The 72089-nt window shown below is 37.5% G+C and overlaps 3 protein-coding genes and 1 non-coding gene across 4 annotated transcripts; all 4 read right to left on the bottom strand.

Annotated features, from left to right (window-relative positions):
- Nucleotides 1-51120: 51120 nt before the first annotated feature.
- LOC126703549 (protein PHYTOCHROME KINASE SUBSTRATE 3) lies at nucleotides 51121-52974 on the bottom strand. The gene has a single exon (XM_050402508.1). The coding sequence runs from the start codon at nucleotides 52774-52776 to the stop codon at nucleotides 51406-51408; it is 1371 nt and encodes a 456-aa protein (XP_050258465.1). The 5' UTR covers nucleotides 52777-52974; the 3' UTR covers nucleotides 51121-51405.
- A 1828-nt stretch (nucleotides 52975-54802) lies between these two features.
- Nucleotides 54803-62961, bottom strand: LOC126703548 (probable methyltransferase PMT2). The gene is made up of 7 exons (XM_050402507.1): nucleotides 62519-62961; nucleotides 60918-61569; nucleotides 60363-60573; nucleotides 59413-59701; nucleotides 58411-58800; nucleotides 55812-55889; nucleotides 54803-55431 (listed from the first exon to the last, which is right to left on the bottom strand). Exons 2-7 carry the CDS (start codon nucleotides 61560-61562, stop codon nucleotides 55203-55205), a joined length of 1842 nt encoding a protein of 613 aa, XP_050258464.1. The 5' UTR covers nucleotides 61563-61569; nucleotides 62519-62961; the 3' UTR covers nucleotides 54803-55202.
- Nucleotides 62962-65022: 2061 nt separating this feature from the next.
- Nucleotides 65023-65103, bottom strand: TRNAL-AAG (transfer RNA leucine (anticodon AAG)). Its single transcript has one exon. It is a non-coding gene; the product is annotated as a tRNA-Leu (tRNA).
- A 1299-nt stretch (nucleotides 65104-66402) lies between these two features.
- Nucleotides 66403-69238, bottom strand: LOC126702502 (uncharacterized). The gene is made up of 4 exons (XM_050401206.1): nucleotides 69000-69238; nucleotides 67647-68327; nucleotides 67450-67548; nucleotides 66403-66939 (listed from the first exon to the last, which is right to left on the bottom strand). The coding sequence occupies exons 1-4, from the start codon at nucleotides 69153-69155 to the stop codon at nucleotides 66580-66582; spliced, it is 1296 nt and encodes a 431-aa protein (XP_050257163.1). The 5' UTR covers nucleotides 69156-69238; the 3' UTR covers nucleotides 66403-66579.
- Nucleotides 69239-72089: the final 2851 nt, after the last annotated feature.

Here is a 72089-nt window from a genome sequence, read left to right as displayed (position 1 = left end):
TATCAAGACATCCAAAAACCAAACAACACAAATCACAGATCACTCTCTCTCATGAATCCCATCTCATTGGTATTTCAAACTCCAAAAATAAAGGTTTATCTTTTTATTATAAATTTATATATTATGCATGTGATACTGATTGTGTGCATTATTATTATTATTTATTATGAATTTTTATAATGTTATTTGTGTAAATGTGTGCATAGTATAAATATAATATAACTTTATATAATTAAATAATTAGGAAATATAAATGGTTTGTTTCATGGAAAATCTTGATAGCAAAAGCAAGCTTAGCTTTTCTTTTTGGGCCGAAAAAACTCTGACAATTGTTTTTTGTTTTGCTTTTCACAAATTCTGTATCAACTGATTCTCACAATTTATTAGGATGGGTCAAACTACCTGAATAGCAATTGCAGATAGCAGCCCATTTTCCAAAGTGCTTTGGTACTGAGTGCACCATCGACAAACTTGGGCTGTATGAGGGTTGCTTAGTTTATAAGACGAAATGGTTTTTTTTTTTTTTTTTTTTTTTTTTTTTTTTTTTTTTTTTTTTTTTTTTTTTTTTTTCCAATTTGATTTGAAGAATAATAAGGCCCCAAATTGTGGGCTTGATAGCAAAGTTGAGAGGCCCCAAAATTGTGAGATTTTTTTTTTTTTTTTTTGCTCAAACCAAAATTGTTAGATTAAAAACAAAGAAATCCTAGGCTGACAATTATTTCTGTGTCCTATAACTATAATTAACAATCCCCCACACGCAGAACAGACTCTTTCTCTCTATCTCTCAACACCAAAATTAAAATAAAAAAATAAGAATCATAGTTTTCCAAATTTATTGCGTGGGAAATTGGATTTCAGTTCTTCTTCACCATCGATTGTCTTACACAAGGTAAATTAAAACTCATTTCTTTTTTTTATTTTTTAAATTATCACTATTATTTTAAAAATTTTTATGCCTAACCAATGATATTTGTTCACTATATAAAATAAACCTTGGTTTGGTTATGAATCTGCCTTTGCCTGGGCATGTAGATGTTATTGAATGATTTTTATTGATAAGTGAAATAACAATAACATCTTTGATCAATCAGGTTCTATTGTATACTCTTTAAAATATATTATGTAAAATACAAAAAACCATTTTCGAGGTGTGCATTGTCCATATTTTTCAAAAATATCTAATGTGCTCTACAAAGTAAAAATTGCATTTAACATTTGTGGGGGCCGGTCGGTCACTAAAATTATTAAAGTCAAGCTAACTGGGCTTGTGGCCCATCCGAGGATGCAAACCTGTCCGAGGAGGTTCATATCAGATTGAAGGGGTAACCGAACGAAAGGAAGAGCGAATATTACGAAATGTGAGTTTAGTATTCATCCGAGGATAAAATCCTTCTCGGCAATATGAGTCCGAGGACGATCAAGGCGCCATCTTGTTATAAACCTACTTCGGAGTTACGTCACCACTAAAGGTGGGATAAGGGGCCAAAGGTAAGAGAGAGAAGGCAAACAAATATCTATGGCAACAGCTGCCTCCGCATTAATTGCCTCTCAACCAACTCTCTGGCCGCATTAATGTGGAAGTGATGCCTGAACAGTGATGAAGCAGTCTTACAGCTGCTAGAAGGAGGTTCCAGAAGGTGTGAGATGGGACAGAAAGAGATCCCCTGAACCCAACCTACACGTGTGTGGTGAAGATGGTATGAAGAGGGCGGTATATAACATGAAAGAAAAGCATGCAGAAAGGGATCGGAACATAGAGAAAAACACAAAGAACACTCAGGAAAAAAGCTTGCAAACCAAAGAACTGTATTTGTTTCAAAGGAATATAGATTGTTATATCGGTTCTGTAAGGACTCAATTTGTAACGATCCCAAACCGGTCTTGGGTTCATACGTTAAAAGGCCCAAACAATAAAATTTGTAGAGCGTGGGTGTTTAAGAACTAGATTAACTTCTTTAAAAGTAAAAAGATTCAACCTCACGTTTATAGATGGATTAGAACCGATATAACAATCTATATTCCTTTGAAACAAATACAGTTCTTTGGTTTGCAAGCTTTTTTCCTGAGTGTTCTTTGTGTTTTTCTCTATGTTCCGATCCCTTTCTGCATGCTTTTCTTTTATGTTATATACCGCTCTCTTCATACCATCTTCACCACACACGTGTAGGTTGGGTTCAGGGGATCTCCTTCTGTCCCATCTCACATCTTCTAGAACCTCCTTCTAGCAGCTGTAAGGCTACTTCATCACTGTTCAAGCATCACTTCCACATTAATGCGGCCAGAGAGTTGGTTGAGAGGCAATTAATGTGGAGGCAGCTGTTGCCATAGATATTTGTTTGCCTTCTCTCTCTTACCTTTGGCCCCTTATCCCACATTTAGTGGTGACGTAGCTCCAAAGTAGGTTTATAACAAGATGGCGCCTTGATCGTCCTCAGACTTATATTGCCGAGAAGGATTTTGTCCTCGGGCGAATACTAAACTCACATTTCGTAATATTCGCTCTTCCTTTCATTCGGTTACCCCTTCAATCTGATATGGGCCTTCTCGAATAGGTTTGCATCCTCAGATGGGCCACAGGCCCAATTAACTTGACTTTAATAATTTTAGTGACCGACCGGCCCCCACAGGTTCTAATCCATCTATAAACGTGAGGTTGAATCTTTTTACTTTTAAAGAAGTTAATCTAGTTCTTGAACATCCACGCTCTACAAATTTTATTGTTTGGGCCTTTTAACGTACGAACCCAAGACCGGTTTGGGATCGTTACAAATTGAGTCCTTACAATATTGTTTGTGCTCCTTTTCCCAAAACTAATTTGTAGTTAGTTTAATTACTACAATGTAGTCTCACAATGATTGTATTGTAGCAATTATATGCACAAGGGAGTGTGCAGATTGTAAATAATAGATGGATAATAGCTAGAGATGGAAAAAGAAAAAAAAAAAAAAGACCATGGAAACTTTCAAACAGTGTGAAGTGTTGTTTGTACTACAGGGATAAATTGGATATTTTTGAAAAGTCTTAATAGTGCCTAGCATTAGCACAAAAGAAAAAATATAACAGAAAATTGTCTTAATCTTGAATGTTTTTGCAAACATAATATTTATTTTAATATTAATATTTTATATTTATTTTCATAATTAACAGTTTAAAAGAAAATTTACAAATATAAAAGATAGTCCAATTAGCATATAAAATCATATAAAAAGTACTAGATATATTTTTTTTTCAAATGTATGCATTGCTTACAAAATTTTATTTATAATATTTGTTAAAGTTGCTTATGCATATATATTTTTTCAAAATTAATTGATAAAATCTTAAGATAAGTTATGTCATTAAAAATGTTAAGAGTATGTCATATTATTAACTAAAGAGAAGATGTAAAAAAGCAAAATAAATACTATTTAACCAACAAGAATAATGTCTATCAACATTTTAAACTTGTTAGTGGTTTATCGGTGTGAATGGAAGACGTTCCTCTACATCTCAGTGTTGTAATTTTAGCCAATTTGGTTGGCTAATCTTAAGAATAATGTCTATCAGACCTACTAGACTTGTTAGTTGTTTATTGATATAGATGAAGGATGTTCCTCCACACTTGTTGTAATTTTAGTCAATTTGGCTTACTTATATTAATAAAAGTTACCGTCTTTTTCTTAAAAAAAAAAAAAGGAGAATAATGTCTATCAAGCCAACCCTGAAACTACTAAAAGATCCATTAATAGATCACTGTATTAGAGACCAACTTTGCCATGGATGTGAGTTAAGGTGCGACAACAATATCTATGGCTTCAGTGACAAATTGGTGTTTTGTCGTCCTCAACCTTTTGGTGGCGACCTGTTGACTTTTGATGTTAATACTTGGTTTGCATATGATGACAAACATGTGAATGGTACTCATGTATGTCACTTTTAAAATTAAAAAAAAAAAAAAAATTAGTGCAACCCCTAATTAAGCTTTTCATGCCAGTTTATAGTACAATAATTTGATTATTTTGTGCCTCAATTTTACATGGCCTGCTTCAAAATGAAAAATGAAAAAAATATAATAAAAAATGACATGATTACTTCTAGTATTTAATTTAATCCCATCGCAGTTCCACTAATTTCTTTTTCTTTTTCTTTTTCGAAAATACAATTCCACTAATGTCTTGGGTATGCTTCCTTTTAGGTTTGTTGGTGGGTCATTCTTTATGGTTCACATAAGCTTCATGTCTATGATGTATTCCTAAAACCATTCCTCAATGTATAATTTGCATTGGGTGAGGATCAATATTGTTTCCAATAACAGACAGGCATACTTTTTTAAAGTGCGTTTCACTCTATATAGTATGTTCGACCAAGAAGATTGGTGGGATCATTGAAATTTCATCTTTTAGAGCCAGGGCCTTCCTTTTGATTATGCTTTTCTCTTAGCAGACTTAATGTTACAAATGCTTATTTATAATGAATAATGTTCTTCCAATAGATGGCTATGCTTATTCCCTTAGTGGTCCATAGCAACTAGAAGTATCATCCTCAACAGTTTTGATTTATATATGAACCCAACCCAATTGGTTCCTTCACAACATTCCAAATCCATTGTCTCTATTTTGTTTCATGACACCAAAATAATTCCTCTCACATCAATTTTCAGTACCCATCTTTTAAGATTGGGTGTGATGGGAAAAATTCTTACCCCCTTCACCTCCAATGTGCATTTATGGTGCTTGTCTGCCTTCACTTTTTAGCTCTTCGATCACATCATGCACATGCCCACCTTACTCTCTTAAATATCCAAGAGTTCCTATCAAAATGAATTTGATTGTATACAATTTGTTAAGCAAGAATCAATAACTAATAACAAAATGATCAACATGGAACTTGCATCACAGCTTTGTTTTATCACCTTTTAAAGTTATCTAGTATTTGTAATTGTCTAATCCAATTCTTAAATATATAGCCTTTCAAATGGATCCAATTAATGCAGTTTAGCACCATTGCCTCTCAGGTATTGGACATTCATTTTATGAGAAGAATTTTATCATATATCTCTTCAATCCAAATGCTTGACTATATTGCTTGTTAGGTCGACATCTAGTTGTACAGAAACTTCACTGTAATGATCCAATAATTTCATTACTAGTTGATAAGATTAGTCAAAATTTGCTTTAGGAAATGTTTAGTTGATTCCCAACCTAGTTTCTGTGGGATGAAAGGGAGAGAAGAGGCCATGGGATCCACCTTGGTTACAGAATTGAATGTAGATAACCAACTTGCGCTTAATTCTATTGTTAAAAATATGATACCTTCTCATAAATTTGATCCCTTCTTTAATTTCATGGCTATTGAACCATTATTGTAAGGAAAACCATGGGAGCTTTTCTCTAATATGCACCAGTCAGTTTGCTATAAAGAAGTAAGAATTGATAAGACCACTAAAAGGCAATGATGGCTTTCCATTGTTAGGGGCCTTGTGAAGTCTTAGTCAAGATTTGTAGGCTCCATAAGTGACCAAATGTGCTTGGCCAAAAGCAGAATTGGTTGACAATTAAAAGAGAATCTCCACAACAGACAAAAGGTATGGATATAATGCTTTGTTTCATCACTCGAGAGAAATTTGGTTCTTGAGTGAAATACGTATGAAATGGATAAATTAGTACATAAAAGTATATCTCAGAATTAACATAACTAGTTCGTATAAGCATTACTTATAATTACATGTTCAAATTCTTGATTAACCACTAGCATTAGTCATTGTACGAATTTCATTATTGAAGGATGAAAAGTCAAGAACCAAACTAAACTTAGGATTATTATTTAGAGCCATATTTTGGTTGTAAAAACAAGTAAAAATCGGGTTGTAAAACTTAGTACTTTTATTCCATCTTTGATGTATTAAGTCAATCTAGTATGACCTTTGCTTTTTGTTAATATTAAAAACAGAAACAAATTAGCTTGTTTTTTTACAGGTTCAAAAAAACCCCTTACCCATATTAGTTTTCTATCTTTGGGGTTTGGGTGGATTAACAAGTCAGGATCCAATTTTGTCAACTCAATCAAAAATTGACATGGATCCCACCAATTTAGTGAGAATGGATTATTTAGCAATTTGATTGGATTTTAAAATTTAATTAGATTTAAAAGAAAAATAGATATAAAATTAAATTGGGTTGTAAGACCTAAGACTCTTATTTGACCTTTGCAATCTCCACAATTTTACACCTCATTTTAATTTTTAAAATTATTTAATTTTTTGAATAAAAACAGCGAAATTCACCTTTTAAAACCCGACTACATGTTTTGCTATTTTGTTTCTAAAAAACTCCAAACTGAAAACCTGATACCCGAACTTTGACTATTTGTTGACCTCTTAAGGGCGTGCCACCTCAATTTTACAGCCTCCTCAATTTTATACCTCATTTTAATTTTTAAAATTATTTAATTTTTGAATAAAAACAGCAAAATTCACCTTTGAAAACCCAACTACATGTTTTGGTACTTTGCTTATGAAAAACCCCAAACTGAAAACCTAAGACCCACATAACCACACACATAAAAACTGAATACTTGGCCACCCTTGCAAATTGGACCTTACTCACAAGCCATAGCTCCCACCATTCGGCCTTCCCATGCTTATCAATGGTCTTCATTCTATTTTTTTAGTACTCTTGCTTTTCCTCTTATCTTTTCTCTAAATTTAAGTTTTTGTTTCTGTTGATGATGAACTGATCGTCAGTTTATTATGATCGTCCAGATGGAAGCCGTCCCTCACCAATCCAATCTTCTGCAATTCGTGGACGAAAGAAAGGAAGTAGTTCGCCGGCGTTGTGCCTGCAAAAAGGTCTCCGATGCCAAAGTCAGAAAGATTGACAAAGGAGAGCAACGAGGATAATGTGTTAGAGTATTTTTCTTACCCTGCCCCTTTTGGGGTTCAGTCTTTATATATGTGTGCTTACAAGTGATTTCTTCTAGCCGTTGGTGGAGTCTTGATGGGGGCTTTAATCTTGCCTGGTAACGCCCTTGCAGGGTGTTAATGATGAGCTGCCCTTCCCAACGGTCTGAAGGTTGATTAATGTCTTGTAACGGCTCCGCGAAGAGTGGGAACGAGTGTTCATGTCTTTGAGCGACGACCTTTTCCCTCAGGACGGTTTTATTAAGGTCGTCCATGACCTGCATTGTATGGACGATTACCATTTTGGTCGGGTGTATCAGCTGCCCCCCTATTCCATGGTCGTCCATATCTTGGACGATTATAGGAATATGAAAAGACTATTATTATCATTATATATATATATATATATTTTTTTTTTTTTTTCAGTTATGGCGCTTGGAGTTCTGCTCCGCATTGATTGCGTAGTGGCGGCTATGGCTCATCTCAGTGCCACGTGTTTGATTTCTATTGGTTGGAGTGTCTCGTTTCCGGTGAGTGCCTTTTCAGTTTTCCCACACTTTCCAAGGCAAAGTCCTTTGATTTTTTGGCTTTTCCTTTTTCCATTTCCCCATTCTCTGTGCGGTTGATCTCTCCTACGCGTATTTTGCTCCTCACCTCCTCAGTTTTCTCCCTAACTTCCAGGTACGCCCACCCCCATTTACGCTTTTCTTTCCTTTCTGATTTTTCTTTGCATTTGTGTCACTTAAGCTCCTTTTTCTCTCTGCACTATCCTTTCTTCTTACGGAGTGGTGGTATTAGTTTTTTTTTTTCTTTAGTGGTGGATAATTTCGAAGTTAGGCGTAACTTCCCCTCCGTAGCTTTTCTCCTCGCCCGCTTAGGTTCCTTGGTAGAGCTTTCCGGTGACCCATTGGGTGCGCCTTCGCTTGCCGGTTCATACCCACTAGTTGAGGAATTTGTTAGTAGGGGTACCGGGTTAGATTTGGCGTTGGGTGTTTTATACCCTTTATTGTTAGAGTCTCAAGCTTGGTTCCGGTCTATTAGAGGGCTCCTAAGAGAGGGAAGTATGGGTTTAAAGGAAGGGTTAGGTGATTTAGAGAGGGGTTCGACCTCTAACGTAGTTAAGGAAGAGGCTGGGATCGATGCAACAACCACCGCGCTTTCCCGTGCTCCTTCGTCCTCCCATTCTCCCGCTCTAGCGACGGTCCGTCAATTTCATGCCCTCAAGGAAAATTGTTCCTTGAAAGTTGAGGTTTTTAGTAAATTTAAGGACAGATTTCAATTTTCGGAGGGAACTAAGGCTCGTCTTCCCAGGAAGGGAGAAAAGGCTTGTGCCTTTGCCCACGGAGAAGTTTGCTTTTATGAGGCTGCTTTTTCGTGTGGCCTCCGGTTTCCCGTCCATCCGTTCATAATGGAGCTTCTTTACCATTTTAACCTTGCACTGGGGCAACTTATGCTTAACTCCTGGAGAATAGTAATTAGTTGTATGGTGATTTGGACGATCATTGCTGACGGGGATATGATCTTAGTTAATGAGTTCGTCCATTTGTATCGTCTGAAAGAGTCCAGAGAATTTGGGTACTATGAGTTTGTACCCTAGAATAGGAAGGCTCGTCTGGTAGCTGACCTTCCGTCGTCCTTTCGCTACTGGAAATCAAGATACTTCTTTGTATCTGGGGACGGTTGGGAAACATTGCCTGATGATTTGTAGGGGAACGTACCTAGGTTGCTGCGCCGATGGGAGACCCCTTTGATTGGTGCGTTTACCCCAATATTGTTGGCCCTTTTTATTTATTTATTTTTTTTTTTTTATTGATGTCGTCCTTTGCAGTGAAAGATCATCCAGAACTTGAGGCCAAATTTGTAGAGCAAGTTCAGGCTGCGATCAAGTATGCAAGGACAATTGAAGATTTTGGTGAGCTGATCGATCCACGTACCCTAGCTCGTCACTGTCTGGGACCAGAACCTTTGCTCTACGTACTCAGTACCCTCGACCGTGAAGAGAGAAAACGTAAGCTGTACTTCAAGTCATCTCTTTTCTTCGTGTTTATCTTCATTCTTTTTATTCGTCCTTAGCCCCCCTTTTATTCGTCCTTGATCTCTTTTGTGTAGAGATGACGTCGAAGTTTAACAAAGAGATGTACAACAAAATTAAGGGCAAAAAGAATGAGCCCCTTTCTAGTATAGGCCAGAAGAGGCTGAAAATCACGGATAAAGAAAAGGAGAAAGAGAAAGAGGTGGTGGAGAGAGGGTCGTCCACACCTACCCTTGATCTGGACGAGGGTCTGGCTGCATCTCCTGGCATTTCGGTTGAGGAGGTGGCTCGTCCTTTCAAGAAGTAGAAGGCGGCCAGTAAGGGGAAAGAGAAAGTCGGTGCCAGCGTTTGGTCGGACGCTGGGACGGCCATGGATCGTGCCAACGAGCTTTTTACCCCTGGTGAGATGAGGGAAGTCACGAGCATTCCTTCGCACGAGATGGTGAGCCGTCACGTTCACAAGCTTGTGCAGGTGATCCATCATACTTCTTGTCCTTTTCTTCATCTTTAACTGCTTGACCATTTTTGTTGCTTTTGATTGAACTAATTTTTATTAACTTTGTTCTCGTCCATAGGTGTTGGGGGAGACCATGCACATCACCACGCAGTATTTAGCGAACAAAGAGAAGGCCGTCGTGGCCAACTCGAAGGTGGAAGCTTTGGAGGCTGAGGCTTCAGGCTTGCGGAAGGACTTGATCATGACCATGGATTCCCTCAACGCCTCCAAGGAGCAGGTTCGAGTACTGACGGAGCAGCTGGACGTTGAGAGGCAATCCGTGAAGCAAAAGGACGAACTCCTGGCGGCAGCCGCCTAGAAGATGAAGGTTGCAGTGGCCAAGGCCGTTACTGCCTTCCAGACCACGGAAGAATATAACACCATCCTTTTCCAGTGGTACTTCAAGGGGTTTGAGCTGCTGCGGAGGTACTTGATCAAGCACGGTCCTGGTGTGAACCTTGAAGACTTAGACTTTGAGGCCATCGATAAGGAGATTGAAGAGGACGAAGCGGCTCAGGTAGTGGCGTCTACCGGTGTTGAACCATCCCAGGCTACTCAGGACGATGATGTTGCTCCTCTAGCTTGACTTTGCTTTAAAGAAAATTTCTTCTCTTATTCTCCTTTTTTTTTTTTTTTTTTTTATTATTTTTTTTTTTTATGTACTAAGTTAAAAACAGTTGATGTTTGGATGCCCTTCCTGTTTTTTTGGGGCCCCCATTTTTGCCTTAGAACAATTTAATTTTATGTTTGGTTTTTGGCTTTATATAAACGTCTGTGTGTTTATTTCTGCTTTTCATGATTGCATGAGTTGTGTGAGGATTTTTGTCTCTTCCTGGGAGTTTTAGGAAGGTTTCCCCACTTACTGATTTTTTGGTCGTCCTGTGTGGACGTGGTTACCTTGATCAACTTGAGGAGTTTGATCCTCTTGCTTTGTCGTATGGACGAAATCATTTTACATGATTAGTTTTGGACGATGCGTATCCGTTTGAGGGATTTTGTCGTCTTCTTCGGACGATGTATATCCATTTAAGGAATTTTATCCTCATTAAGCCTTTTTTGAGACGATGTACATCCATCTAAGGAATCTTATCGTCATTTAGCTTTTTGGGACGATGCACATCCATTCAAGGAATTTTATCGTCATTAAGCTTTTTAGGGACGATGTACATCCATTTAAGGAATCTTATCATCATTAAGCTTTTTAGGGGCGATGTACATCCATATAAGGAATCTTATCGTCATTAAGCTTTTTAGGGACGATGTACATCCATATAAGGAATCTTATCGTCATTTCTTTTCTTTGGACGATCGTTTGCATTTTTCGTTGAAAACTGTGGCGCATGATTTGCTCAATAACTCTTAAGAAATGCTGGATAATACTTATGATTCGAATAATTGCTTACATAAGATAGAAGTACCAAATTGGTTTTACACTGGAGTTTATGGTTCCCTTTCGTAATACCTCTTCAAATGTTCGACGTTCCATGGACGAGGTAGTCTTTTTCCTTCTGAATCCTCCAGATGGTAACTGCCCTGACGTGAATAATGGACGACTTTGTACGGACCTTCCCAGGACGGTCCCAATTTGCCATGTGCTGGATCCTTTGTTGCAGGGGTGACTTTTCTAAGGACGAGGTCTCCAATGTTGAATCTTCTCAGCTTCACTCTTTGATTATAATATTCGACTATCCTTTGCTAGTACTTGGTCATTCTTTTAGCTGCCTGGTCTCTAATCTCGTCCAGACTGTCTAAGTTTTCCTTCAATTGGTCGTCATTGGTTTGCTCGTCAAAGAATTCTCTCCTTAGGCTTGTGAGACCAACTTCGACTGGTATGACTGCTTCTGTACCATATGTCAGACTGAACGGTGTTTCTCCAGTTGGTGTCCGCGTTGTCGTCCTATATGCCCACAAGACGCTTGGCAGTTCTTCAGGCCACATTCCTTTTGCCCCCACCAACAGGGACTTGATGATCTTGAGCAGGGTCTGGTTGGTTACTTCCGTCTGTCCGTTGGCCTGAGGATGACCTGATGATGAGTACTTGTTTTTGATGCCCAAGCTCGAGCAAAATGACCTGAAGCTTTAGCTGTCAAACTGACGACCGTTGTCTAATATGATCGTCCTGGGTATCCCGAACCTGCAAACAATATTTTTCCAAACAAAATTTTGTACCTTTGCTTCGGTGATTGTTGCCAGAGCCTCTGCCTCCACCCATTTTGTGAAGTAGTCGATGGCGACGAACAGGAACTTCACTTGTTTTTTTCCCGGAGGTAAGGGACCCATGATGTCGATCCCCCACTGTGCGAATGGCCAGGGAGACGATATTGTGGTCATCTTTTCCCCGGGGATTCTTTGAACATTCCCATATCTTTGGCAACTGTCACACGTCCTTACGAAATCAGCTGCGTCTCGTTGCATTGTTGGCCAAAAGTAGCCTGCTCTCATGATCTTCCTGACGAGGGACTTTGCCCCCGTGTGGTCTCCGCAGATTCCCCCATGTACTTCTTTAAGGATGTACCTGGCTTCCTCCTTTTCAACACATCTCAAATACGGTTGGGAGTAGCCCCTTTTGTAGAGTTCGTCATTAAGTATTGTGAATCTGGCTGCTCGTTTTCATACATTTTTAGCTTCTTCTGGATCTGGCGGTAGTCGTCCTTCTTGAAGGAATGTGAATATCGGGCTCGTCCAACCACGGTCAGTGTGGACGGAGAAAGTTTGAAGTTTTTGGATGCTAGGATAGTTTTGTTCTTCCGTCTTCCAATTGAACCTTTTACTTTCGCTATCCGTTGAGGCACTTCGGGCCACCTCATCAGCTTTTGCGTTCTGATCCCTGGGGATCTGGACGAACTCTACATAATTAAATGAGCCTATCAATTGGTTCGTTAATTTGAGGTATTTTTGCATCCTAGCCTTCTTTTCTTCGTACTCCCCTCTTACCTGCCCAATGACGAGTTGGGAATCGCTTTTGAGTACAACATTCTCAGCTCCCAGTGCCCGGGCTACTCTCAATCCCGTCAATAAGGCCTCGTATTCCGCTTCGTTATTGGTTACAGGGAATTTAAGCTGGACTCCATACTTGAGGACATTTTTTTCAGGGGAAGTGAGGACGATGCCTGCTCCGCCTCCCCTTTAAGTGGACGATCCGTCAGTATTTACCGTCCAGATATTCTCTACGTTTCCAGGGATGGTGAATTCTGCTATAAAATCGGCCAGTGCCTGTGCTTTTATCGCCATCCTCGGACGGTATTTTATGTCGAATTGGTTGAGCTTGATTGCCCACTGCACCATTCTTCCTGTTGCTTCGGGCTTGTTCATGGCTTTTTTGATGGGCTGGTCTGTCATCACGATGATGGGATTGGCTTGGAAATATGGACGAAGCTTTCTCGAAGCCATGACTAGGGCGAAGGTGATCTTCTCTATACGAGGGTATCGCGCCTTGGCACCTTGGAAGGCATGGCTAACGTAATACATAGGAAGTTGCAAACCATCATCTTCTCTAATCAACGCCGCGCTGACAGCCGTCACCGAGACGGCTAAGTACAAGAATAGATCTTCGCCTTCTTTGGACGAGCTTAAGAGGGGCGGGTTGCTAAGATAACGCTTCAGCTCTTGGAACGCCGTTTCACATTCCTCCATCCAGGAAAACACCTTCTTCAAAGTCTTGAAGAATGGAAGGCATTTGTCTGTAGCCTTCGAGACGAACCTGTTGAGGGCCGCAATTCTCCCCATGAGGGATTGTACTTCTTTAACCGTCCTGGGTGAGGACATTTCCAGGATTGCCCTGACCTTTTCGGGGTTTGCTTCAATCCCTCTCTGCGATACCACAAACCCGAGGAATTTTCCCGAGGAAACTCCAAAAGCGCATTTGGACGGATTGAGCTTCATGCTGTACCGCCTGAGAGTATTGAACGTCTCTTTGAGGTCGTCCAGATGATTCTCTTCCTCCTTACTCTTGATAAGCATATCGTCAACATAAACTTCCACGTTCCTCCTGATTTGCTTCTCGAACATCTGGTTCACCAATCTCTGATAGGTGGCACCTGCGTTCTTGAGCCCAAAAGGCATGACCTGGTAGCAGTAAAGTCCCTGGCTGGTGATAAAAGCGGTCTTCTCTTGGTCTTCTTCAGCCATTTGTATTTGGTTATATCCCGAAAATGCGTCCATAAATGTGAGAAATTTGTGCCCTGCTGTGGAGTCAACTAGCTGGTCGATTCTGGGCAGTGGAAAGCTATCTTTTGGGCAGGCTTGGTTCAGGTCTGTGAAGTCGACACACATTCTCCACTTCCCATTTGCTTTTTTGACCATGACTACGTTGGCCAACCACTCTGGGTAGTGGACTTCTCGGATAAATTTTGCTGCAAGTAACTTATTTACCTCGTCCATCACTGCCTTGTTTCGCTCGGGAGCAAAGACTCTCCTTTTCTGCTGGACGGGTTTCTTCTCCGGGTCAACATTCAGGTGATGCTGGATGAGGCTTGCTGGGATCCCTGGCATATCCTCGTGGCTCCAGGCGAATATATCGAGGTTGCTCTTCAAAAAGCTGACGATTTCACCTTTCGTCCTTTGATTCATGCTCGTTCCTATTTGGGTCGTCTTTGGAGGATTCCCTTCAGCCAGCTCTATCGTTTCAAGTTTCTCCATAATCTCTGGTGTTTTCTCTTCAATTGTCCACGTATGGTTTTCTTTTGAGGCCAGGACGGCATGGTAGCATTCTCGTGCCAGTACTTGGTCTCCTTTAATCTCCCCGACGTCGTGTTCTGTTGGGAACTTCACCTTTAAGCAGTAGGTGGAGATAGTAGCCTTCCAGCGATTAAGCATCAGTCTCCCTATGATCACATTGTAGGACGAGGGTGAGTCTACTATCAGGAAATTGTACTGGTTGGTTACCTGAAGGGGGTATGACCCGGCCGTTACTGTTAACGCCACGATTCCTCTGGGGTATACTTTGTCTCCATTGAAACTGACGAGAGGAGACTCAAAAGGACGGAGCCTTTTTGGGTCCAGCCTTAGTTGTTGGAAGGCAGGAAGATAAATTATGTCTGCTGAACTTCCGCTGTCGACCAGGACTCTTCGGGTGTTGAACCCCTCGATCATGATCATAATGACGAATGGGTCATCATAGGGTTGCTTCACACTTCTGGCGTCCTCCTCAGAGAAACAAAAATCTCCACTGGTACGTCTTTGCTTCGATGGAGGTATACTGTGGACGCTGTTTACCTGTCTTTGGCATGATTTCCTGAGAGACTTGAACGATCCCCCAGTGGTCGGTCCCCCGGCAATGGTCTTTATTTCCCCTAGCGCGCTTTGTGGACAAGGTTGGGGGCGGTCTTCGCCTCTCCGTGCATTAACTTGCTGACCTTTCTGTCCGTACCTGTCGGAATCTCCCCTTTTTATATACTGTTGTAGCTTCCCATTGCAGATGAGCTCCTCAATCTGTTCTTTCAGGTCCCTGCAGTCCTCCGTGTAATGCCCGTGATCCTTGTGGAAACGGCAGTATTTCCTTTTATCACGCAATCCAGGTGCTGAATGGAGTGGTTTTGGCCGCTTTAGGGATGGTTCGTCCCTTATTTCTGTTAGGATCTAATCAACTGGCATTACCAGCGGAGTGAATTTTGATGGACGAGGGTTCTTATCCTCCCTCCTTCTATTTCCATCGTCATTCCATCTGTCAGCTCGATCCCTTTTTAGCCCTCTTCGATCGTCCTCCTTGTCTTTCTTCTTTTCCCTGTTCTTATCTGCCCCGTCAATAGCTGCCAGGGCTTCTTCCGCGTTCATGTACTTCTGAGCTTTTAGCAATGCTTCGGCCATTGTCTTAGGGGGGTTCTTTGCCAAGGACGCCACAAAATTCCTGGACTTCAATCTTGCTTTGAAGGTCGTGAGATGCACCTTGTCATCTGTCTCGTCTATTTCCAGCATGCCTTGGGTGAAACGTGTCACGTAAGATCTCAATGGTTCCTTATCTTCTTGTCTGATGGTAAGCAGGTGGTCGGCAGTTCTCTTTGGTCGCTGCCCGCCTACGAAATGACGGACAAAGGAACTGCTCAACTGCTCGAAATTATCAATGGACGATGTTGGCAACTTGCTGAACCATTCCCTGGCTGCTCCTTTGAGGGTCGTAGGGAATGAGCGACACAAGATCTCGTCAGGCGGCTGTTGGAGGCCTAGGGTCGTCCTGAAGGTATTCAGGTGATCCAAGGGGTCTTTTAGTCCGTCAAAAGGTTCCAGCTGGGGTAGACGAAACTTGGAGGGTACAAGGCACTCCTGGATGGCTATGGTAAAGGGTGAATCCGTCTTCCGGACGATTCTCTCCAAGCTTTGGTCCGTCTTTCCTTTGATGGCGTTCCTTAGTTCGTCCATCTCTTTCCTCATCTCTCTTAAGAGATCTGAGCTTGCTTCCTCCGGAGTCCTGGTTCGCCTTCTGTTGCTGTCTTCGTTGTCTCCCCTGTCTGCACGATTACTTTCCTGCAGCAGTCGTTGCTTCATTTCTTGGTTCTGTCTTGTGAGTTCTTCCACGGTTGCTGATAGCGACTAGATTTGTAGTGCCAGCGCAGTAGGATCTGGGTTTGTACTGGATTCCATTTGGACTGGGGACAGATCACGTGTTGAATCGTCGTTCCCACAGACGGCGCCAAACTGATGATGAACTGATCATCAGTTTATTATGATCATCCAGATGGAAGCCGTCCCTCACCAATCCAATCTTCTGCAATTCGTGGACGAAAGAAAGGAAGTAGTTCGCCGGCGTTGTGCCTGCAAAAAGGTCTCCGATGCCAAAGTCAGAAAGATTGACAAAGGAGAGCAATGAGGATAATGTGTTAGAGTATTTTTCTTACCCTGCCCCTTTTAGGGTTCAGTCTTTATATATGTGTGCTTACAGGTGATTTCTTCTAGCTGTTGGTGGAGTCTTGATGGGGGCTTTAATCTTGCCTGGTAACGCCCTAGCAGGGTGTTAATGATGAGCTGCCCTTCCCAACGATCTGAAGGTTGATTAATGTCTTGTAACGGCTCCGCGAAGAGTGGGAACGAGTGTTCATGTCTTTGAGCGACAACCTTTTCCCTCAGGACGGTTTTATTAAGGTCGTCCATGACCTGCATTGTATGGACGATTACCATTTTGGTCGGGTGTATCATCTGTCTTTCTTCATCCTTCTGAGTTCATCTCCTGATTTTCACTAGTTTTTAATCTTTTTGTACTTCTATTTTTTTTTCCAAAATATATAGGCCCATTTGGTAACATTTTTCGCTGTTTAAACACCGCAACATGTATTTCTACAACACTTAAACAATGTTATTAGAAATCTCTTACCAAACGTTGCTAATTGGGATTGGACTCTCTTCAAAAGCATGCATGCTCTTTCCATTACTATTATATTATCAATTGGGATTCCAACAAACATATAAACCAAGTGTTTGATAAAATGTGTAAGTACCCCCTTTTGCTATTGGTCTACGTGGGTAACTCTTTTTCTCTTTTTCTTTTATGTTTTTAGGTTGTAATCGAATTGCAGTGGTAAATACGAATATTGATAGTTATATATATATATATATATATATATATACTTGCACATGCTAGCCATGGGAAAAAAAATAGTGATTAGGATCAATTTTAGATTTTATTTGTATCACAAAATATAAATATAAATCATTTAATTTTTAAAATACAAAGAGATTTACATTAATCAAAAGAGATATTAATTTTAAGAATTTTGATAATTATGTCATAAAAAGTTAATCTCAATCGTATAAGACCGTGACAAATCCTAGTTCAATATTTTATTATTTTATTTTGACCTATAACTTACACCTTAATAGTTGTAAATATATTGTAATAACAACAAAATGTCACGACATTTTTAATTGTGCTAGATCTCGATATAATATTTTATTATTTTATTTTATTTTATTTTGATTCATAAGGAATTGACACATGCGTTACAACATTTTCATAATATCTCTATGTATACATTGTACTTAATTACAATGTAAATTTATATTATGGACACAAAAAAATTGGCAAATTTTGTACACATTTACAATCTTTGTACAATATTTACCATTTTTTGTGCAAATGTGTATAATATTAACAACTTTTGTGTATTTACAATGTAAACTTGCATTGCAAGTACAAAGTAAACATATAAAGATCTTAAAAAAAAAAAAAAAAAAAAAAAAAAAACAAAACAAAAACAAAAACAAAGCTCAAACCAACTGGCATACTTGAAGGGGAAAGAAAAAGAAAAAAGAAAAGAAAAAGTGCACCTCACTAATTGAATAAACCAAAAAAACACGATTCATGAGCCTTTGGCTCTTTTTATATAGTTAATAGATATGCTAGCTTACATAAATATTTAAAAGAAAAAAAAAAAACTTTAGGCACTGTATAAATTAATGTTAAAATGTTGTGGACTTAGCATTTTTTTATTTGATGTATAAGAAACTGAGATCTCAACAATTGTAAAAATATTGTGATAATAATAAGAGTTGTAACATTTTCTCAAAACATTTATTTTTAGTTGTGGTTGGTTACAGTCTCATATTTTATTATTTTATTTCGACTTGTAAGAAATTGACACGTCAATAATTGTGAAATTTGTTGTGTCAGTATAACAATATATATACCAGCTAACATAAATATTTTAAAAAAAAAAAAACACAAACCGATTATTGAAAAAAAAAAAAAAAACTTTAGGCACTGTAGCTACCGTGCCAGTTGAATAAACCAAAAACACTACACAATAAGTGTTGTAACATTTTCTCAAAACATTTATTTTTAGTTGTGGTTAGTCACAGTCTCATATTTTATTATTTTATTTCGGCTTGTAAGAAATTGACACTCCAATAATTGTGAAAATATTGTGAAATTTGTTGTGTCAGTATAACAATATATATACCAGCTTACATAAATATTTAAAAGAAAAAAAAAAAAAAACACAAACCGATTACTAAAAATAAAAAAAAAAAAAAAAAAAAAAACTTTAGGCCTACCATGCCAGTTGAATAAACCAAAAGCACTGTACGATAAGTGTTGTAACATTTTCTTAAAACATTTATTTTTAGTTGTGACTGGTCACAGTCTCATATTTTATTATTTTATTCCGATTTGTAAGAAATTGACACATCAATAATTGTGAAAATATTGTGAAATTTGTTGTGTCAATATAACAATGTATAGACCAGCTTACATAAATATTTAAAAAAAAAAAAAAACATAAGCCGATTACTGAAAAAAAAAAAAAATTTAGGCACTGTAGCTACCGTGCCAGTTGAATAAACCAAAAGCACTACATAATAAGTGTTGTAACATTTTCTCAAAATATTTATTTTTAGTTGTGATTGGTCACAGTCTCATATTTTATTATTTTATTTCGACTTGTAAGAAATTGACATGTCAATAATTGTGAAAATATTGTGAAATTTGTTGTGTCAGTATAACAATATATATACCAGCTTACATAAATATTAAAAAAAAAAAAACCATAAACCGATTACTAAAAAAAAAACTTTAGGCACAGTAGCTACCGTGCCAGTTGAATAAACCAAAAGCACTGCACAATAAGTGTTGTAACATTTTCTCAAAACATTTATTTTTAGTTGTGATTGGTCAGTCTCATATTTTATTATTTTATTTCGACTTGTAAGAAATTGGCACGTCAATAATTGTGAAAATATTGTGAAATTTTTTGTTTCAGTATAACAATATATATACCAGCTTACATAAATATTTAAAAGAAAAAAAAAAACAAACAAACAGATTACTGGAAAAAAAAAAAATGTAGCTACTGTAGCTACTATGCCACTTGGCACTGTAGTTACTGTTCAAAACTTGGGAAAAAAAAAGAGGCTCATGAAACCAAAGCACTGTAGCTACAGTGCTTTAGCGTATTCGTGCACGACAATAATTGTGAAAATATTGTGAAATTTGTTGTGTCAATATAACAATATATATACCAGCTTACATAAATATTTAAAAGGAAAAAAAAAAAAAAAAACACAAACCGATTACATGAAAAAAAAAAAAAAAAAACCTATAGCTATTGTAGCTACAATGCCACTTGGTATTGCAGTTACTATTCAAAACTTGGGGAAAAAAAAAGTGGCTCATGAAACCAAAGCACTGTAGTTACAGTGATTTTGCGCATTCTTACTTTTATATATATAGTGATTTTGCGCATTCGTGCTTTTATATATATAGATTTATTTTCAGTTGTGGTTAGTCAAAGTTTCATATTTTATTATTTTATTTTGACTTATAAGAAATTGACACCTGTGAAAATATTATGAAATTTGTTGTGTCAGTATAACAATATATATAAAAGGGAAAAAAAAAGTACAAACGAAAGACTGGAAAAAAAAAAAATTGTTACTACTGTAGCTACAGTGCCGCTTGGTACTGTAGCTACTGTTCAAAATTAAAAAAAAAAAAAAAAAGACAAAGTGGCTCACCAAAATGGCACTGTAGATGAACAGTGCTAAAACACTAAAGCAGCAAAATGAAATTGACATCTCAATAATTGTAAAAATATTGTGAAATTTGTTGTATCAGTATAACAATATATATAAAAGGAAAAAAAAAAAGTACAAACGGAAGAATAAAAAAAAATAAATAAATAAAAAACTGTAGCTACTGTAGCTATAGTGCCATTTGGAATTGTAGCTACTGTTCAAAACTTAAAAAACAAAGACAAAGTGGCTCACCAAAATAACACTATAGATGAACAGTGCAAACTGTAGCGGCATTGTCGCTTTTCACAAAACATTTATTTTCAGTTGTAGTTGGTCACAGTTTCATATTTTATTATTTTATTTTAACTTATAAGAAATTGACACCTCAATAATTGTGAAAATATTGTGAAATTTGTTGTGTCAATACAACAATATATATAAAAGGAAAAAAAAAATACAAACAGAAGACTGAAAAAAAAAAAAAAAGTGCCTCACCAAAGCACTGTTGCCGCTACAGTGCTTGCACAGTGCAAACACTCTGAATGCACAGTACCGAAGCATTGTAGCGGCATTCGCGCTTTTATAATATAAAGATATATATATATATATATATATATATATCCACCTTTTGAGGGGTATGAAATGAGTGTGGGCAGTTTTTGTTTTGTTTTTTTTGTTTTGTTATAGGTTTTCCAACTCTTTCATATTAGAGTTTATTGCATTGATTTTAGCAATGTTCATGAATTTTTTGGGGGGAGGTTTGTTTATAACATGATTGATAAAACTCCTCAACAAAGAAGTGGTATTGGTTAACACAGTGGCGAACTCATAAATTTTTTTCAGGAGAGACCAAGTTAAATATAAAAAATTTATTTAGGAACTATCCAAAACCTAAACAATTGCACAATATATAAAACTTGTGTGCTAGACTAATTCAAAAGGGTTGAGGAGTTAAAAGGCCTAAATTCCAAAATCTATGGAGGGCAATAACTACAATTTTCTGTAAGTGAACACTATATATATATATATTTCATATTGCAATATATATTTCATATATATTGCAATACAATATATATATATTGTGCAAAATGAAGAAAGGGAATCCCCCATCGTCCCCCCACCCCTCCAAAAAAAAGCTTCGCCTATGGGTACAAGGATTTTGCTAACAGTAATGAACGGGGGTATAAGTGCTTCTAGTATATGATTAGTCATCCCAATGGGGCACGATGGGGGATTCCCTTTCTTCGTTTTGTTCGGTAATTAACCAAAGCTGGGATGGTGTTAAGGGAGTGAAGCCTTGAACCTTACTCTTCTCTCGTCCATGGCTGCTACCACTATAAGAGTCCTCCGAGTTTGACACCATTGCAGCTAAGTGCCTCTTCTTCTATTATATGATTAGTCATCCCATTGGGGGACGATGGGGGATTCCCTTTTTTCGTTTTGTTCGGTAATTAACCAAAGCTGGGATGGTGTTAAGGGAGTGAAGCCTTGAACCTTGCTCTTCTCTCGTCCATGACTGCTACCACTGTAAGAGTCCTCCGAGTTTGACACCATTGCAGCTAAGTGCCTCTTCTTCTTTTGGAAATTCTTGGATGTCCCGACCATCTATAATCAATAATGACAAAGAATTAGCCCCCACACCCACAATGAATTGCAATTTTGCATAATGTGACAACGCAAAAATTGTGATGGACCACAACTAACCTTTTTTTTTTTGAGAAGGGGACCCCTAAGAACCCCAATTCAATTTGTTCACACTTTGTGAATACTTTAGTTGAAAAAATGTTAACATTCCAAGTCTCGCATTAGTACATTACATTAGACTACCCCCAACGCAAATCAAAATCAAAAGTCAACCCATTTTAACCATTCACATGAATGGCCTTATTTCTCATAATAATAATAATAACAACATGAACGGCATTAAAATTGAGTTTTACTTGGTTACCAGGAAAATATGACCCACAGCCACCTCAACGGCTCAACTTGTTCTCCATTTTATTTTCAATTAGTTTCTTAATTACCTAGGGGTGACAAAGTAAGCCTAAACTCATTTGCCTGCCCAAACTCACCCACCCTAATTGAACCCAAACCCACCCAATTATTAGTTGGGTTAAATGGGCATCAACCCAATTAGACCTAGTTTGCCTTAACTTGGTCAGTGCTTCCATCGGATCATCATAAGCTGAACTACCAAATCTTGTATGTAGAGCATGTTAGGACATATGTGATTTACTTGTTAGGAACATATGTCACTATTTTATGTAATTAACTAATTCTTTGACAAAACGCACTTTACTTGTAATTGGGTAGATCTAAAAAGTGTTTAATACTTCAAGAAACCTTGTTTCAAGTTAAAGTGTTAAAGTCATGCAAGTCTGTCCAAAATTCAAGTGCAGAAAGTGATGTTCATTAAAACTTAACAGCTAGCCATCTATCGAGCCTTGAAGAGCAGTTCTAGCCCGTGGCTCGATAGCAGCTCGATAGATAGGCATTTATCGAGATTTATGAAAAACAAAGTTTCAGTTCTGTTTTGACTCCAATCCGTGATTGTATGTTTGAGTTTTCTTTTCTCACAACCCTAGACATATAAAAAGACTATTTTAAGGGCCATCAAAGGTGGAGCAAGTTGCACAAGTGTTGAACAAAGTTTGTTCAAGCAAATTGTGATCGGAGACAGAATTTGCCCTAGTTCATCTTTCTTGTGAAGAAACTGTTGTGTTTGTGCATCGTAGGGTTTTGTAACCAAGGAGCTTCTCGATCTTCATTGTGTGATGAATTGAAGAACTTTGCAGCCAACAACCTTCTCTAATTGGTGATTGAAGTCGCGTACTAGGATCCACGCAATTGTTTAGTTATGTACTGAGAGCCGTGCATTACAAGGAGAGATTGTCACTACAGAATAAGTCCAATTGGGTATTGGGGTAAGGGTTCAACTGTAGGTTGGTATAATGTACTAGGATTCCTTTACTTGTAACCGCTTGTTTTAATAATAGTGGATTCTCAGGAGTGGTGACCTTAAAATCACCCGGTGAGGTTTTTGTTGTGTTGGTTTTCCCCATTCGTAAACAAATTACATTGTCAATTTATTTTCTGCTGCATTTAGTTTAATTGGTGATTTGTTTGTGTTACCACGCGTTTGCATGTTAATTTGATTAATTAATAAATTTGGCTAATTAATCAATTAATTTATCACAAGGGGTCAATTCGTTTTTTCGCCTATCAGAGCCTTCACAAATGAATCCCAGCTCATAAAAATTCCAGGTTCTTTAGCATCTTGAAACCACACAAGAGCTTCATCTTCCATGTGGTATGATGCTAAGAGAATATGTTGATTCAAAGGAGTGTTATATAGTTGGAAATATTGGTTTGCTTTGTACACCCAACACACAAGATCTTCACCCTTGAATCTTGGAAATTCCAACTTCAGAGATTTTGGCACCATTGTGGTTGAATCATTACTTGGAGAAACTCCAAGTCGAATAGATTCTCGAGCCTTTTGTTGTTGTTGCCTTCAATCTTTAGCTTTGTTGAGTCATTGTAGAATCATAGTCATCGCATCAAGTTTTTGGTTGATTTCATGAATTTCATGATCATGGTTCTCAATTGTTCTAGCGAGAATTGCTAGCTTTTCATTGAATTGAGTATTGGATCAAATTTCTGTCATGGTGGCAAAAACACTAGCTCTGATACCAATTGTTAAGATCCTAATCTATATAAGGTCTTTGAGTGGCTAATTCAAGATAGCCAGATTTCCAATAGAAGAAGAATTTAAGAGGTTGAGAAGAGAAACTAGAAGAAGATGGAAAATAACTAACTTCAGTCTTATTGCCTCAACAGCATATTTACAATTAGCATGTGCTTATTACAATAGCTACACAATTAATATGTGCTTATTACAATAGCTACACAATTAACATGTGCTTATTTCAATAGCTCTGACTCTATCTATCACAATGAATGATGAATGGATGGATTTAATAATGTAAAGTTATAATTTGAACAATTTCTAATCAAATGTGGAATTAGAAGCATGATAAAATGAGTATATTATTTTTTTTTTACTTGATTTTTGGAGATATAAGCATTTGATAAAGAAATTTTTTTGGATCCCAAGCTAAAAAGCTTAACTTGAGTTTAAGTTTGAGCTTGATATTAAGCTTGAGCTTGGCTTGACTGATTAATCAAGCCAAGCTTAAGTTTTTTGGCATTTTCACGAGCTTGAGTTCAAACATTGCTTTTAGGCTTGTTTCGAGCTCAAGCTAAGCTTGAGCATTTGAGTTTTACTGCCAAGCTAAACTCAAACACGTAAGCTTGGCTCATTTACAACCCTATTTAATAACGACAACCTTACTATTTAGCTTTTTAATTAAAAAAATTAGAATAAACCCATTAAATGGTATATTTAGTAAGCTAAATCATTGATGGACAATAAACAAACCAATGTTACAATATTTGGAATAGAAATCATTTGTCTCACTTTTTATGTTCCACCTTATGAATACAAATTCTCAATCCCCATTCTAATCATTTGTCTCACTTTTTATATATGCTCTACCACTTATGGTGTGCCTTGTGTCTGATTTGTATTCCAATATTTGAATTACAAGTAGGATTAGAATTACTTTGCTTGTACTCGAGGTAGGATTAGATACAATGACCTTGACTAGAGTTATATTACAGACTTTAATCTTGACTAGGATTGAGCCTTGACTAGAGTTATATGTATGTATGTATTTTGAGATTTAGGTTGAGTAAAAAGGTATTAATTAAGAAACATTTATATCTATGTCCTATCTTTTATATATAACTAGCTGCGAACCCACGCGTTGCGCGTGATAATTATTTTTATGGTGGTTTTTAAATTTTTTTTTACAATTTAAACTAATCTAATAATGAGTAATGTATTTTGTAATTATATTTTTATTTATTATAGGAACAATCATAAATGTAATAAAGAAACAATCCAAAACACCAAAAAAATGTAAACTAAAAAAAATTAATAAAACTTAACAATGCTTAATTGAACCAATATTAGGATAAAATTTTGTTTTTGATAATCTATTAAGGTTATTTTCTTTGTAGAAATTATAATTTTGGCCACCCAAAACATATTATCAAATAAAAAATTATTAGCAAAATCTAAGAATTAAATTTCTATACATGCATTGTTATAAAATAATAATAATAAAAATAAAATTACAAAAATTAAAATTTGTCACCTATCCGATTATTTTTGTTTGGCTAACCTTTACTTTTCTTTAAATGAATGTCATTATAGAGTACTTCTAATACAATTATTAAGAGTACTTTGTCCGCCACAAAGGATTAGAAAATAAACAAAAATTAGTAAAGTCTCATAGTTTAACATCTAAATTGAGCACTATAAAAAATCATGCTATATAACAGAATAGATACCAAATTATCCAAATCATGCTATGTAATAGAATAATATTATATTTTTATATGCTATATTTAATTCTTTAGAACGCAATAGGATAACATTTAACAATCAAAGAGAATAAAAAAATAATAATAATAATAACAACAATTTAAAAAACTAAACTAAATTGCATTAACCCAAAATAGAGTTTTAAAGAATATAAAAAATTATTAACCTAAAGTAGAGATGCAAGAAAAATAAAAAATAAAAATCCACCAAAAAATTTAGAGAGAGAGAGAGAACCATTTTTTTTTTTTGTGAGGGAAAACTATGCATAGAATAGAAGAGATATTAACAAATTTATAATAAGAGAGTGTGAATAAGAAGAGACAAAAATAAAAGGAAGATGAAGGAAAAGAGGAAAAATGATATTAATATAGAGGATAGTGGGGAGATGAAAAGATAAGGGGGGAGATGAAAAGGTAAGGAATGGAGAAAGATTAAAGAAGTAGTGGGAAGATGAAATGGTAAGGGAGAGAGAAAGGTTGGAGAAGTGTAAATATTTAAAAAAAAATGTTAAAAACAATTATAGGAAAATTGAAAAAAAAAAAAAACGTTGAAAGGTTTCAACGTTTTTTTTTTTTTTTTTTCCCCTCCTTTAAGCTGAAAAGGCTCACACAAAATCCTAAAGCTGAACTGAAAAGACTTTGGATTGGGCTTGATAGTGGAACTAAATAAATAAGAGATGGGCTGGATTAATTATATAGATTTATTATAGGGTGATAGTGGAAGTAAATAAATAAGTAGTGGGGTGCATTTATAGGGCTGAAAATTGTAAAAACCATTTTAAAATTGTAGGACAAATTATATTTAAAAAAAAATGACGTGGTAATTTATGTGGCGTAACGTGAAAGCAGCAGCATTAAATACTACGTTTCAGCTTTTAGTAATATATAGATATAGATTGCATGATTTCTACATAACTCATATTATACAGAAAAAGTTTCAACAATGTTCCTTTAAAAAACTCAATGTTTAACCATTTCAAACTCAATGTTTAAGAAGCATTCTTCAGTAAGGAACTTGTGCATGAAATTTGAAAGACCACGTACAGCACAAAGGGAAATGTCTCTTACACACACGCCCGAGCCAGTTACACACACTAATATAACTTGAGTCACTATTTCTGTGCAAAAGTGGCGTGTGTGTAAGGCATGTATAATAGGTTTGTGTAATAGACAATTGCCCTGGTACAAAATAGGAACCAATAGTTCTATCACATAGGTGACACACACTCCACTGAGGCAGAGAGGTTAAGCTAAACAAGCAATCTCTTCTTGTCCTCCCAAGGTAGTTCCTATATATATAAATGCCATAGAGCTATAGAACTAAAACAGAAAAACAACTACTAATACCCTTCACCCTAATTCTTTTAGTTAATATTCTTCCTTCAAAACTATGTCATTTTCATTAAACAACCTAGTTTTATTTATAAAAAAATGAACTTAGACTTTAATTAACCATTAAAGACACCTAAACATAAGGCCACCATAATTTTTCTCTTACCAAAATATGCACATGTTTTACACTTACATATTTGCTTCATTTGAAGAAGCCAACTTGACTGGATTTGATTTTCTAAAGAAATTAAAGTACAAAAGTAGCTACAATACATTGTCTGGTTGTGCAGAAGTTCTGGGTCCGACTATCCTATTGAAGAAAAACCAACTTTATGTCTTCAAACTATACCTACTCAACACTATTTTACAAGCATAAAACTTAGAGAAACCATAAGACCCAGTAACCATAAAGTTTACTGAAACCATAAAAACCAGTTAAATTAACAACAACGACACTAATCCTCACAACAATCATACACAGTAACCAGAAAAATTAACCATAAAGTTGAAGAGAGAAAACTCACAGTGATTGTTGAGAAGAAGAGGATTGAGAAGATTTGAGAGGTAGCTGAGGAGTAATTTAGAGACATGAGAGGAAACTCTGAAGCGTTAATGGAGATTTGAGAGAAAGCTAAGATGGGTGAGACTGTGTTGTAAGGATTTGAGATAAAGCTGAAGAATATTTAAGAGGAGTAATGCGGTAGAGTCCAAATTTGAGAGAGCCGTTGTGAGAGAAAGAGAGAGCTTGAAGTGTTTTGATTTGAAATTGATGAGTTACACTTCGTCTGAGAGAGAGAGAGAGAGAGAGAGAGAGAGAAAGGTACTACGTTTTTCACAATATTTACTACAATGTCACTTGAAAGTTGAAACTATTACTTGAGTTTCTAAAAGGATATAAAAGTTATCATACACATCAAAGTCATGATTTTCAACCTACACACTTTGTTTAAGTTGAAAATCACAATTTTAGCTGTTTTTTCATGTGCGTGTGAGACAGAATGTGTATAATAAACATTGCTTTTTTGAAAAAGAAAAGTACCATTTGAGATCCACGATTCATCTAAAGTGCCTTTTCTTTTAGGATCCATGCAAAATTCCCAATTTTTACAAATTTTGCATCGGTTGATTCTCACAAATTTATGAAAAAAATTTCACTCCAAATGTGTTTGACCTACTATATGACATTTGAACAAACTATTTATGCATAGTTTTAAGCATAACTTTTTTAATAAGTTATGTAACTAGTTTAAATATTGGTAAAAGAATTAAAAAAATATGTTTATAGCAATTGCAGTCCGTACAAGCCTCTAACATGCAGATTAAGTGTTGCACCAGTTTTTCTCCCCAAAAAAAAAAAAAAAAGGTGTTGCACCAGTTTGTACTAGCTTGTGAGGTTAACAGCAAATTAAGCCAACATGATAGCAGCCCGTTTGGTCGAAACCCGAAAGTGCTTTTGGGCCGTATGAGTGTTTCTAAATTTATTTAGCCCAATTTTGAGTTCAAAATTGAGCCCAAAATATGTCGATTAGCAATTTTTTTTTTTTTAAAACAAAGGTGTTTCTTCCTATTGGTTAAAGGAATCTCTTTTAATTTATTACTTGGTGGATTTGATAGGGATCATATGATTATTTTCGTTAATTTTTTTATTAACACAATATTATTAAGTTATTTAAATTGGAAATGTAATGTAACTATTGAAAATTCTTTTAGGCTCTAATTATGAGTTCTAATTTCTCTTATACTTCTTAAAAAAAAAAAAAATGGACCCCATTTGTTCTTAATGCTCTTATGCCACTTTTTTTTTTTTTTTGAGAACGAACTTGATTTTTTTATTAAATTTGGGTGGCCAAATTGGCTAAGCTATGCTGAACAATGGAAAGCATTGTATTGGGGACTTACTCCATCCAAACTACATAGTCGAAGACTAGGGCTGTTCATAGGTCAGTGGGTCGGGTTTTTGCCCAACCTGCAATCGACCCGTATAAGATCGGATGGGTGGTTTTTCAACCCGCAACTGACCTGTAACAGTAACGGATTCGTCGGTTTGGGTTGTCGGCGGGTGGTGGTTAGTTTCAGGTGAACCTGATTATCATTGGAATGCTTTGAAACGCGGTGAGATCTTGCTAGATCCATCCAAGATCCGGTGAGATCCCGTTGGATTCGGCGAGATTTCTAGCAAATCGTGATGAGAAATCACTGGTTCGGCTAGATCCAGTGTTTATTGTGTCAAAAATCGAAGGATTTAAATGAAAAAGTGGCCGGAATCTAGAAAAAAATGGTCAGAATCTGAAAAAATGGCTGGATTTTGAATGGATTTCGATTCGGGTCAGGTTTCACGGGTTTTGAAATTAAAAACTGACAATCGACCTGCTAGGGTCGGGTTAGTGAGGTCAGAACCCGCACCTGACTGCCAAAGTCGTCGAATCGGGCGGCAGCGGGTTGGACGCCATCAGGTCGGACGGACCCGCCGATTTCTCCATATCTTGCTAAACTATGTGCTAATTTATTACCTTCTCTTCTACAATGAGAGCATAGAAATTTTGAATATGTACTGGAAAATGCAATGGCATCCTGAATGAGTGGTTCCACTGAAACAATAGTATTGCCGCCCGCCTTCAAAGAATCAATGATTAACTCGGGATAAATGTAGTATTACTACAAGTTTATCATGAATACTATCATGAATACCAACACACAATCATATATATTTAACAACAAATAATATACCAAATCAAAAGTGTATGGATGAAGGGCCTAGGAGAGTATATTGGGTCGTGGGCCTTATCCGAGGACATTTAGTAGTTCGAGGATATGTGGGCTTTAACGAAAAGGTGCCAATCAGTAAATTATGGAAAGATTTTGGCCATAAAGGTTCGATAAGGTTGTCCGAGGATAAATGCCTCCTCAGCCAAGCAGGGCAAAGGTTAGAAGTTTTGGTCTGTTGTCAAGAGCTACGCTCCAGACGATTCTATTGGTAAGGATAAACATCAGAAGGGAGTATGACAGAGGAAAGCTAAGAAATATCTAAGAGAAATCTGCTAACACCGCATTAAAAACTCTACAGCTAACTCTCTAACTGCATTAATGTGGAGGTGATACCTAAACAGTGATATTCAACCTTACAACTATTCCCAAGGACTTCAAGAAGTTGTTGATGGGACAAGGATAAAAGCCAGGAGCTTGATCTACACGTGGAGAGTGGGGATGAAGCAAGAGGGTAATATAAAGAAGGAAGGCCCCAATTACAAGGGGGGCATTAGAGAATCTGAGGAAGGAAGAGGAAAGACTGTAGCATTAAGAACCAAAAATTGTAATCAAGTCTAAGAAGAATATATTCAAGAATTACTCTCCTTGGACTTTGTCGAAGAAGGATTTCTTCGCATAAAACTTGTTTCCCTTTATTTTATTTCAATCTTGAATCCATTATGAGCATTGTCCAAACTCTATACAAATTCTTTATATCGGGCTCTTTGGGCCTTAATCCTCCTATATTTTGGGCCTAGGATCCAAAACCTACCCTCACACTTGGTGCTTTCTGTGGGAAGACTTGAGTTTGAGTGAGATCAATGTTCAGCTATGGTAGGTTCAGGTCCCAATTGGGAAGAATCTGTTGGTTCCCAGGGCCAAGATCATTTCCTCAACCTTGAACGTAGGAGAGACTGTGAAGTTAGTGTACATACTACTCAAATTGGTAGGAACCAGTCTCGAGGTGGGAGTCACGTCTCTCATAAAGAGAATACTAGAAGCATGCAACTAGAGATTGACTATCTGCAGAGGAGATTACGCTGTGATCGACGGAGAAGTACTTCTTCGGGTTCTGACCCTTCCTCTGATAATGAGAGGGATGATAGCTACAGGCCCAGGTCAAGGACTCCCTCTAGTGAGTCTTTCTCGTGTGATGAGGATCACCTTGATAAGTGCAGAAATAAGAGCCCATCTGGCAAAGGTTTGGGGAACGATGCCATGAGTAGGGTGTTGAATTAGATTTCCAAATCACCTTTTACACGCAGAATTGAAGGAGGAAAACTTCCTCGGGGGTTTACTCGACCAACATTCACCATGTACAATGGTAGAACGGACCTTGTGGAGCATGTAAGCCACTTCAACCAGAGAATGATTGTTCACTCCAAGTGCGAGGCCTTGATGTGCAAGGTGTTCCCACCTAGTTTGGAGCCCGTGGCAATGAGATGGTTTGATAGCTTGATAGAAGGCTTTATTAACTCCTTTAAAGGGCTTACTTGGGCGTTTGAGAGTTGATTTGTTACTTGTAGTAGGGTTCCTTGGCTTTTGGACTCTCTATTATCCATGACTATGAGGGAGGGGGAGACCCTAAAAACATATTTAGATAGATACTAGGAGATGTTTAATGAGATAAATAGGGATTTTGATGATGTGACCATAAGGACTTTCAAGGTCGGCCTGCCCGCTAAGTATGATTTGAGGAAGTCCTTGACCAGGAAGCCTGTTAGCAGTGTGCATTAGCTTATGGATCGTATTGACGAGTATAAACGGGTCGAAGAGGACCAACAACAAGGAAAGGGAAAAGCTAAGGTAGTTCCTCAGGATCGGAGGGATTTTAGGTCGGATAGGTACAACAATAACCGACCTTAGAGAGATTTTGTTGGGCATTCTAGTTCAATTGCTACGTAGGTGGTTAGCATTGTATTTCGAGAACCCGTGCACCAGATCTTGGAAAAAGTTAAGAACGAACCATACTTTAAGTAGCTAAATTAGATGGGAGGAAATCCCACGAAGCACAACCAAAACCTTCACTGCCAATACCACCAGGAGTGAGGGCACACCATTGAGGATTGCAGGATTTTGTGGAGTCATTTGGAACAAGTGGTTAAGATGGGAAAGTTGAAACAATTCATGTATCAGCCCAACAAGCAGGGTAGTCAGGTTGGGCCGAGAGTACAATGAGGTGCTTCCTCAAGGCCCCAATTCAGTACAATCAGTGTTATTCTTACTACCCTGGGGAGAACTGGTTCCTTTCCGTCCCGAGTAATGTCCATAAATTGCCCATTTGCCGAGGACTTAACCCCTGATCTAAAGAGGTGCAAAACGGAAGTCCGGCTAGCTTTGAGTTTCTCTTATGAAGATAAGGTTGGAACCTCGCAAGTTCATGATGATGCCTTAGTGGTTACCCTTAGGAGAGGGGAATATGATGTGAAGAGGGAATTGGTAGATCAAGGCAGCAGTGTAGAGATCATGTACCTTGATTTGTACAAGGGGCTTAGATTGAGGCCCGAAGACTTGACTTGCTATGATTCTCCTTTGGTGGGTTTTGATGGGAAGATTGTTATCCCAAAGGACCAAATCAAGCCACTTGTGTAGGTAGGATCAGAAGTGGTAGAGGTAGATTTCATTGTGGTGAATGCTTATTCCCCTTACACTGCCATTGTAGGAAGACCCTAGCTTCATTCCATGGGAGTCGTTTCTTCCACCCTACATTTGAAGGTGAAGTATCCATCTGGAAATCAAGTCAAGGAGCTGGTCAGGAGCTAGTCTGTGGCCAAGCAGTGCTTAGTGGCTGCAATCAGGCATCAAACTGGAGGTGAGTCCTCGGCCTTTGCTATGCAAGATTTATAGCAATCAAAGGTGCCAGTGTTGTCTACAAACATGGTAGTTGAAGGGCAAAGTGTGAGGAATCAGAAAAAGTTATTATCGGTGATGATAAGGAGAAGTTTTTCTAGGTCAGAGTTTAGTTGCCTCCTCGGGCAAAGGAAGAGCTAATAGTTTGTCTTAGGGAAAATATTGATGTGTTTGCATGGAACGCTTACGAGGCCCTTGGGGTGGATCCAAGTTTCATTTGCCATCATTTAAACTTCAATCCATTTGTCATCCCCAAAAGGCAACCTCTTTGGCACTCATCTAAGGAACATTTTGATGCTGTTAAGGAGGAGGTGCTCAAGCTTAAGTAGGCTGGGGCCATTAAAGAGGTGTTTTACCCCGACTGGTTGGCCAACACCGTGGTGGTGAAGAAAAAAAATGGGAAGTGGCGAGTATGTGTGGACTTCACGGATTTAAATAAAGCTTGCCCAAAAGATCCTTTCACTATGCCTTAAATGGATCAATTAGTGGATGCAACTATAGGCCTTGGATGAGCTTTTTAGACGCCTTTCAAGGCTATCATCAGATATCATTAGTTCTGGAGGATCAGGAAAAGATTGCTTTTATTACACCCACAGGGAATTACCACTACAAAGTGATGCACTTTGGATTGAAAAATGCAAGGTCCACTTATCAGAGGATGGTGACTAGGATGCTTGAGCCTCAATTAGGCAAAAATATTGAGATTTATATAGATGATATGGTGGTAAAGAGAAAAGTGGAGTCTGAGCATGTAGATGACCTCAGGAGTATTTTTAAGATACTAAGGAAACACAAATTGCGCCTTAATGCTTTTAAGTGTTCTTTTGGCGTCTGGCAAATTTCTAGGTTATATGGTCACCCATCACGGAATTGAAGTTGACCTCAATCAAATTAGAGCAATTAATAATCTACAGCCTCCTCAGGATCCCAAAGAGGTCTAGAAGTTGATAGGAACGACTGCTGCGTTGAATCGATTCATTTCTCAGTCAGCCGATAGATGTAGGCCCTTTTTTCAGTTATTGCATAAGTGGAAGGGATTCGAGTGGACCAATGAATGTTCCTCGGCCTTCCAGCAATTGAAGGAATATTTTTCTCAACCACCCATTATGTCCAGGCTCGAGGAGGAGGAGGTCCTATTTGCTTACATTGTTGTAGCCTCTCATGCGGTGAGTTTGGTATTGATACGGGTTGATGATGGGGGTACGAAGACCCGTTTATTATGTGAGCAAATCATTGCATGAGGTAGAGGTTCGTTATTTACCATTGGAGAATGCCATCTTGGCAATGGTACATGTTACATGGAAGCTCTCTCATTACTTCCAGGCTCACACCATTGTGGTTCTTACCTAACTCCCTCTTCAATCACTGTTTCAGAAAGCTGGTTACACAGGGAGGATTGCAAAATGGGCAACGATCCTGAGAGCTTTCGATATTAAGTATATGCCTCGCACATCTATAAAGGGCTAGGTCCTTGCAGATTTGGTGGCTGAGTTTGCTAAACCTCCAGTGGAAAAAAATGGCGAAAAGCGGAACATGGATGAAAAATCAGTTGGGATGATCTCCTTACAGGAACCTCTATCTTGGAAGGTACATATCGATGGTGCATCAAATTAAAGGGGATCTAGAGTGGGACCAGTTGTAATATCTCCTAAAAAGATCATCATTAAGAAATCCTTAAGGTTGGACTTCTTGGCCACAAACAATGAGGCTGAGTATGAGACTTTGTTGATGGGAATGGCTATGGTTCAAAAAATGGGAGGAAAAACAATGGAGGTATTTTCAGATTCGAGATTGGTTGTAGGCCAAGTAAAGGGAGAATTGGAAGCCAGGGATTTGAGAATGTAGGAGTATCTGAATCAAGTTAGGCATTTGCAATTAGGGTTTGAGTCTTTTTCCTTACAGTAAATCCCCAGAAGTAGAAACACGCATATTGACTCTCTTGCCACTCTTGCAACCTCCTTGGTGCAGAGTTTACCCCAGGTTATCCTGGTCGAGGATCTATGTAAGCCTACTGAGATGAAAGGTGAGAAGGTCCATATTTACCAAATTAGGGTAGGGCCTAGTTGGATGGATCCTATTGTGCTATTCCTTAAGGATGATATCTTGCCTGAGGAGAAAAGGGAGGCTGATAAAGTGCGAAGAAAACCTCATCAATTTTGGTTGTTCGAGGATCAAAGGTTATACAAGTGCTCTTTTTCTAGACCATATTTACTATGCGTCCATCCTGAGGCAATAGAACCACTCCTAGAGGATTACACGAAGGGATTTGTGAGAGTCATACAGGAGGTAGATCACTGTCTCACAAGGCCCTCATTCAAGAGTATTGGTGGCCAAAATAGGCAAAAGGAAGCACAGGATTACGTGAAGAAGTGTGACCAATGTCAGAGATTTGCTCCAAATATTTATCAGCCAGGGGGTGTCCTCAACACTTTGTCTAGTCCTTGGCCTTTTGCTCAATGGGGCTTGGATATTGTAAGGCCTTTCCCTAAGGCAGTAGGGAATAGGAAATGGCTGCTAGTTGGCACTGATTACTTCACCAAGTGGGTTGAAGTTAAGCCACTGGCAAATATCAGGGATATGGATGTCAAGAGATTTGTGTGGAAAAATATTGTCACTCGGTTTGGGATCCCTCATACCCTCATCTCGGACAATAGGCTTTAGTTTGATAGCAAAGCCTTAAGTAGGTACTGTTGTGAATTGGGCATTAAGAATAGGTACTTCACCTCGGCTTATCCTCAAGGGAATGGACAGGCCGAGGCTGTTAATAAGGTTATAGTGAATGGACTCAAGAAGAGGTTGGATGATGCAAAAGGGTAAATGGGTGGAAGAGCTGTCATATGTTCTTTGGACATATCGAACTACCCCTTGTAAGTCAACAGGGGAGACACCATTTTCAATAACTTATGGGGCCAAAGCTGTGATTCCTCTAGAAACTGGATTCCCAACATTGAGGACAAGCTTGTTCACACCAGATAGCAATGACAACCTACTAGAGAAAAGCCTAGATTTAATTGAAGAACAGAGAGAAATTGCTATGGTTCAATTAGCATATTATCAACAGAAACTCAAACAGGGGTATGACTTAAGTGTAAAGTTAAGATTGTTAGTCCCTGGAGATTTGGTATTAAGGAAGGTTGTAGGTACTGCAAAAAACCCAACATGAGGAAAGTTAGGGCTCAATTAGGAAGGACCATACTGTATCACCTTAGTAGCTGGTATAATGGCTTATTTCCTAAAAGATATAGATGAGAATGTCATACCACGTTCTTGGAATGTAAATAACCTACGAAGGTATTATTATTATTATGAAAGGCAACTCTACCATATTTTTATTTTTGATGTTATGTGTTGTGTTTATTATTTATTTAAGTATTAATACTTCTTATTATTTGGCCATAAAGGTTCGGTAAGGTTATCCGAGGATAAATGCCTCATCGGCCAAGCAGGGCAAAGGTTAGAGGGTTTGGTCTGCTGTCAGGAGCTGTGCTCCAGACAATTCTACTAGTAAGGATAAATATCAGAAGGGAGTGTGACAAAGGAAAGCTAAGAAATATCTAAGAGAAAACTACTACCACTGCATTAAAAGCTCTACAGCTAACTCTCTGGCTGCATTAATGTAGAGCTAATACGTGAACATTGATGTTCAGCCTTACAGCTATTCCCAAAGACTTCAGGAAGTTATTGATGGGACAAAGATAAAAGTCAGGAGCTTGATCTACACGTGGAGGGTGGGGATGAAGCAAGAGGGTAATATAAAGAAGAAATGCCCCATTTATAGGGGGGACATTAGAGAATTTGAGGAAGGAAGAGGAAAGATTGTAGCACTAAGAACCAAAAATTGTAATCAAGTCTAAGAAGAATATATTCAAGAACTACTCTCATCGGACTTTGCCGAGGAAGGATTTCTTCGCATAAAACCTATTTCTCTTTATTTTATTTTAATCTTGAATCCATTGTGAGCGTTGTCCAACTCATTGAAACCTAGTTTTCAGCCCACTCTTTACAAATTCTTTGTATTGGGCTCTTTGGGCATTAATCCTCCTATCTTTTAGGCCTAAGATCCAAAACTTGCCCTTACAAAAAGCAATAAAAATGAAAACAGTAATGCCATATAAATTTGATAATGAATTGGAAACTCAAAAAATCTCTTCAATGGGAAAACTATTTCGAGAACACAACTAATCTCTTAGAAATTTTATTATAAGAACAACAATTACAATAAATTTATTTATAAGACTATTGTACAACTAAACTCTTTACTGTAACATCTAGAAACACCACGCTTATCTTCTTACCTCAATAGCCTCAAAACCTCTACAATTTTAAACGAATTTCATCCACGAACTCTTTGTCCACACGAACCGAAATCTCTAGCACCCTAGTCCAAGGAACCTTCTTGAAATTTTGTTATAGTGAACATCAATGGAAATAACCTCTGTGGTTTCAAGAATAATGGCTTATTCGTGGGCTAGTTTCACCAAAAAATGGTGTAGGGGGGACAAAATTGGCTTTGCCCTTTTCGGGCAAAATAAATAGCATTCTACCCCCTTTCCCAAAATAATTAGGGAAATGCCCCTCTTTTGAAAATTGACTTTCTCAAAATCGAGTTAAGTCCTATAGTGACATTTTTAAGGACCTATAGTGGCGTTTTTTAACTCAAGCTTCATGAAATCGAGTTATAGATAAAAAAATTGCATGTAACTCGACTTCATGGAAATCGAGTTACAAAACATCACTATAGGTCATTAAAACGTCACTATAGGCTCCTTAAAACGCCACTGTAGGGCTCCAAAAATTTTTCTTTTTTTAACTCGATTTTGAGAAAGTCGATTTTCAAAAAATGGGCATTTCCCTAATTAGTTTAGGAAAGGGGGTAGAATGGTATTTATTTTTCCCGAAAAGGGCAGAGGCCAATTTTGTCCGGTTTAGGGGAAGAGATCCTATTCACAAGATGTACTCTTTCTTCTACCAAGAGGGACTAAAAAAAAAGACAAGGAAATTGTTAGCTCCATTTAGTTTCTTCTTCCACTTGTTTGATGATTCAATTTCTACATGTGTTCCCAGCCTTTAAACACACATAAAAAAAAAAAAAAAAAAAAAAATCCCCCTATATCCAACAAAATCAAAAGTTGTAAAAGAAGATTTATAAATAGAAGAGTACTCCAATTGCCTACTAAATTATGTAAAACACTATTTTTTTTTTCCAAATTCATTTAGATTTACAAATTTTACTTATAATATTTGTTAAAGTTTATTTATTTATTTTTGTTGATAACTAATCAAAATTACAAATGAAAAAAATCCTACCTAAGATTAACTATACCACTACAACAATTACGAATTTGTCATATTATTAATTAAAAAATAAATATTAGTAAAATTTGAATAAAAATTACATAATTCAAATTTATTTAATTTTTTGCATAAAAATATTATTTACTTAACATTAAGATATATATACATTTTTTAAATTATATAGGTGTGGGGCCTAATAGTTCATGAGCCAGGCCCACTTGCTCATGGAAAGCCTAAAGGCCCAAGCCGAAAAAGGTTATGGCCCAAGCTCAAAAATATAAGGCAAAAAATGGCCCCGAGATGCAGCCGAGGACAGTTTAGTCCTCGGCAGACCTAAAGCTCCCTTGAGAAGAGGGGTAAAAAAGAGGTATAGGAACAAATCTGTAAGAAAATCTAAAATATCTTGGGAAAGTTACCCTTACTACCCTTCCCAGATAAGACTCTGCACCTAACAGAGCCGTATTCCTCAGCTTTATCAACCATCCCCAACAATTCTGAGATTAGACTGACGGGACAAATATCAGTCTTGTAAAGGTTGACCCTACACGTGGACGAAGGATAGCGAACGCAGGCTAGTATAAAAGAAAAAGTAAGTAAATCTGGAGAGGGGGCCGGGAAAAAGGGGAGACTCCCATCCCACCTCCAAAAATAAGACTCCATGGGTGAAAACACCTTAACAACACATGCACATCACAGAAAAACCCACCGTTGGATAACCGGGGTAAGACCTTAATGATCCTCGGACCAAGTCCGAGGAGTCCAACCCCACAGGATACGACGCTGTAGGCCTTAAACGCTCAAACCCAACTCCTTTTTCTATATGAATTCCTCTAAAATCAAGACCGTAACATCGCCCCGTGACCAAAGGCAAGCCTTTCAAGCCCACTCTCTACAAATCATATTGTGAGGGATCTTTCATGTGCGAGCCCAACATCATTCTTGGGCCGTTAAATAATCGTGTCCCTACAATTGGCGCCGTCTGTGGGAAGGCTTGCGCGTTGACACGGGTGGCGTTCGAGTCAACTCTCTAGCAAGCAGAGATTCGCGGGTTTTCCCCCATCTCCGGCGACATGCGGTTGTTATTCCGACATAAACTCGTGCCAGGGCTTACATCCTGTAGCGCCAACGGCACGGGCAGCTCTAGGGGCTTCCGACCCCAAGTCAACTCTCCCCGCCACGGTCAAGGGGCTGACCTGCGAAAAAGCAAATAAGTACAAAAAAAGTACTCAAAAAAGTTTTGGACAAAACCAAGGCCTTGCATGGTCCTCGGACTCAAGCCTATGGGGAAACCAAGTACTCAAAAATTTTGGACAGAACCAAGGTCTTGCATGGTCCTCGGACTCAAGCCTATGGGGAAACCAAGTACTCAAAAATTTTGGACAGAACCAAGGCCTTGCATGGTCCTCGAACTCAAGCCTATGGGGAAACCAAGTACTCAAAAGTTTTGGACAAAACCAAGGCCTTGTATGGTCCTCGGACTCAAGCCTATGGGGAAACCAAGTACTCAAAAAATTTTGGACAGAACCAAAGCCTTGCATGGTCCTCGGACTCAAGCCTATGGGAAAACCAAGTACTCAAAAAGTTTTGGACAGAACCAAGGCCTTGCATGGTCCTCGGACTCAAGCCTATGGGGAAACCAAGTACTCAAAAGTTTTGGACAGAACCAAGGCCTTGCATGGTCCTCGGACTCAAGCCTATGGGGAAACCAAGTACTCAAAAAATTTTGGACAGAACCAAGGCCTTGCATGGTCCTCGGACTCAAGCCTATGGGGAAACCAAGTACTCAAAAGTTTTGGACCGAATCAAGACCTTGCATGGTCCTCGAACTCAAGCCTATGGGAAAACCAAGTACTCAAAAAGTTTTGGACAGAACCAAGGCCTTGCATGGTCCTTGGACTCAAGCCTATGGGGAAACCAAGTACTCAAAAAGTTTTGGACAGAACCAAGGCCTTGTATGGGGAAACCAAGTACTCAAAAAGTTTTGGACAGAACCAAGGCCTTGCATGGTCCTCGAACTCAAGCCTATGGGGAAACCAAGTACTCAAAAAGTTTTGGACAGAACCAAGGCCTTGCATGGTCCTCGGACTCAAGCCTATGGGGAAACCAAGTACTCAAAAAGTTTTGGACAGAACCAAGGCCTTGCATGGTCCTCGGACTCAAGCCTATGGGGAAACCAAGCACTCCAAAAAGTTTTGGACAGAACCAAGGCCTTGCATGGTCCTCGGACTCAAGCCTATAGGGAAACCAAGTACTCAAAAAGTTTTGGACAGAACCAAGGCCTTGCATGGTCCTCGGACTCAAGCCTATGGGGAAACCAAGTACTCCAAAAAGTTTTGGACAGAACCAAGGCCTTGCATGGTCCTCGGACTCAAGCCTATGGGGAAACCAAGTACTCAAAAGTTTTGGACAGAACCAAGGCCTTGCATGGTCCTCGGACTCAAGCCTATGGGGAAACCAAGTACTCAAAAGTTTTGGACAGAACCAAGGCCTTGCATGGTCCTCGGACCCAAGCCTCTGGGAAAACCAACTACTTATAAGGAAAAACTACATTACAGGGACCTTAGGAAAACTCTCCACTAGCAATTGGGGTAGTTCCTAAATTGCGAGGATTCTCAAGTCTGCTTTCGAATCTTCAGCACCAAAGGGATCGATGCAATATAGAGCAATATGTCACCTGAAAAACGATCGGGGTTCCCTACTGCTCAGTCAACTCCTCGGATGGATTATTTAGAGATTATCATTCTCGGACGGTATTCTCGCACTTATCACAGAATATTCCGTTGTTACCTCGGTTAGTTTCCTAAGTTTAACTTACTATGAATTATCATCGTAATGCCTGGTAGTGTTGGTAAATTAGAATTAGTTGGATTATGTTTCAAGGTTTCCTGCTCTAAAGTATCATTGAAGAAACACACACATAGAGCACACCCTTTCACAAAATAGTGTTGCAAAAAGAATAGTATTCAAAACAAGTAAATAAATTCCCCTTTTTTACTAAAACAAAGAAATAGTACAGCGTACAATGAAAAGCTGGAATCAACTTATGTCAAAGCTTACTACATAATTGAAAAGGAAGATACAAGAGAATAAGGCAAAGCCGAGGAGGCAGTACAGACGAGAGGTTGGCTTCTAAAGCTAACCACATAATCAAAAGGAAAGATACAAGAGAATAAGATAAAGCCGAGGTGGTGGCACAGAGGAGAGGTTGGCTACTGCTTCAAGACCTTGTTCTTCCTCAATGCTTTTACATGCCCATAACTCAGGCAGCAAAAGAACCCAGCTTGGGGCCTACACCGTCAAAGAAAAGGTGCAGAGAGAGCCCAGCTTCAGGCTAGCGTAGCTGAAGAAAAGGTGCATGAAACCCAACTTGAGCCTCACACCGCTGAAGGAAAGGTGCAGGGAGCCGGAAGTTGAGGAGCTTTCACCAAAAATTTGCCTGCAACAAGGCAGAGGCGATGATGGCGGAGAATCTTTCTTCTGACACACCAAAATTCTGGCATGAACAGAACCTGCTTCGGATTTTGATTAAAAGGGGGAGAAACACCCTTTCCCCTCCGTCGAAACGGAATATTCTCTTGAATTTATGCCTCCTTTGCCCGTACCTCACTATTTTGAGTCTCAGGAGGACACGGCGCCTCTGTGGCGAAGAGAGTTCCTTTTCCCCAACCCTCGCCTCAAACATGTTATACTAAGGGAGGATAGCACCGGATATGGGAGTTGTGATTTGGGAGGAGACTGTAGGATTTGTGCGTAGGTAAAGCAACTTTCTCTCCTATTTATTTAAAAAGATAAGGTGGTGGCATTTAATTCACGCAGCGTCCCAAGGAACGCTACAGACAAAATGGCTCTGGCTCAATTTCCAACGCCACCTGCAACCATGAGATTAAAGGAGTCTCGTGAAGGCGCATCTCGAACACTGGGACGCCAAAGAGTACCGCGTGACCAAAGACTACAGAAATACCTCTTAATTTGTGGGCCTAGTGAATTTGCGGCCCAGACCCGTTCTATATGGGGGCCCAGGGACTATGGCCCACGCCGGGGAATAGCCGTTGCCGAGGACAACCTCCTGCTCGGCACCTCGTGAAATACCTGAGGAAAGGGAGAAACTAAACTCAAGAAGTTTTGGACAGAACCAAGGCCTTGCATGGTCCTTGGACTCAAGCCTATGGGGAAACCAAGTACTCAAAAAAGTTTTGGACAGAACCAAGGCCTTGCATGTAGGGATGGCAATGGGGCGGGGCGGGGTCGAAGGATGAGATCTTCGCCCCCGCCCCGCATGGATTTTTCTTGCCCCATCCCCACCCCGCCCCGCATGACGGGGAAAATTTCTTGCCCCATCCCCGCCCCTTAAGGCCCCGCGAAGACCCGCGAAGCCCCACCCTACACCGTAAAACTTTATTTCTTGTTAATTTTCCCTACAACTATTACCATTTTTTCAAATAAAATGACATGTTTCAATAATAAAAATATACTTGAAATTATAAATAAATTTATCCTATCAAATCAAACTAATTTTTAGCAAAAACTAAATAATATTATCTAAATGTTTAACAAGACAATATCACAACAAAAATCCTATAGTATGACACAATAAAATAATCCAAACTCCTAATACATAACAAAATAAAAATTGCCTAGTTCTTCAAAAAGAATCTCCACTTTCTTCCATCATTGTGACACCACTTTCTTCTTCATCATCATAATCATCCAAGATATTTTGGAATTTATCTTCAATTCCATCTATGGTAGATGAAGAACCTAAAAAAAAGATAAAATAAATTCAATCAAACAATTGAAAAATATAATAAAGAATGCAACAACATAAATCATTGCATAATTAAACTAGTAAATTTAATTACCATTAATTTCAGCCCATAACCAATTTTGAGCACACATTAATGCCTCCACAGTCTTTTGATGAAGTTTACTGCGATGTGGACTTAACAATCGACCACTTGTGCTAAATGATGACTCTAAGGCAACAGTTGACACTGGAATGGCAAGGATATCCCTTGCAATACGTTGCAAAGTAGGATACTTTGGCCCATTAGATTTCCACCATGCCAAAATATCAAAATCCACAGTTCTTGGCATTAAATCATCCTCAAGGTAATGGTCCAACTCTAATTTAATATTCCCACCCCTTTTTTTCTGACTAAGATATCTTTCAAAGTCCATAAGGGAGTCATCAACTTGTGGATCCTCTCCCACACAAGGGCCACGAGTACCTTCCCTACCCATTCTCCCAGAACTGTAGTCACGAATCATTTCATAACAAATATCTCTAACCCTTTGAATTTCATTATCAGCTTCATCACCATAAATTATTGGAAAATAATATTCTAACAATTCAATCTTATATCTTGGGTCTAAAATGGTTGCCACAGCCATAACACCATGAATCACATTCCAATAACAATCAAATTTTTCCAACATTTTAAATGCCATACTCCTAATCACATCATTTGCGCTTGTAAACCAAGAATTCAAAGCTATTTTTATTTCACACACCTTAGGAAAGAAAAGATTAGCTGTAGGGTATGAGGTACCTGAAAATAGCTCTGTAACCTTGTGAAACACTGCCAATCTCTCACATATATTACTTGCCATCTCCCATTCTTCCTCCGTTGGAATGCACTTATAAGATGACTCACATATGTTCAATCGATAAAAGACATTTTGATACTTTATAGCAATAGAAAGCATGAGATAGGTAGAGTTCCAACGAGTCTTACAATCAAGGGCTAGTTCTTTGGTCCATTCAACATGTGCTTGTCGAGCTGTCTCTTCAAACTTCTGCCTTCTCTTTGTTGATGCAGTCCAAAATCCCACACTTTCTCGAACCTTTTCAATGCATGATCCAATTACATCCAAACCATCCTGAACAATCAAATTAAGAATATGTGCTGCACAACGCATATGCAACATTGATCCACGCATAATAAGTGCACCACGTTGAAGCTTATCTAAGATAATTTTTATAACTGCATCATTGGTACTGCAATTGTCCATAGTCACAGTAGATAACTTCCTATCAATATTCCACTCCAACAGAGTATCTAGAAGGACACTAGAAAGCACTTCTTTCGTATGTGGAGATGGCACATAAATAAACCTTAAATGAGAAATTTAAATAATTAGAACCAACAATGATATAAGTTCATAAAACATTTGAAAAGAATTTAATTGAAACATAAAAATGAATATATACTTTTAAAAAAGTACCTCATAACTCGGCTTTGTAATCTCCACAAACCATCAATGAAGTGTGCTGTTACAACCATAAACCCTCGCTTTTTGTTTTGTGAAGTCCACATATCAGTGGTAATAGAAATTCTACCCTGATTCCTATCAATTTCATGCTTTGATTTCTCCCTTTCTTTCTCATAGATGCTCAAAATGTCCTTCTTGATTGTGTTCCTAGAAACCATCCTGAACAATGGTTGAAGAGAAGTTGAATATTTTCTAAAACCAATGTGGTCAACTATAGAGAGGGGATACTCATGCAAGATGATCATACGAGCAAGTTCATTTCTTGATACATTTTGATCAAAATTATAAGCATTCACACCCGCCATTGAATCCACTTTATTTTGATCCCTCGCCAAAATTTTTTGATTCATATCCCTAATGTCTTGAAACTTTCTCCTTGGACATATTTTCACGTGGTCATGCAAATGTTTAGTGCCATAATTGGATCCCCTTACTAGCAATTTCTTACAATAATTGCACTCAGCCTTGTCTTTCTCTTCAACTCTCTTTCTCTTAAAATGATTCCAAACAATTGATTTGTACTTCCCCTCTTCTTGAATTATTTCATTGCTAGGCTGGACTGCTTGGACATCATTTGGCATATTCAACAGAGGTGATGATGGGGTTGCATTATCTTCATCTACTATCAAAGGAAATTGATTGCTGCCAGATGGATTGGAGCTACCAATGTTTTCATGTGAAGTCATTTTTTTCCTGATGTTAATTTAGCAACTTAGTAATGGACAAACTATATTTCTCCAACAGAGATAATATAAAATAATGGGAATGAAAAAAAAAATTAAAACAAATCTCCTTGGCAACGTTGTTAAACAATTAAAATATATTCAACAACGTCGTTAAACAATTAAATTAGAAATCATAGCACCGTAGCACATACACAAATGGGTATTCGTATTTCATTGGCCTAAAAAACACTAAAACAAATCTCCTTTATACTAAATAGTCAGTAGTATGCATTAGTTAATTCCTCCCATTTTGTGACTATTTCATAAAGAATGGGACAAAGTCTCAAACCTGTATCCCTTTCAAAAAAAAAAAAAAAAAAAAAAAAATCTGTAACTTATATTTTTAATAAAAATACATAAAACAAAATTAAATTGTGAGTATGTTTTGCGTGGAGAACAAGAACGAATAGCTAGAGCTAGGAGCAATGACCCGGGTTATGAAACAATGCCGAATAGTATATATTATTCAAGTAGAAATTCTAGGAACAAGTCAGCGAGCCAGTCAAGTAAGGCAGGCGTGAAGGAGGTCCATAGCTCAGTAAAGGGTATGATGTAGAAAATAGAAATCACTATAGATTCTATTCATAGGGGTTAGTCTTTCTGTCCGTCTAGTGGATTTCAAAAAAGAATCAATAGAAAAAGAAAGAATCATATTGGCAATCAAACCTATCCCTGACTGGCTAACCCTCATCATCTTGTCTCCAAAAATTAAAAAACAAAAACCCACTAAAATAGATATGGATTTTAACAAGCTTAAAGAAACAGTATTGTTAAGCAGCCAAATGCCTACACAAAATTACAAAAACAATGACACAAACATATATTTAGAGCCACAAACCCGTAACTCATTAAAAAAAATTATATTATGTTCATGATGAAAAGTAAGTTGAGCAAGACCGTATGAATCATGAATAAAATCATTAATTCAATAGTTTATAAATTTGTTTCTAATAAAGACAAAAAAAAGAGTTAAAATTGGTACCTTATTTCCAACTTTGCTAGAGAGAAAAAAGAGGTAGAGCCACGTTAGGTAGAATAAAATAAGTTGACATTTTTGTTTAAATAGTAGGGTTTTAGGGTATAATAAAATTACAATTTAACCCTTATTAATGCGGGGTGGGGTGGGGATGGGGCGGGGTGGGGTGGGGATGGGGCGGGGCGGGGCGGGGTGGGTCTAAAAAGTGTAAACCCATCCCCGCCCCGCCCCATGGTGCGGGTCTAAAATTTCGCCCCATCCCCGCCCCACCACCTTTGCGGGGCGGGGAAAACCCGCACGGGGCGAAGCGGGGAGGGGCGGGTCAAGCGGGGCGGGGAAAAATTGCCATCCCTACTTGCATGGTCCTCGGACTCAAGCCTATGGGGAAACCAAGCACTCAAAAAAGTTTTGGACAGAACCAAGGCCTTGCATGGTCCTCGGACTCAAGCCTATGGCGAAACCAAGTACTTAAAAGTTTTGGACAGAACCAAGGCCTTGCATGGTCCTCGGACTCAAGCCTATGGGGAAACCAACTACTTGGATGACAAAATTAGGTGTTGGACAGAGCCAAGGCGTTGCGAAGTCTTCGGACTCAAGCCTATTGGGACGCCAACTACTCGGATGGGGAAAGTCCTCGGCTCAAATACTGTAAAATGTTAAGGCCAATAAAAGTGTTAGGATGATGGCGAGACGCCCCACTATTCGGTAGCCTAAGGGGGCTGTTCATTTTTGCGGGTGATATGTCTTCGGATGATTACTTCCTACACCGCGTAGAGCATCCAGTTCTAATCTCGGCATTGTTTTGGGTAAGTATCGTTATTCACAGGTAGGCATTGCTGTGTCAAACCATTCTATTAAAGTTATAATGATATCTTTTTGTTAGCAAGTATTTTGGCCTTAGTTATCATTGATTCAAATGCTATACTATTATGCCGAGCAGCGTTTGCAAATTTGTAAAAACATAGAGACAGAACATGCGAAGTAAGATAACAACAATTTTTATTAATATGAAAAATTATTACAACGTACAAAGAGGGGCTTAAACAAGCCTATACAAAAGGTGAACTGCCGAAGCAGCGATAACATCCGCGATACAGATAAGTAAACAGTCAGGTGTCTTTTAAACTCGTCTTCAAAGTCTCTCCAATCTCTGCCTCAGTATTGCTCATGTTGAGAGAAGAACCTTCTTTTGAAAAAATGAAGGAGAAGGAAGAAGAAGATGAAGGAGAAGGAAGAAGAGGATGGAGGAGATGAATGAGGAAGATGGAGGAGATGAATGAGGAAGATGGAGGACATGAGTAAAAGAAGGAGGAGAAGAAGAGGGAAGAGATGAAAAGAAAGAGAAAGGAGCAAAAGAGGGAGAAGGAAAAGCACCAGGATGGACCTGGTGGTGGAAAGAAGAAGAAAGAGAGGCAAAGGGAGGCGCCAGTGAACGAAGGGAGGAAGAAGCAGGAGCACTTAGTCCCTGCCCCAGTCCTAACTCCTAACACACTGGTGCCATGTTAGATATGCTCATGAGGGAGCGAGTGGTACTAATGATGTGCTTCCTCGGCTCAGTCACATCGAAAGTGTGACGTGACGAGTCCCTGCTTCGGATTTTGGCTAAAAGGAAGGCAAGACAAATCTTGAGTCTCCGCCATCCTTGCCCTGACCGAGCCATTTCGAGCTTCGTTAGAACATGGAGTTTCTGGGAGGGGCATGGTTTTTTCATTGCTTATTACTACGGTGAGTGTATTTCAGGTTAAAGTATAACCGGAGAGTAAAAGTAAACTCCGGAAGGAATTTAAGGGTTTCAAATTTTGGGGGGATTAAAGGGATTCATCTGTGGGAGAAACAACTCTTATTTCTTCTCTTTATATAGGGGACGAAGAGGAGAGTACTTAATGCGTTCAGATCTCCAAGGAAATCTGCAAACAAGAATACGTCCGTTTCATTCCCCCACGCCATCAAAAACCGTTGAATCTGGGAGGTCTCGTAAAGGGAAGGTATTAAAGACGCGCTTCGGATAACCAAACGGCATAAACGCATCGTGCGCAAATTAAGGGGAACTTCTTGTAGACCGGTACATTCCCTGGGCAGGTGAAGAGTCGCCGGCGTCAGTCAAGGGCTGAATTAAATGAGCCATAATGAAGGCTCGGTATTACCAAAACCCCCCTCTCCAACCATGATGTTGGACAGCAGGGTTTTGAGGGGCTATTGTGGGGCCCAATAGTTCATGAGTCAGGCCCACTTGCTCATGGGAAGCCTAAAGGCCCAAGCCGAAAAAGGTTATGGCCCAAGCTCAAAAATATAAGGCAAAAAATGGCCCCGAGATGCAGCCGAGGACAGTTTAGTCCTCGGCAGACCCAAAGCTCCCTTGAGAAGAGGGGTAAAAAAGAGGTATAGGAACAAATCTGTAAGAAAATCTAAAATATCTTGGGAAAGTTACCCTTACTACCCTTCCCAGATAAGACTCTGCACCTAACAGAGCCGTATTCCTCAGCTTTATCAACCATCCCCAACAATTCTGGGATTAGACTGACGGGACAAATATCAGTCTTGTAAAAGTTGACCCTACACGTGGACGAAGGACAGCGAACGTAGGCTAGTATAAAAGAAAAAGTAAGTAAATCTGGAGAGGGGGCCGGGAAAAAGGGGAGACTCCCATCCCACCTCCAAAAATAAGACTCCATGGGTGAAAACACCTTAACAACACATGCACATCACAGAAAAACCCACCGTTGGATAACCGGGGTAAGACCTTAATGATCCTCGGACCAAGTCCGAGGAGTCCAACCCCACAGGATACGACGCTGTAGGCCTTAAACGCTCAAACCCAACTCCTTTTTCTATATGAATTCCTCTAAAATCAAGACCGTAACATCGCCCCGTGACCAAAGGCAAGCCTTTCAAGCCCACTCTCTACAAATCATATTGTGAGGGATCTTTCATGTGCGAGCCCAATATCATTCTTGGGCCGTTAAATAATCGTGTCCCTACAATAGGTTTCAGTTAGTTCAACTAATAAAGTCTCGCCATAGGTAAAAATTCTATAGTATCTAATAAATTAAATTAAAATTAAAAAGAGCAATCAGCCGACTTGGAAAGCAGCGAGAGATCTATCAATAATATAAGAGTACTTGATTTTGATACCAACTTTGCAATGGATGTGAGTTATGGTGTGACAATATCTATGGCTTCAGTGACAAATTGGTGTTTTGTCGTCCTTCAAACCTTTAGCGCTACCACTTTAGGAGCCCAGGTGATTGTTTTTGGTGGCGACCTCTTCATTATTTATGTTGTCGGTTTTTGTGTTAAATACTACTCCTACTTTGGTTTGCATATGGTGACAAACATGGATGTCACTTCAACCCCCAAAAAAAAAAAAAAAAAATACATTAGTGCAACCTTTATTTTTATTTTTTTAAAATAAACACACACGAGAGAGAGAAAATGAGATTTTAGTGCAACTGCTGATTAAGTTTTATTTTTTTGTAAGTTTTTTTTTTTTTTTAGAAACAAACACATACACACACAAGAGAGAGGGAAATAGGTTCTAACATAAAGACACATCACAACTCCACTCAAAATTTACAACAATTTGATTATTTCGTGCCTCAAAATTTTATATGGCTTGGTTGGATTAAAAAAATATATGAAAATTACATGGTCTTTAATTTAATTAATCCCCTCATAGTTCCACTAATGTCTTGGATATGCTTCCTTTTAGGTTCATTGGTGGGACATTCTTTATGGTTCACACAAGCTCCATGTCTAAGATGTATTTCCTAAAAACATTCCTCAAAGTATAATTGCATTGGATCTATGTTGTTTCCAATCACAAACAGACAATACTTTTTTAAAGTGTTTCAAGCTATAGTGCATGTTCGACCAAGTAGATTGGTGGGATCCTAGAAAATTCCATCTTAATTTTACAAATGCAGATTTTAATAATGAAATATGTTCCTCCAATGGATGGCTATCCTTATTCCTTCTTGGTGGTCCATAGCAACACTATTAGTATGATCCTCCACAGTTTTGCTTTAATATGAACCAAACCCAATTGGTCCCTTCACAACATTCCTAATCCATTATGGGGTACCTGTGTTTTTATCTTGTTTCATGACACAAATAATTTCTCTCTCACATCAATTTTCAGTATCCATCTTTTAAGATTGGGAGTGATGGGAAAATTCTTGCCCCTCAATGTGCATTTATGGGGCTTATCTGCCTTCACTTTTTAGCTCTTTGTCACATCATGCACATGGTCACCTTACTCTTTAATATCTAGGGGCTCTTGTCAACATGAATTGGTTACTGGTTACTATACAATTTGTTAAGCAAGAATTAATAGCTAATAAATGCATAATCTTAGCATATCCACACTACAATATGTGAGATGTTCTATATTGTTTAATATATAAGCCGCATAACAAAATGATCAACATGGCATTGCATCACAACTTTGTTTTTGCTAATTTGAAGTTATCTATTTGTGATAGTTTAATCCAATCCTTAAAGACTATATAGTTTTTTTTCAAATGAATCTAATCTAATGCAGTTTGGCACTATTGCCTCTCAGGTCTAGTCATGCCAGCAAAAGATCAAACCAGTCATGTAGACAATTTCTGCTTTGGATGTTCATTTTATCATATATCCCTTCAATCCAAAGCTTGACTATGTTGCTTGTTAAATCAACTTCTAGTTGTACAGAGAATTCACTGTATTGATCCAATAATTCCATTAGTGGTTGATAAGATTAGTCAAAACTTTGTTACAGAAATGTTTACTTGATTCCCAACCTAGTTTCTGTGGGATGAAAGGGAGAGAAGAGGCCATGGGATCCACTGTGGTTGTAAGATAGTTACAGAATTGAATGTAGCTAACCAACTTGGGCATGCATAAATAACTACTTGACAGTCATGATTTGAACGTATCACCGGGCAACATTCCTTAACAGTTCCTATCATCTGAATGCATGCTATGTTTATTGAGTATTCCAATCCTTCAATCAATTGTTAAAAATATGATACCATCTCATATGATACCTGATGTTCACAAATTGGTGCTTTGTTGTATGCAAAGATATCAACATTTCAAACGAAGAAAACTCCTGGAAAGGTCTAGTTATTTTAAATTCTTTAGATACCACATAAATTGCTACCTTCTTTACTCATGGCTATTGAACCATTATTGCTTGGAAAACCAAGGGGGGGGGGGGGGGTTTCTTTAATATGCACCAGTCAGTTTGCTATAAAGAATTAAGAATGGATGAGACCCAAAGCAATGGAAAGGAAAATGTGGCTTTCCATTGTTAGGGCCTTGTGAAGTCTTAGTCAAGATAGGTACAAGCAAACCCAAAGCTCTAGAATTGTAGGCTCATAAATGACCAAATGTGCTTGGCCAAAGGCAGATTTGTTTGGCAATTAAAAAAGAGAAGCTCCAAAACAGAAATGAACCCCCTAGGTTGTAAATCAAGAGAACATACAAATACAAAAGTTGAACATTTGAAGGAAGGAAAGGGGTTGGACAAGGATATATGGTAAAAAATATTTGTGGTCTACTAATCTATTTTCAGTCCAATTCCTTGACAAATCCATCTCTCTTTTTATCTCTTCAGGATGTTGTGACTTTAAAAGACACAAAAGCTATGGACAAGGTGCTTTGTTTCATCACTAGAGAGAAATTTGGTTCATATGTGGAGTGGAGTACATATGAAATGGATACATTAGTACATAAAGAGTATATCTCAGATCTAACATAATTGCATGATTTCTATATAATCATAATATACAAGAAAAGTTTCAACAGTGTTCCTCTAAAAAAAACACCTTTCGTTTTCTTATTCGCTACAGCATAAAACAGTGATACACATGCAAATTGCAAAAGGGGAGATATTTCTTGAGACAATAGTACTGTTGCACTCATGAGAACTCAAATATCTTTCACCTTAGTCTCATGCTGTAGCTTCCCAACTGACACAGAGGAATCCAACCTTTGATGCTGTATTGACTCAGATTTTGCCTTCTCATTAGTCCTATATGCAGTTTCAACAACATTGAGTGCTTTTTGACTCTTACAACTCGGTAGTCCTCTTGGACGACATTTTTGCACATCCTTGTCCACTAAGGATTTGGTTTTGGCTACACCAGAAAGCTTAGTATTTACTTCCAGTTTCTTTTCATCATAGCCTGTATTGACAACTGAGAAATCAGCAGCACTGGCTGTGACCACACTCCACTCAATGCTGGCCTCACTTGGTTCATACTTGGTGGTGGAGGTCATACAGCTAGACATGCCATCAGATGCTTGCCTTGTGAACAAAGGCTTTTCAGTGCAGGATAGGTTCTCTATCTCAAAGAGATCTGAACTAGAATCACTCCCCAAATCTTCATGCACTCCTCCAGTGACAGAACTAGTGGAAAAGTCTTGGACTTCTGGAATAGCATCCCAAGTTAGCATGGAGAGTTTCCCCTCTAAGTTCATTGCAATGTCATCCTTCTGTATCATATGGGAGCCAAACACCTCAAGCGACATTCGTGGTTCTTCTCTTATGATCTTCTCCACTTCCAACTGTGATTTAGCTGTCAAATTTTGCACCCTACAACTTGAAATAGGGAGTGAAACATTCTTTTCTCTCTCTGACCTTTCAAAACTTGTGCAATGAAGCTCATCTTTCGCCTGAAATCGTGGTTGGAACCGGTTTAATCTTCTGTCCAAAATGACAGGATTGAGATCAAACTGAATTGCTTTTTTCCTGACTTCTTTGCCCTGCTTCACTTCATGCTCAATATTATTCTTGTGAATATCAATTGACTTCTTATCTGAACAAGACCAACTGCAGATGAAACCAGAAAAATGCATCTTTTCATTTACCTTCTTGTCCATATATTGGGATGGTTTCCTGAGGGCACTTTGCAATAAAGTGGTTTGGCTATTCCAACTTGCATCAGAACTTATGCTTGGAGTTCCTGGCCTGCTCTTAGGCTTAGGCCTCCTGTAGTGAAGATCATTGCGGTTATCTTTCTTAAGCCCATGCTTATTTGCTTGACTGTCTATAATAGTTCTTAGACTGTCATTCTCCAGTTTCATGTTGAAGTATCTTTCAGCGCCAAAGACACTGATTTCACCGTCTTCTGCCTTGTTTCTCCCTAAGCATACCGGAAAGGGAGTAGTTTGGCTTGAAGTAATGGCAGGAGGAGGATGCTGAACTAACTTGGCAAGCTTAAGTACACAGCTATCTCCATCTGTGCTGTGTTTAGAAGAAAAGGCAGCAGTACTGCAAAGACTCTTGCTGTTTTCCATGGTAGTGGAGCGGTCGATTGAGGAGCTTGAAATTTTCCTAAGAAGCTTGTGGGGATGACAGCACAAAATGGACAAAGAGACTTTTCAATGACAAGGAGCTTTATAGTATTTTAAAGCTGAGACAAACATATGATATGGTGTTTGTGGTATAACAGAAATTTTTTATTTGAGGAAGGCTTGGAGATCACTTGCTTTCTTGGAAACAAATTTCTATATGTAGGCTTTTGGAGGGCACAATATGGAAGGATTTGGGTCCTACTTCCTTGGAGCTTGACTGGAAATATATTGCCTATTTCTTTCACTAGATGAAAATAATGCCTTAATATTTTTCATTAATCCACTAATATCTTAATAGTGGTATTAACTTGATTCCAACACTTTGGAAATGATCGCTACTGTTCAAGTAGATTTGATTATGTACTCTTCGAATCATGATCTATAGACATCATCCATAGAGGTGGTTTGCAGGTTGACCATTTGCTCAAGAGGCTTTGCCTATGGGATGGCAAGGGTCTAAACGAGAATAAAAAGAGTGCCTAATTTGTTTTTCACATGCCATTTCATTAGCAAATGAACAATGTTAAAAGTCCATGATTTGATTGGTTGTTGATCATTTCATTGAACTTGATTATTGACCTGGGAGCTAAATTGTATCATTAATCTTAATCCTAATTTAGTCGGTCTATTATGAATAGAGAATAGAATTCATGTGGCCAACTCTAATTAGTCTATTAAGATTCTATAGCGGACCTCAAAATTTTTGAACCAAGACTTGATTGTTGTATGAACGTTCATAATTACAAACCCCAATTATAGACAGATGCACATTGATGATCTGTTAAAGTTACCGGGCATATGTTGGAAACTCTCCTTATCATCCATGAGCATAGCATCATACTTGAAAAATACCACATGTGGTTAATAAATTAATCCAAACCTTTTTCATTTTTGTTATTTTCCTCGGAAAGCCCCTTGACAACTTTTCCTACTAACATAACTTCTACGAATACGCATCTGGATTTAGTTTCGTAAGTCTTATTACTTCTTCATATTCACATTGTAGCATCTTTGATCCACGCTTGGGCAATTGATGTTACTGTTGATTGTGCTCACTGTTGTTACTTCTTAGAGCCATCAAGGAAGAAACTTCAAGTCTAGCATACTAGACTAAATTGCAGAAGTTTTGCCAATTCTAAAGGTCAGAAACATATAATTTTTGAGATTGATGTTCTATGTTATGATTTAGACAAGTTTGGATGATTGCTTGAAACAAGGAGTCATGGTTTGCAGTTGGAGAGCATGAGTCTTCTCAGCTTGGTGGAAACTGGGTTGGATAAGATGGTTAAGTGATGTAGATTTGGTTGAATTCCTTAATTCGCCATAGATTTTATCAAATAAAGACTTCCTAGCCTTTAGGAAGAGTTAGCTTGATTATTTCTGATGAATTTTTTCATTATTATCGTATAGATTATTTGTCACTATCAGTTTCCTTGCAACTCGGTGAGCACTGCATTAAAATATTGAGGAATGGGTAATAAAGAAAGCAGATTATAACCCAATTTCTCTCTCTTTCTCACATATTCAGGAAGCTACTAGTCACCTCAAATCCCATTAAATTTCCATTAAACAAATTGCTAGGAACCTGGTCCACATATGGCCTTACTTATATCTGCTCCCCTCTGTTGGATTTGAATTTAGGGTCAGATCCCCATACCCTTTAGCCTTTACTGGGTGGGGGGTTCTTATAGTTACTTTAGCTCCATCTTTATGACAACTAATTCAGGGATGATATAAAATGGACAATTAATTCAAGGATCATATATCTAAACCGAATTAGTACAACAACCAAGCCTCGGTTCAAAAGCTTTGTGGACAACTACAGATTCTTAAAATATTAATCATGGTTGGTCACAGGTAATTTTTTCACCATTCTATTCTATCCAAAGTCACTTAAATCAACTCTCTCTTCCTCACTAGTGCATATATGCCGAATTGATCAATGCAATAAATATTTAAACTGAATGAATAAATTAAACACAATAATACATTAGGTAAAACCTCAAAATCTGTTTATAAACTGGCAGGACATGCTAAAGCCAAAATTAGGCTCCATTCTGGTGTCTGAGCCTGAAGCTTAATATCAGCTGTGAGATATTCAAAGGGAGATGACAGTAATTCAATAACTAAAATCTAAAAGGGAAAATTAACATGGACATTAAAAAATTAATAACTCCTATCAATATCCTATATCTATCACAGAAAAACTCAATTGAACCAGCAATAGCTCCCACAATAGTCTCACTCCTCAGCTTTGCTACTTCCATGAACGCCCGTGGGTTGGTATGAATAAATTCCTTGAATTTTTATCATAAATGGTGCCATTTCCTTCTATAATCGCATTGAAACTTCCCTCTAAATCTTTTCTTTCAGTGTGAAGATACGTTTTGACCTGCAACCCAATATTGTTTGACAGCAAACAATATCTTCTCTGGAACAAGAGGACCATCCTCATGATCCACCATTTTTGTATTCCACCTCATTCCTTGCACAATTCGTTTCACCTTGATTAGAACATCAGCTTTGTCACGGAATATAACAGCTCCTTCAGGCCGTAGAATACGATCCATCTCTAGAAGAATATCTTCCGCATCACACCTGCATCAGTTTAGATTTGAAAAGCAGCCCATATACAGGAAAGTGAATCCCACATCTAGGAAGATCAACATGAACTGATGGCAAGGCCATTGTCATCCCTAAAGTGATTCTTGTTACAAGGCTGACTCTACATGCCTAAGCCAATTTTTATGGTTGTACTAATAGTAATGTGATTGAACTTTAATTTAGTATCCATGGGTAAACCATTTCATCTTCTTTTTTTTCTTTTTCTTTTTTCTTTTTAATAATTTCCAATAAAACAAAGTTTTAATTTCACCAAACACATGGTGCCTACTCCTAGTATGATTTATATCAATATTGCAAATAATGAAGGCTTTCATTCCATCAGAATAAAGTAATTAGAGTCAAAAAAGTCTTACCTATCCTTGTACAAGCTGAAAACACCATTTGCATGAATAAGGTCATACGTCCTAGGATACGTGGAGAAGGCTTCGCACCTGGTTGAAAATAGAGAGAGATTATGAACATAGAAAGGTGTCTAAGAAGTAACATAGGAAAATATGGAAGCAAGTAAGCATCAATTTCAGCTTTGATTGCCCAAAAACAACAAATCACTCTACATTTTTTATCAATTTTCAATGGATAAAAACAATTCCCAGTCAAATAAAATAAATGATTTTCCATAAAATACATTCAACTATCTCAACTCTAAGCAGAAAAAAGCCCTATCAATGTGATCTTGCAGTGAGCAGAAAGGAAATAATGGCAACTTAATAAGCGATCAACTTAGATAAGTGCCATAGATTATCAAAAACACTGAATTGAATGTGGGCCCAATGAGATTTCTTGAAAACACTACTTCTTAGATCCTGACATCCTTTACTCAACTTAAAAAATAAATTGGTTGAATCTTCTGGCTGGCAAAACCCCAGATAGTAATGTTTAAACCCCAGAAATAAATAAATAAATTGAGATTTTATTCTAGAAATAATCCAAGTTCTGCAGTGTGTTAACTTTTCACAGAGCTTTTATTCCTTAATTTGCTTTATTCCCTAACCATGCCAAAACCTCTTTCTCAGTTTCAATTATAGAAACTAGTTCTCCAGCACATAGATGCTCTCCCCTGGTCTTGTTTCTCCTCCATGAACCTGGACTGAGGACTTCAACCAAAGGTTATTTGACTTTCTTTAGCAACCTAGGGGATTTAATATCTTGGAACTTGGGAGGTTGGAGGATTGTCAAAGAACAGAAAAAATTCAAAATTTTTGTATATGGAAATAGAGATTAATTTTATTTCCAAAACCATCTACCCGATTCCTTTTAATACTTCATAGGTATCTTCTTGTCCACCTTACTAAAATCAGAGAAAAAATTATCTAATCCACTACAGCATAGACATTTACAATGTACCTTGTACAAAAGATGGTATAGCAATCAATCAGAACTTAAACCAATGCAAAATTTCTCCCTTGATAAATGGAATGGCAATGATAACTGTCATGGATCTTCCTAAATAATCAGAAAGAATCCTGTTTATGAATATATAGAGCTCAATGACACACCTATACCAAACTCTGTATTGTCTATATTTTTTCTTTTCACCAAATACAGAGGAGAACATTTACTATTGTAATGACAACCAATAAACAAATATATTGAGCTCAAGAAGTGCACATCAATTTATCCTAAAATATAAATACACATCTACTGTCCAGAATTCAGTCAAAATCTACAATTGATGACTATGTCAGGTCAATCACTCACTAAATCCCAAAAAAATTATGAAAAGCATAATTAATAAAGCCAATGTGAGGTTGAAACTCAGCTTGAGTAACAGAAATCGTGTAGTAATGTAAAAGAAGTATGACTTAGAATAAATATATGAAATGTGATTTAATTTGTTAGAAGTTGTTGAAGTAAGAAAAAATGATTGAGACTATGGGATACTAAAGGAAGCGTAATTCCTAATTCATTACATGGGTACAATCATTCAGAAACAGGAGAAAAAAGTGATATATATATATATATAGTATTAAAAAGGCTGTCAAACTGAACAGGAAAAATCAAATGCAGCTAATTGACCAGGAAAGCTTTTATGTGATAGTGGTGTACAGTTAAAATAAACTGTTCATAAAATGTGTGGCTGACATGAAGATGATAAAATTTGTGATATATATTATCTTAAGAAGGCTGTCAAACTGAAGGCGAAAAATCAAATGCAGCTAATTGACCAGGAAAGCTTTTATGAGATAGTGGTGAAGAGTTAAAATCAAACTGTTCATAGAACGTGTGGCTGACATGAAGATGATATGAAGGATAAACTCGCAAGAAAAGGGATAGAATTAACAAGGAAGATTGAAAAGTGGAGTCAGCACCATTCAGGAAAACAATGAGAGCCATTGTCCAACTAATAACAGCTGCTACAACAGTAACATGGAGAGGAGTGTTATGATTCAAGGTCAAGGTGCTTCAAGGATAAAAACCAGATCAGGCTAGGTTAAAGGTAGTAAGGAAGAACATGTTTGCTTATGATTTAGTATAAAAGTATGGTCCCTGGATAGAGAAAACTGGGAAAAAAAATGGTTGTTGTGACTGGCCAAATAGTAGGGAAAGGGGCTTATTTTTTTGCTTAGCACTTTGCTCCCCAAATCTAATTGGACACATGGTAGGAAAGGAATCATCAAGATTACTATAAAAGCAAAGCTTTTTTTTTTTTGGATAAATAAAAGCAAAGCTTATTTACATATGCGTTCTTTAATAACCAATAATCAAGTCCTTTAAAAAAAAAATTAATGTAGAAAACCTTTCAAAAGAAGAGCCCTTTGGACTATAGCCTTTAGTCAGTCAAACCTATGAGCAACTGACCCCACCCATCGAAACCAATTGTTGGGTAATCCAAGGGAATTCCCCCTTGATGGGCTAAGTAATTTATGCTCATGCCCATAAGCAAATAATCCAGTTTTTAACCAATCACATTTACAAGCAATGACAAAACAGGAGATATGTCCCAGAAATTACCAATCATGATATATGCCGATCAATCCACGCTCAAATATAACACCCAGAGTGTCTTTCTCAGCTATTGTAGGCATAACATTCATAACCCACAACTTGGGTGATTCAAGAGCAGCAGCAAAGCTTCCAAGACCAGCATTCATATCCATAATGTTACGATACCTCCCTGAGTCAAGGATTTTGTTGATCCTCTTATAAGCATTGACATGCTTCTTCCATGATTGGTTGTCCTCCTGGTACGCCTCAACAGATATTCCAGGAATGGATCCACTAGATATTCTGAAAGGAACAGCATTGAGTCTCTCTGGAAATGGTTTCCATTCTCCACCGGCATTTTCATCTGCACTTGTAGTCTCAGGATAAGGAGTTACGCATCCTTCCATCTTCTTGTACCTAGAATCGCAACAGAAGACAGATTTTCCAGAGCAAAATTACAAGACTTTCTAGATTATTGTTAAAAGTAATGATACATTTAAAACCTAATTAATGATATAATAGATTTGGGTGCATGGGGGAGAAGGGGGGGGGGGGGGGGGGGGGGGGTTGGGGGGGGCCTTATTTTGAACAACTACAAATTCTCAAATCTTTTCAATTACATATTTTACAAATATACAAAAACTTTGCACCCCAAAACTTTTGTTTTAAAAATATGTCAAATATAATTTAGAATCTACTTAATGCATATACCAAGTCATCCAACTATCCTCTTGTTCACTTTCCAAATTCACAAAACTCATAGAAACAAAAGGCAACACAAGCGTAAGAAGTACAACACTGAAATGATGTCTTATTATTATTTAAACAAGCTATGGAAGAAGTTATAGGAGTGTAAGTACATCACTGGAAACTGATTACGTACATTTTTCTTCAAGAGTTAAGAATGTTTTATCTATATTGCAGCAAAAAATTTGTTTGTCTAACTTGGGTGCATCTAACTTTTCCAGACACATTTATTTGTTAGTCCAATAACATTTAACAAGTTTGTTGTGAGAGAGAGAGATATACCAGACATTACCACCACTTCCAGATTCACACATTGTAGGTTGAGAGTCTTGATCACGGCAATTATCATAATTTATTCTTTTCCTCCAGATGGCAATTTCACCCTTCTCATGCTTTTTTTCCCAGCAAAGACTTTTGGCAATCTCTTCAATCTTCCTTTGTTCCTCCTGAAGTTCTTCTTTAGGACGCTGCCATGCTTGGTAATTGACCTTCCAGTTGATGGGTGGACCAGAAAGCACCCAATAACCACCGGGTCTAAGAACTCGATCAACTTCCATCATGTACATTCCATCTGTAAGAGTCAAATAATTATGTTAGAAATAAGTTTCAGTACCTGTATGTGATTTTAGATACTAAAGTGGAAAGAAAAAAAGAAAAAAAGAAAAAAAAATCATCTAAAAAATAACAAATCATTTGTCAATTTACATAAATCTTTCAGAAAGCAAGTAATTTTTATCTTGAAATAGTCCTTTGGGATTCTGCATCAAGGAAGTATAAGGGTCATCATAAGCTGGCCTGAGATTAAGTTGCTGGCTTCAAAGAATTCAAAATTGATATGTAATGGCAGCCAAAGTTTGGCTCCACACCAGTTCGAAGCTATCTTTTCTAAATTTCAACCCATTATGTGGCGAATTATAAAACTATTCATGTATTTAAACAAGTCATATGATTCATTAAAAAAGTTATGTGACCAAAAAAACTACACATGGATGGTCTCTTCAATTACCATGTAGTAGATTGGAGGAAGATAGTTCCAAACCATTTCGGAGCCAAACTTTTTTCTATAATGGCAGCCTCCGCAGAGACAAGGAGGTCCAGCTGGACTTATGCATAATTAGGTCTAACAAATAATTTAATAATGTAGCATCAAAAAGGTATCTTGTATTGCACTTGCCCCGTGCTAATGGCTTCCTGGCATACAACACATCAAACTATATTGTAATTATTCTTACCATTTGAACCCCAATTAATCAAGCACCGGGAACAATGTGCCATGTCAAAGGATCTATCTGGATATGGCAACTTTATGGTTCCAAGAACGCCGATAACCGCTGGCACACCTCTTTCCAAAGCAAATTGAACTTGTGCTTCATGAGAGTCCCTTGGAGCAAATGACATGGCCAAAACATTTTTCTTGAACAGGTATGCACCCCAACTTGCAACCTAACCATGATCCATTAGCAATCAATCAACTATAATACAAATTAATTTAAGCCATATATACAAATATAAGCTCAATAGACTATATAAAATATGAGAAGGAGAATTAATCACATAATAAATGAGATGAAGATAAGTTCAACAAATTAAAGGAAGAAGAAGATCATATTAAGTATGTAGCATTGCAAATGAAAAGAACCCACAAATCTTAAAAATTACATTAAGATGACAATCAATGAGCAGGTGTATGCATCAATAAGGGAAAGAATATGAGTGAATAAAAGATTATGGGGATCTACAAAATAGCAGATAAAGCCAAACAAGGACGTTTTATAAATTTAACCTACCCCACAGCCTGTATCTAAAGCAGTTCTAACCATCCCATTGTCAAATGGGATCACAGATGCAAGTTGATTAATATATGCATCTGCTCCTTGAGGAAACTGCGTGCCTCCACCAGGGAACCTAAAAACATTGCCCTCATATTGAATCCAGTTCTGAACAGCCTTCTCAACTGTCAAGCTCTTATAAGGTGCATTTGCATAAGGCACATAGTCGCGACTCTTGGGCCATGGGAATGGAGTCACATATCCTTTGGGTGCTGGAATGAGGCAATGCAGCTTCTCTTCCTCAGGAGGGCAATGGCGTTCCCTATAATTCATATTTTCTCGGGGGAATGTCATTGCCCGCATTTGATCTTGACAGGGTGTGTAATCAATGTAGCGATCATCACATGGCTTGAACTCCTTGGCTTCTCCTTCAGATTCATCAACTGTCCCTGCATCACCACCATGATGGGTCTCATAATTTAAATTGGAGAGGATACTGCAGTCTGACTGTTTGGTGATCTCCAGGGCTATGCTGTCTCCCTTTCCAAAACCACTACGCTGCCATGCTCCCAATATGTAGAAGAAACCACACAAACCAATAACAATGAAAATTGACATTGAACCCCTACTTCTATGGTCTCCTGAGTTCCCTTTTGTCGCCATGATGTACCTGAAATATATATAGTATTTAGAAAGTCTAAATCAATGAAAGGACATAAATGATTGATACATATACAATATAGAAGAAATTAAATATATCAGATAGAAAGAAAAGGTGATTTCTCACATCCATATTTCTCCAAAATTAGTGAACTCATATTGGAGCTTATATATTAGAGTAGTGTGTTAAGGTCACCCTTAGGGCTTAAAACATGGACAATCTGCAAAATTTGGAGGTATGTGTGTGTGTGCATAAATATAGAAAGAAAAAGTTTCTCCTAATTTGATTAATTCATAGTCAAAGCCCACCCCTAAATTATTTTGTATTCACCTGTCTGTGCACAAATGTGAATTTTTGGATCTCACAAATTATCAAATCCTACAACATTGAACAATTTTATTCCAAAATAAAATTTGTAACAAATGGCCACGAAAGAAGGGGTATGCTTTATGTCATGTAATTAAAAAAGAATCTCAATTCAAGAATATAAAACTCAGCATACTATTTTTATTGCAGCTTTGAGAGCTGCATCAATCAAAGATAGAAGCACAAGCAATCAAGCATCACTACTCGTGTTGGCACACAAACAAATCTGAGGATATCATTAACGAAAAAAAAGATATAAATCGATATTGGGTCTTCATTGTTATCACTCTAAAAATGGATCATTGATATTTCATCCAAAGTTTCCCATTTAGCTGAGCAAAACGAACTTTTAGCTTTTGGAATGCTTTAACTCTATCTGGATTTATCATTAATTGGAAAACAAATAGAAAACATTCAATAACATTCAATTCTTTCTTTCTTTTGATCAATTAAGTTTTCTCTGCAACCAAACAGATGAATCAGCAATAACAAATTCAAAGCAAAAAGTAAAGACAGAGCATACTGAGATTCCAATAATTAAAACACCAAAACGAAACAGGGTATTATAAGTTGTAGAGTTTAAGATCATAACCTTTATAAAAAAATGATTTTTTTTGCAAACACAGATCTGAATCAAAGACCCAGAAGGCTTCAAGATCTTAGAAAGTCAAGAAATTCGCAATCTTTGTGTACCAAGTCAAATCAGATTCACATTCTCATCTCTCACAATCCATAACCCAAGCAAGAAAAACAGAGAGAGAGAAGAGGCAGAGAAAAATAGATTAAGTTTCAGAGTGTGAAAATGTGTATAGAATTGTGGGTAAGTGCTGAAATTTTGCAAAGGAGATGAGATTGTAGAGGCGGGGTCTCACTCAATTTTCTCTCTCTCTCTCTCAAAAGAACAGAGACAGAGTCGTGCGTGTGATGGGTTTTTTTTGTTTTTGCATGTGTCTCTGTTTCTGTCTCTGACTCTCTCCCTCTCTCTTTCCTTGGCTTATTATCCAATCTAAGTTCTTTGGGTTAGTTAAGGACTCATCTGATCCGATGGTTTCAATGCAGAGGAGGATTTGTTTTTCCAATTGGCCAATTATACTGTGCCAATTCAGTTTCCAAACAGTTCTGCTTTTGACCTTTTTATTTTTTATTTTTTTATTCTTTGCTAAATAGTAATCATTGCTACTTGATATTGATTATTATGGATTATTCACTTTATTTATTTTTTATAAAATAAAATTAGTAAATGATAAAACTTAGATACAATATTTTAGGTATTATTCTTTATATTTCCCTTTTAAGATACAATTATATGGTTACTTAACTAAAAAATATATTTTTATTCTATGAGAAAAAATTCACATGACAAAATCTTAAAAAAAAATCATTAGTAAATTACTATTCCTCGAACTATTAAAGCCTTCAATCACGCATGCCACACTTAGAAATAATTTTTTTTTAAAGAATAATCCTTGGACCAATAATAATGAGTTTTATCTACTGATATTATTAATAGATGCGTGTTTTTAACTTATAGAAGTTGAGTAATTTTAGGATACTCAACATCCTCAAAACTCCGTGATTGGAAAAAATATCAATCCCAAATTGAGATTAATAGAAAGTATTCTATTTAAAAAAAAAAAATCTGAGCACATGTAATTTGATTGGAATAAGGCAAGTTATTAATAGAAGTGTGTTTTTACACTTTTATATAAGTAGAGTAATTTTATGACACTTATGGTTTAGAAAGAAAAAAAAGAAGTTAAATATCCAAATTTTCATTTTAACAATTTCAAAATTTGGTACTAAAGATTCGATTTTTTTAAAAAATTCTTTATAATTTGATAAGAAAGGAGATTTGAAAATTTTAATAGATTTCCGTCAAGTTATAAGATTCTTGGCAAAAATTTGATGTTGTTATTTTACCAAATTTTCAACTTGTATGATCATACTCATTTTGATTAAGTCCACGTAATCATTTTTATTCTCTTAAAGAAAGTTTTAAAAACAAGAAAGAGGGCTTCATTTGCTTAAAAAAAATCAGGTGGATTGAATGAGTCAAGAGGATGACTAGCTCTGTTTGCCCATTTGGTTTAATTTTCTCAAACATTTTTCTAAGCGTATTTCATAAATGGTTTCTTTAGTTTATTTTTTAATTTATAAAAAAGAAAGAAAAAAAAGAAAGGCTTTGATTCAAAATAAAAAAGAATCAAAACGGGATTCCAAGTTCCAAAATTTATTTTCATTAATGGAAACTAATTTCAAAAATGTTTTTTTTTTCTAACACGATGGCACGGGATCTAACACTGATCAAATTTACTCTTCACACGAAATTTGTTGCAACTTTTCCTCATAATAACTTAATTAGAGGTAAGAGTAAAGAAAAAAGAAGTGTTACACCCACAAAAATTTCACAACAAATCCTAATTGGAGGTTGTTATGGTTTTAACTTGAGTCCACTTCTGAAATTACTTTCTTATCCACTAATAACTGCAAATAATAACTTGTCACTTATAATTTATTGTGAAAATATTGTAAAAATGTTATCGAGATAGTCTACCTCTTTCATATAAAAAAAAAATTGTTACAACTTTTTCTCATAATACCGAATAATTAGCCGTAAAATAATTAAAAGAAAAGTGTTACGTCCACAATAATTTTATAAAAAATGATAGGTGATAGATTATTACTAACTAGTTTTAATTTAAATCCACCATTTAAATTATTTTTTTACTCACCAATAATAACAAATAATAACATGTCATCTAATATTTGTTACAAAAATATTGTGGAAATGTTGTGGAGAAAATCTATCTCTTTCATATCCAAAAAATAAGTGATAATGTTGTGGGGAAAGTCCATCCCTTTCGTATTTAAAAAAAAAAAAATTATTGCCACTTTTCCTCATAATACCAAATAATTAGCAATAAAAACAAACAAAAGAGAAGTGTTATATCCACAACAATTTAATAACAAATCATAGGTGGCATGTTATTAATAGTTTTAATTTGAACCTACCTATTCGTTGCGAAAATATTGTGGAGAAAGTCTATCCCTTTCAAAAAAAAAAAAAAAAAGAAGTTTAAAAAAAGAAAAAGAAATTGTGGAGAGTGGGATTTGAACCCACGCCCTTTCGGACCAGAACCTTAATCTGGCGCCTTAGACCAACTCGGCCATCTCCACATTTCGTTGCTGCTGCGCAGTCCTGCTTTTCTTTTAAAAAATCTTTAAACCATAACCTACAATAACAAAATGACATTCTTTATTGTTTTTTCATTTTGTTTCATGAACTCATTTCACATCCACCTCCAAGATGACAAATCTTATAAACCACCAAAAATTCCTTACTTATATATATATATATATTTTGATAATCACTTTTCTGTTTTTATTTTAATTAATCCATTATTCACACACTGCATCAAACACTCTATTTTATTTGTATAATATTCACACACCTTTTCCCTTTTTCTTTTGGGCATTTTCTATCTCAACTCTCATTCTTTTTCACAAACCATAAATTTACAAAATCTCTCACATTTTTTCTCAAAGATAGCATCTTCTCTCTTAGCTCTACATCAAAATCCTGCTAGAAATATATAATTACAAGTCTAGATCATGACTCTTCCAAAGTAGTGGGGACAAGGACCGTAGAGTTTTGATTGAAGGCAACAATGATCTCATTTCATAGCTAAGCACTACGAATTGTGTAGCTCTCATGTATCTCACCATAATCACTAATGAGTAGGACCACGAGTGAGGGCATCACCCTTCCGATTTGTGCTTAGATTCTCAAGATTCATTTTGATCCACATCAAAGGGTACAACTATGGCAATTGCTTGTGGAGAGAGAGAGAGAGACTAGTCTGAGGGAAAATTTGGCTAACAATAATAAGATAACTTAATTAATCTTGTTCTTGAGTTTTTTTGTTAAATAATTTTGACTAAAAAAGAATAAGATGGATTAATATCGTTCTTGAGTTTCTTTCTTTAGCTGCAGTACTGCCAATACATTAGGTTCTCCAATTAAATTCGATCACCAATACCAATTAGCTTCAAACACATAACTAGATTGAATTTAATTGTTTTTGAAAACACATAACATTGGTTATACTTCATTGGTTAATGCAACCATATGTTATAAATTATATGGAGATACTTTGTACTGTAACTAAGGAATTGTAGTTGGCCATTTCTTCTGAGGAAAACTGGAGTGCCATACCATATTGCCCTTCTTCATAAAAAGTGTTGTCTCATGGTAATTGGTATTAACAAATCAATCTTTTATGATTGTATCATGGTAGTACAACTACCGGTTATATACAATGCCAAACATGCCTATTCTATAACAAAATATTATTTGGAAAATGGGAAAGTCATTTCTATCACCCTTTCCTCATAGGTTGGGACTTGTGGCTATAGATTTGGAAAATACCGGTAGATTTTATGCAATGGAGAGAAAGGTGGATTACTAAAGCAAAGTGGCATTCCAAAACTTTTGTATTTCATTCATCTATTTTCAGGTCCACAAAAACAACATTGAACCATGGTATCAAACTGGCATGCCCAGTAACCCTTTTCAGAAAAATTTTCTTGCCATTGTATTGAAACATGTTAGAAAGAAAGCACAAAACTTCAAGTAATCAGGATATATATACCTCAATAATAATCTAGAGAACATTCACCATCATCTTTCGCATGCAGACCCCCATTTACTGATGGCACTTGCCAAATTTTCCCACTTGAAGCTGTTTCAGTTTGCTTGTCCTTCATAAAATGTTTCAATTCATTGCTATCGTGCTGCACCCTCCCTGTTATCTCCAAGCATATGCCATTGGTTAGGCCCTTGTTTGGTTGTCTACCTTTATCAGGCTTCTTACTGGGGCCTGGGTCCACAAAGACTGGTTGGACTCTAAGAGTTGGGTTTGGTTTAATCCGGTTCACTTCTCGTTCATCAGGTGGCCGTAATATTCTATTCTCTGATTCTAATTCTGAAACATCATCCTCGTTCAAAAGAACCTGCAAAACATTGTTATATTAGAAAAAGAATACACCTTGAGATTTAGTAGATCTGAGTCAAAGAGTAAGAAAGAAAGAAAGGGAGAAATTTGTTTTACAAGCATCTATAACAAGATGGGCAAAGAAAAGAAAGGACCCTAATAACAATTTCAAGTGTGAGTATGTGTGTGACCTGCCTATTAACAAAAGCTGTAATAAACTATTGGGAGTTACCTATTGTATGCACAATGAAAAACAAAAGCTGGTGATCAAGATTTCCATAATTAGGTATAATAATAAAATATGAAAGCAAAAGAACTAGTGAGAAAGCATAACTTGGTAGATTTCTTACCCACCAAAAAAAAAAAGAAGGAAAAAAATGATTATAGATATTTGAAAAGAATACAGTACTAGTAATAATGAAAAGGTCTTGCTAGTGCAAAATCCAACTGGCTGAATATATATTCATGCAGCAACAAATCCAACTGATAACAAAATATAAGACAGTCCGTTTGGTAAAGCATTTAATACCTTGCGGCCAACCAAGTCAAAAGTCACAACCACTTTATTTCGTTTGGCCCGTTCAGCTTCTTCAATCTCTTCTTGCTTCTTCTTTAGAAGTTCCTTTTCCTGGAAGAAAAATATTAATTGAAGTGAATTCAAAGTACACAAAAGTACTAGTGTAATACTATATGATTCAACTATACAGATTGAAAGAAACTAGTTACCTCCTTTGACAACCAACTGTTCCCCTCAATTTCATAGTAGTCACTTTGGTCATCAATAACTGTTGTACGTGCTGCAGAGTCCCGGTCATATTCAACAAGCCTCTTTGCATAAGCTTCAGCAGTTGCTTCAGCATCTGATTGAAGAGGCAAACTTTCATCTAGACCAGCATATGTGCTCCCTTCCTTCAGCACAAGGGAACCACAAAAACTGCAAGGGCCCTCTCCCTCTTGCTCACAAACTATCTTGCCACAAGATAAACAATTGCTGACCAGTTTGTGGCGACGAGCTTGGCATGAGCATGGTTTCCCCTGCTGGAATACGATTGACCCTTTGGCAGCCTCTGCAAGTGAAATAACTTTCCCAGCTTTCTTCTTTTTAGAACTAACTTGGTTCCCTTTCTGCATGGTTCTTGACTCATTAGTCTCTGATGAGACCTGGTTTTCCTGATGACTAGACACCATATGTTTTTTTGGTTCTGCCTGGGAACTGGGGACTGAAACCACTTTTGGTGCTTTAGGTTTCCTGGTTCCACTGACAGATGCTTCATCAGAGCGTGGTTTGACATAGGCTTGTAATTTTGAAGTTGGGACATTTGGGGTGCTGCTACCGACATCTGAGTGGCCTCTCCGCTGTAAATATTCATCTATAACACTTTTGCCCGCTTCCTGGCCAATTATATTCTGCATAGGAAAATGAAAACCATAATTTTTAATTTCAACAGCTGCAGCAACAAAAGAATCTGATAATGTAGCATCCAAAGAAAAATAAGGATAAATAGCAGGAACTGGAATTTTGTCACAAGAAATTAAGTGACATTTTCTGCCAATATTGATTCTTCAAATATTATTGCATTAATCTTCAGAAAAAATAGTCATTTCCCCCATGTCTCTATAATTGCCATCTCAAACAAGTATCAGGTGATACATTTAATAAAAATGTAAACATTTAGATATCCAATAAATGTAAACAAGTATCAGGCAATCATGACTAAAGAACTAATTTAACTGTGAACTCCTTCTAATCAAAACAATGCCTACAAAGCCTTAAAAATATGATATCCAATAAATTACCAAACCTGTTCAAAAAAAAAGTTGGGTTCCAAAATTGATCATAATTTCAATGAAAGAAAAGATTTTGAAGAAGACCCAGTAATTATAACACAGAGTGAAATCCAATAAGCAAGTTAAAAAAAAAAAAAAAAAAAGTTGAGTTCCAAAATTGATCATAATTTCAATGAAAGCAAAGATTTTGAAGAAGACCCATTAATTATAACACAGGGTGAAATCCGATAAGCAAGTAAACAAGAAGAAATAGATAATAGGAAAGAGAGATAGAGAGAGAGAGAGATTTACGTCCAGGTACTCTTTGGCGTCTTGGGGATGAGCAAGTTCACAGTAAGAGACCAACCCGGATATCATATCAATATCCATACCCAAACCCAAACCCGTTTCTATCCTTTGACATAGATCCACCAACGCCTTCTGTAACCACTGCCCCGACGTCTCCATCTTCTCTCTCTCTCTCTCTCTCTCTCTCCTCAAATTCTGAGTTTAGCAAATCGTTGGGGTTCTTTCTGGTTTTTTACTTTTTTTTTTCTTCTTCTTTTTGCCTGTGAATGTTCGGTTTAGGTTCCGGGTCAAATTCAGAAAGATCCACCCATTTAACACAACCCGGCCCAAAACTCATACTCCTCATTTCCTTTCATTTATGGGTAAATATTATATTAAATACTAGTGTACACCAGTTGCGCACACAACGGTATACAAAATCACAATTTCAATTAAAAAAAAAAATATATATATATATATATATATGTGTGTGTACAGTTATGTGCAATAAATAAATAAAACATTGCCTTTTATTTATTAGTCTTAATGACAATTGACAACAAATAAATCCAATTATATGTATGAACAACTTGCCCCTAAAAAAAAAAAAAAAAAACTTGAGTTGGTTCAGAAAAAATAATTATTTATGTTATTTTATTTAGCAAACAAACCATATTTTAGTTCAAGTTTAGAATTTAGACCTAATTATTAATAAGAAGTTCAAATGTGAATATTTTGTTTTTGAACAAACTTGTTGAGCAAGTAACTCAATTTAAATATGTACTAATATTATATGTTTATACCATATAGTATATACATATATAAAAATATATTTGTGGGGCCGGAGAACCAAGGCCTTATATGGTCCTCGGACTCAAGCCAATGGGGAAACCAACTACTTAAAAGAAAAATTACAAGTTTTGGACAGAACTAAGGTCTTGTATGGTCCTCAGACTCAAGTCTATGGAGAAACCAACTACTTAAAAGAAAAAATACAAGTTTTGGACAAAACCAAGGCCTTGTATGGTTCTCGGACTCAAGCCTATGGGGAAACCAACTACTTAAAAGAAAAACTGCAAGTTTTGGACAGAATCAAGGCATTGTATGGTCTTCATATTCAAGTCTATGGGGAAACCAACTACTTAAAAGAAAAAATACAAGTTTTGGACAGAACCAAGGCCTTGTATGGTCCTCGGACTCAAGCCTATGGGGAAACCAACTACTTAAAAGAAAAAAATATAAGTTTTGGACAGAACCAAGGCCTTGTATGGTCCTTGGACTCAAGCCTATGGGGAAACCAACTACTTAAAAGAAAAACTGCAAGTTTTGGACAGAACCAAGGCCTTGTATGGTCCTCGGACTCAAACCTATGGGAAAACCAACTACTTAAAAGAAAAAATACAAGTTTTGGACAGAACCAAAGGCCTTGTATGGTCCTCGGACTCAAGCCTATGGGGAAACCAACTACTTAAAAGAAAAAAATACAAGTTTTGGACAGAACCAAGGCCTTGTATGGTCCTCGGACTCATGCCTATGGGGAAACCAACTACTTTGAAGGAAAATACTGAGTTTTGGACACCACCCGGACGTTGTATGGCCTACAGGCTCTGTCCCATGGAGGGATTACCCATTGATAATTGGGTTAATCCCTAGACTGAATGGAAGTCCCGGCCTATCCTCGGATCCTCAATACCGAAGGAACTAATGCGAATGTGTTGGGGCCCAGTACAACCGTACCTCAGTCCTCGGACCAGAGACCAGGTGTTATCAAAAATACGGCCAAAGTTCCCCACTACTTAGCAACCCTCTCGGATGGTTTATTTTGGGTTTCTCATTCTCGGATGACTACCTCACGCGCATTATAGAGCACTCAGCTATTGTCTCGGTTAGTCTCATAAGTTTAATCCCCTATTGGTTGGTATTATTATATTTGATAGCCTCAGTAAGTTCAGATTAATAGCTTTTTGTTACAAGGTTTCCTACCCTAAGCATTATTAAAGAAAAATACACATGAAATACATCCATTCACGAAGTAATTACTGCAGAAAAGAAAAATATTTAGAAGGAAACAAAATTATCTTTTATTAAGACAAAGAAATGGTACAACGTACAACGTACAATGAAGGAGCTCAAGTAAGCCTATACTAAAGGCTAACCATATAAACAAAAAGAAAAGATACAAAGGAGAAAGGAAGAAGTAGAAGAAGAGGTGCAGAGAAGAGAGATGCAGCAATTCTAAAATGTTGTTTAAGGAAACCATTTCTCAATACTTTTACATGCCCATAACTCAGGCAGCAAAAGAACTTAACGGGGGATTAACACCTTTCAAGAAAAGGTGCAGGGAGCGGGGTATTCGTAGATGGTCACACAGGAAGTTGATGAGCCTCCATATTATCAACGCTCGCGATAGGCGGATAGTGCTGATGACGGGAAATCCTACTGCTATCGCATCAAAAATCTGACGCGACTAGTACCTGCTTCGGATTTTGACTGAAAGAGGCGGAGGAATCGCTCCCACCTTGTGAAAACGGAGAACTGTCTTAAGTCTTTATCTTCCCTGCCCTGACCGTGCCATCCTGGGACTCGGAGAGACCTAGTGCCTCTGGAGCGGGTGTGGATCCTTCATCCCCACTCGTGCCTCAAACATATTACTCTAAGGGTTGATTGCACTGGAGATGAAGACTGAGAGTACAGCTGAAGGATTAGGAATTTGAAGGGGCCGAAAGGTTTATACGTAAAGGGAGTAACCTCCTATCCTACTTATATAGAGGGCAAATTGGTGGCATTTAATCTATGCGGGTTTCCAAGAAATGCTACAGACAAGACGGTTTTGGCTCAATTCCCAACACCGTCTGCCACCATAAGATTTGAATAGACTCGTGAAGGGGACATATTAAAAATGCGCCTCGAGCACTGAAACGTTGAGGACGCCGCGTGAGTAAATCTAGAGGGATGTCTCATAATCCGGCGCACCTCCCACGCAAATGGAGAAACACCGACATTAATAAAGTACAGAACTGGGCAAGCCATGGTTTGGGCCCGACATCACCAAAACCCTCCTCCCCAACCAGGAGGTCGGGCAGCAGGATTTTGAAGGGCTATTGTGGGGCCGGA

Source organism: Quercus robur, chromosome 10 (assembly GCF_932294415.1).
Source record: "Quercus robur chromosome 10, dhQueRobu3.1, whole genome shotgun sequence".
NCBI classification, from domain to species: Eukaryota; Viridiplantae; Streptophyta; class Magnoliopsida; order Fagales; family Fagaceae; genus Quercus; species Quercus robur.
Note: the sequence above shows the minus strand (reverse complement) of the source record. Positions and strands in the feature narration are given on the sequence as shown.

What these genes read in the sequence shown, in the direction of transcription:
- LOC126702502 (XM_050401206.1), bottom strand. Translation starts at nt 69,155, where the DNA reads ATGGAGACGTCGGGGCAGTGGTTACAGAAGGCGTTGGTGGATCTATGT. An exon ending in ACGCCAAAGAGTACCTGGAC is followed by an intron (nt 68,328 to 68,999) that starts GTAAATCTCTCT and finishes TTTCCTATGCAG; the next exon opens with AATATAATTGGCCAGGAAGC. An exon ending in TTGACTTGGTTGGCCGCAAG is followed by an intron (nt 66,940 to 67,449) that starts GTATTAAATGCT and finishes AATGTTTTGCAG; the next exon opens with GTTCTTTTGAACGAGGATGA.
- LOC126703548 (XM_050402507.1), bottom strand. Translation starts at nt 61,562, where the DNA reads ATGGCGACAAAAGGGAACTCAGGAGACCATAGAAGTAGGGGTTCAATG. An exon ending in CTTTAGATACAGGCTGTGGG is followed by an intron (nt 60,574 to 60,917) that starts GTAGGTTAAATT and finishes GATCATGGTTAG; the next exon opens with GTTGCAAGTTGGGGTGCATA. An exon ending in ATCGGCATATATCATGATTG is followed by an intron (nt 55,890 to 58,410) that starts GTAATTTCTGGG and finishes ATTTTCAACCAG; the next exon opens with GTGCGAAGCCTTCTCCACGT.
- LOC126703549 (XM_050402508.1), bottom strand. Translation starts at nt 52,776, where the DNA reads ATGGAAAACAGCAAGAGTCTTTGCAGTACTGCTGCCTTTTCTTCTAAA.